Raw genomic sequence first — 72089 nt, 5'->3', positions numbered from 1 at the left:
CATACAGTCAGCTCTCATTTAATATTTGTTAAATGAGCAAACAAAGTCTCTCTTATATAAGTCAATGTAATTCTAGCTATGAGAAATTGCCATTCTATGCTAGTCTTGAGGATGTGAAAATATGAGGGGAAATTAACATTTTTCAGCAAGCGCTGCTAGAGATCCAGGAGTTTCCCCCTTACAATGGAAAATTTAAACCATGAAGGAAAACAAATGAAGGTTAAATACTTGAGGATATTTGTGGACAGTTATGCTTTCATTTCACAGACTCTGTAAACCTGTAAACAATCAGAAGTTTATACCACATCTTATCTGGTGTTCTGTTGCTTTCTATAGAACAGGAAGAAAATGCAGCTTGTCTATCACAGCAGGACTGGTGGCTTGAAAGGCAGCAGGATTTATGTTTTCAAGTGTGACAGGCTCTCCCACCCTCAGCTCCCAGAGGGCGGAGATCAAGGACCACATAACCACCAAAGCCAATGCTCCGATCTCTGGAGGACTGACAGGCTCCAGGATGAGTAATGAGTTGGGCCCGGCAGATTATACAGTGCCCCTGAGATGAAGAAAAACAGAACAGGGGTGGATGAGTGCCTGTGGGAAAAGAAATGTATCAGCTCTCACACAACCACCGTGCCCTGCGTGACTGGCTTAAACAGAAATCTGGCAGCAAGAAAGGGAACTAAAGGAAGTAAAAAAAGAAAAAAAAATAGCAGGCAATCTCCTCCCTTTTCATTCTTTAACTTTCTGATGAGAGAATAAAATGCTGCTACCAGATGTAGCATGTGCTGGCATTAATTATCTCATTCTTCCATCATCAAGAAAGAATCGATTCATATCATCGTTAGTGTGAGACCACTTCAGAGAAAACAGGATGTTGTTGTAATGAATAGTTCAAGCTCTGGATTCCACACAGACCTGGACTCAAATTATGGTTGTTATCATTTAGGGCCATGACACCTTTTACAACGGAAACATTTTACTACCACTACATGAGATTATGTAAGGAAAATATAGACAGTTCATGTGAAATGTTTAATTTAGCACTTGGAGCTCTCAATAAATACTAATAAAATATAAAATTACTGTTTTATTATCTAATCTATGTTTTTTCTCCCCTGCCCCTCCCATAAAAAACAAGTAGTCTAAATAAACATAAATTTTCTGCGCAAGAAAAATCTATTTGATGATGTTCTGAATTTGGAAGAAATTGAAGAACTTTAGAATTTTAAACTTTAAGAAATTTAGAACTTTAAGAATTATTCTGCATTTAAAATATGTGTAGTTCTAGCAAACCATTCCCACCACCGTTACCAAGCATGAGCTACAGAATTTAATCATTAAGGGTAATCACCAAGCAGTTAAATAGTGAATGAATAAGTAAACTTTTAGAATTAAAATAGAAACTTTTATTCCAATGCAATTTACTGTTGTTATTTTCCATTCACAAGTTTGGCAAAAAGTAAAAAGCTGAATAATAGCTTTTGATAACAATAATATATATGGAAATGGGCTTTCTAATACAGTATTGTTGGAGGCATAGGTAGATACAAACTATTTGAAGGACAGTTTCTCAATAACTGCCAAACTCTTTAGAAACATTTCCCATTAGATCCAATAATTCCATTTCTAGGAGCTCACCCTAAGAAAATAACAAAAGAGTTTCACAAAGATATATATATATGAGTATCTCATTTTTGGATTGTTTCTAACAATACCTGCTCCCACAAAAAAAAAAAAACTCAACTGTTAATCATTTGAGATTGTCTAAATGATGGTAAATATTTTATAGACACTAAAAATGATATGTAGATAAATATTGACATTAAAATGGTTACGAAGGGTTATTCACTTAAAATTGTTATAAAATAATTTATAGTACAATCTCATTTTTCCTAATAATAATTATTTTTATGTATAGAACAGAAAAGCACTTGAAAAGATATCCTACAAAATATCAACTCTTCTTATTATTTGGCTATAGGATTATAGTTTACCTATATTTTCTTTATGCTTTGGTATTTTAAAAACATTTTATGATGTCCAATTATTTTCCATAATAATAAATCTATTTTAAAAACTTAATAGACTATGAAAAAATCTTTTATACAGAAATAGTATCTAGGTCTTAACATTTATAACATGTAGGGCCTTTAAATTATATCGAGTCTTTTGGGAGGTTTCTGTGGATAAGTTAGTATTTTCCTGAACTTAGAAACATGGCAGCAGTTCTTCGCTGTGTGTATCACTGAATAAAAAGAGACTAGAAAGGCATCATGATGGCACTAAAAATTACCATGCTAACATGGTCAGTGGAACCATTTTTCCTTGGAGTACTATCAGCATTTGCTTGTAGCCTCTTGCTTTGTCTTATCAGTAAAATCAATGGTATAGTATTAAATTATTTTTTACCCATTATAACTTGACCAAAATATTGGCTAGACCATAACACATTAAAGTATATGCTGCTTCAGCACTTAGTGGGAATGATGCTCCTTGTTGTTTTCAGTATGTTGGTGAAGAAAAGTCATCTAGTTTTCTGTGACCATTTATCCTCTCATAAATGACAAAAATAAATGCCAGTGTCCTGAAAGCATACAAGTAAAAACCACGATAGTGAGAACATTTTGAAAACCTACAGGTGTAACTACAAGATATAATTCAAAACAAAAGAAGCAAGAAACAATAGGAGAATTTGCAAATAAATATTTCTAAGACTCAATATTGAAAACCCTTTTCTTCCTTTTTTAAAACCAATGAGAGCTTTAAAAAGTACTGTATTGTTTCCCACTACAACTTACGTCACCACTAACACTTATAGCGTAAAGAACACGTGCCTCTTGTCTGCCCTGGGTATTAGTGAGGTTATAGCAGCCACTGAAAGAAAACTCAGATCTTGGCAATAAAAAACATGTTTTACTTGAGTTCTATTTCTCTTTCCTTCCAAGTCAATGTGTATTTAGTTAATAATTTTGAGACCATTTTGGACTGAATAGAATAACCTTTAAGCCAAATGTACAGCTTATTTCATGGTATGTTTAGAATCAGGTCTACACTGCCAAAATGAGAAAGAACTTTGGATAAATCTGAGTAGTACAGACAGCTCCTCTGGAAACTGCTAAGCAAAAAAGTTTCCTTGTCTGCCTAAAATTACTTGAGTTATCAGAAATTGTTCATTTGCACATCTTGTGTTTCAGGAAACCAACGGAATTTGTTTTTTAATATCCCCCATTTAGTTGGAATCTGTTGACCAAAATAATACATTGGAAAATATGGTGACACATAGTGGAAGAATCTTCACCCCTCCAAGCTACGCGAGTTCTCTCTCTGGGACAGGAAATACCAAGCAAGTTTTAAATGAATTCCAAGGCAATGCTTAAAGCCAAAGCATCGTGGAAAATATATAAGAGCTATTCAATAAGTATTTATTAATGTCTGTATCTATATTAATAATTTAAAGCATATTAGCATATTATATTAATAACCAGCAAATCTGTACTGCACACTTACTCCATGTTAGTCCTCAGGCTAAATGCTTTATTCCGTTTATTCCTACATAATCTAGTGAGAGATATATAATTATTATATTTATTTACTGCCGATAAAACATAGAGACTTTAGGAAGCGTACACAAGGTCAGATTGATCAGTACATGATTAGGTCAGGATTTGATCCCTTAATAGGCTTTGAAATCCCAGTCTGATTTCAGAGCCTAACTTTTAGTCACTATGTTATAATTCTTATAGCAGTAGCAGGCATTGAGTGAACTACAAAGAAGTTACAGGCATGGCCCCAACTCCATAGAATTTCCTTTTCCAAATAAAGTGACTAGCTAGAGAGAATGGACTGAGAAGAGTTCTGGTTCACTTTGGGAAGGACCTGAATTTTCTGCATTCCAAAGGTTGGTTTGCTACTAATAGAAAATTCCAAGAAATTCCCCCCAAAATAAACTCCTAAACTAATAAGTGAGTTAAGCAAGGTTATAAGCTAAAAGGTAAAAGTACATAATCAAGTATATTTCTATGTTCTATCAATGAACCCTGAAATTAAACAATCCATTTACACTTCACTCCACTGAAAATTATATACTTAAGTACACAATTAACAAGACATGCACAGGATCTATTAGGTTGGTGCAAAAGTAATTGTGATTTTTGACATTGAAAGGAATTTTTTAATGCTGAAAATTACAAAATTCAGATGAAATAAATCAAAGACTTACACAGAAAGACATACTTCATGTTCATGCATTGGAAGATTCATTTCTCCTGAATTGATGGGCAGTTTTAAAGAAAAACCATTATAAAAAAAAACCCTGACTGCACACAGTGGCTCACGCTTGTAATCCCAGCATTTTGGGAGGCCAAGGCGGGCAGATCAATTGAGGTCAGGAGTTCGGGACCAGCCTGGCCAACATGGTGAAACCCCATCTCTACTAAAAAATACCAAAAAACTAGCCAGGTCTGGTGGCGCGTGCTTGTAGTCCCAGCTGCTGGGGGCGCTGAGGGAGAATTGCTTGAACCCAAGCAGCAGAGATTGCGGTGAGCCAAGATCGCGCCACTGCACTCCAGCCTGGGCGAAAGAGTGACTCCATCTCAAAAACAATAAGCTAAAATAAAATTAAAATTAAAAAAAAATAAAAACCCTAACAAGCTTTTTTTTGTAAAAATGGATATTATTATGAAATATGAATATGAAATGGCAAAAGAATTAGAATAGCTACAGCAGTGTTGAAAAAGATAAATAAAATGAGAGGAATTAGTCTTCTCAATTTTAAGACATACTCTATACCTATAATAATCATGACCGTAAGTATTGTAGAGGATAGAGAGATAAATTGAAACAGAATACAGAACCCAGAAATTGACTCATACAACTATGCCCAATTGACTTTTGCTAAATGTGCTAAAGTATTTCAATGGAGGAAATATAGTGTTTTCAAAAAATAGTGCTGGAGCAGTTGGATATTTTTAGGAAGAAAATAAACCTCAACCTAAGTCTCATACCTTATATAAAAATATAAAAAAAAGATCATGGCCATAAATGAAAATGTAAAATTATAAGAATTACATAAAATCATAGAAGGAAATCTTTGGAATCTAAACCTAGACAAAGAGTTCTTCGACTTGATAACAAAATCACAATTTATAAAGGAAACCACTGGTACACTGTACCTCACCAATGTTCAAAACTTTTGTTCTGTGAAAGGCCTTGAAAGAAGATAAAAAGACCTACTAGAGACTGGGAGAAAATATTTGTAAACCACATATCTGACAAAGGATCCATATCCACATATATAAATAACCCTCAAAACTAAACAGTGATAAATAAATAAATAAACAAACAAAAAAAATCCAGTTAGAACATGGGCAAAGGGTATAAAGACCCATTCACTGAAGATCTAAAGATATACAGAAGCAAAATAATCACATGGAAAAATATTCGGCTTCATTCGTCATTAGGGAAATACAAATTAAAGCCACAATGAGATATCACTGCCTGCCTCTTAGAATTATGAAAGTAAGTGTAGTGACGATGCAAAATGCTGGCAAGGGTATAGAGAAACTGGATCACTCACGTATTGCTGGTGGGAATGTAACATTGTCCAGCCACTGTGAAAAAGTTTGACAGTGTCTTCTAAAATTAAAAATGCACTTATCATACAATCCATAATTCACACCTTTGGGAAACTTCTGGGGATTTATCCCAAAGAAATAAAGACTTGTGTACACACAAAAACCTCTACTGAATGTTCATCACAAATATATTCATATTAACCCCAAACTGGAAACAACCTAGATGTTCCTTCAACGGGTAAATGGTTAAACAAACTGTGATACGATCAGAGCACAGAGTACTCAGAAGAAAACAAAAGGCAGGGGAGGGGGGAACACTGGTGATACACATGACAGTCTCAATGAATCTCCAGAAAATTAAACCAAGTGAAAAAAATCAGTTTCAAAACTTATATACTGTATGACTCCATTCATATAACATTTTTAAAATGACAATACAATAGAAATAAAGAACAAATTACTATAATTATTTGTCAGGGATTAAGGAGGTGAATGGGGTAAGAAGGAAGTGGGTGTGGCTACAAGAAGCAACATGAGGAATCCCTGTTGTGATGTAAATGTTCTATATGTCTATTGTATCAATGTCAGTATTCTGATTGTGATATTACAGTATAGTTTTGCGAGATGTTAACATTGGGGAAAACTGGATAAAGGGTAGATGGAATTTCTCTTTGTCGTTTGTTACAACTGCACATGAATCTATAATTACCTCAACATTAAAAGTTTAAAAAAACAATAGAACAATTTGTGTGTGTGTGTGTGTGTGTGACAGAGTCTTACTCTGTCACCAGGCTGGAGTGCAGAGGCACGATCCCGGCTCACTGCAACCACCGCCTCCTGGGTTCATGCCACTCTCCTGCCTCAGCATCCGGAGTAACTGGAACTACAGGCGCCCGCCACCACGCCTGGCTAATTTTTTGTGTTTTAGTAGAGACGGGGTTTCACCATGTTGGCCAGGATGGTCTCGAACTCCTGACCTCATGATCCACCCGCCTTGGCCTCCCAAAGAATAATTATTTTTAAAGGAAGGAGCACAGCATTGGACATAAGTTCTTGTCCAGTAACACCACTCAGAAGCCGTATGACCTTGGGTAAGTCATATCAGCTTTCACAACTAAAGATTTCTAATGTCTAAATGTGCAGATTAGATAAGTTGATTTTTGAAATTGTGTTCCAGTTATATAATTCTTCCATGGTATTTTATTTCCTAGAAAAGATTGTTTCCATAAAATATACTTTTCTCCACACAACTGAAATAAAGTACATGGGAATTATTTTAAATCCAGAAAAACAGTCATACCCAAGTGTAAAGATCTTGCACTTAAAAAAGACCGATCTGTTTGCTTAGTAATGAAAAAATCTCGAAAAAGGGTCTTCAACCCAGCACAAGACAGCATTTTCCCCAAATATTAGATATGAGAGACTGGTTTAAGATTACATTATTTAAGCCTCTACCTTTTCAGCCAATCAGAGAACTAAAGAAATATGTCCTTTCTAGCTATTTTTGATGTTTTCAGAAAACCAAACTTTTCCCATGCACTATTTCTCAGGGAGGGGGAATAAGTGCGTGGCAGGTCCTTTACTTCACTTTAGCTTCAGCGATGTTGGGTTTGGCTTAGTTTTTAGAACTAACATATTTACATGACATCTGGGGCACACTTCTTCTGCTCTTCTGTCTGTCACCAGCTGATGGACTCCAAGACAGTCTGGATAAGAATCCATTGCTCTTACTGGAAGCTAGTCTGTCTATATTACCTTCACACATGGTTTTTTAAAAGTCATTTTCTCATTAAAAATCTACAAAATATCTTAAAGGAACTTTAAAGGAGCAAAATGGTTATTTAAATACCACATGGCTCTTAAATTCACAAACAGTTATTATTCTGAGTTCAAATTACATAGGCACTGTTATATACAAAACATAATAGCATGATGGAATTCCATGTATACAATGCATACCTGGTGATGTATACATAGAACGATGCACTAGATGAGGAAAGTGATACTCTTGTTATTCAACCAACTATGAAAAACATCCTACATGTTAAATGTAAAACTGGGGCCCATGGGCTGTCTTTAAAAAAAAAAGTTAAGGTATTGGAGAACTGTTTGAAGATTTTTGAAAGTTATCATACTTGAATTCTTTTCAGAAGCTCAAAGAGTATGCAGTTACAGCTTGCTTACATTTGTTATGGCATTTATCTATTATAAATTTGTATTGGAACCTGCCGTGTGTCATGTACTGTCTAGGTGCTAAGGAGAGATACGAATAGGCAATTACCTTAACACGAAGTACTAAATTCTATGATAGAGGTGAGTACTAAAGTGCTATAGGAGGACGGGAAATGATCTAACCCAACCTTGAGAAGAGTTTTCACATGCTTACTGCTTTTTAATCTCAGACTCCCATGTGAACAGCAACATCCTGTTTTTCATGTTATGAGTATCAAACAGGTTCCAATGTTTCTAATAGCTGGGTTACAGATATATCCAGAAATTTTCTGTAAACAACTGACAACTCAAATTCAGACTACCTGGTGCCAAGCAGCCCAGCTCACTTGTCAATACCATTGAAGTAACCTTCACTTCTCATGACAGAGTGGATGTAAAAATAGACCCACCACCAAATGGTCATCTATACAGTATGTATTACAGGCTCAGCAGAAGTCTGGCCCCACAGGCTTCTCTGTGGGATGTTCACCTACATAACTTTTCTTCTCCTCATAGTAACTCTGGCCTTGTGAGTTTTTCCTTCCTTCTCTAATAAACTAGGCCAATAGCTTCAAAGAATGTATTCTGAACCCCGTCACATGACAAGTGAAAACTCAACTGTACTCCTTTGCAAAACAGGCTTCCTGGGTGATGTTGAAATGGAAATCATATGATAGTATGTCAAAGGTTTTCCCCCAGACTTTTCAGACACAAGAGAGTTGGAGTGAAACTTAGAATTCTCATGTAGGGAATGACCTTAGGTTCCCCATGTAAACTCAACTCTCTCCACTCCAGACTGCTGGACTGTGTTAGTGTCTGGTTTGTCTGATTTGATTATGAACCCCCTGGGCAAGAACTTCGTCTAATTCTATGTTCTCTACAGCACCTAGCAATGGTGTTGGCACCATCTAATGCCAAAGGACACTCAATCTCTGTTAACTAGTAATAGGATTGACTTCTCAACTCAACATGATGAGGTTTCTGTCATCTTTATGCCAGTGTTTTTTCTGATATGTATTTCTATTTGTGTCTGGAGAGCAAGCTTCATGTGTTACTGATTCACTCCTGGGCTGATCTTCTTTTCAGGAAATGTAGGCATGAAGTTGAGATTTTTTCAACCACAAGTTTTGGGAACACAGACTGCTGAAATATGCTAGGTTACATGAAGGGGAAATGTTTTTGAAAGCATCGCTTTTTTTTTTTTTTTTTTTTTTTTAGCAGTCATGGGGATCTTTGTGAGCCAAGGATGCAGACTGGTTAGCAGATGTGACCATAAAACCAGCAGGTCTTTTCAATGCAAATATTTCGTTTTAGTTTCTCCATTCCTAAGGAAAACAGTCAGCTTTTTGTTCGATTGACAAGTCTTTATAATGGTATTTCTTTAATTGCACTTCTTGTTTGCTCCAGTACTGAGTTATTAATTAAATTTTCCTCATGTTGTATGAGCCATTGTATTGATCTTTGTAGTCATAAATCAGATGTTACGTATGAAATTTTAGAGCACAAATATAACAAAGGATTTTTCTGTGCGATTCCATCTTAATTCAACTGAAGGTGGAAAATATGTTCATAAACAGAGGACTCTTTGTTATATGGGTTTTTCTCTTGCCATTTAGCATGCTTTGTAATTGGCCTTTAGTGTAAGGTTTTAGGCTAATCTGGCTAGGAGTTGGGCTGTGTTTAATGTTTTCTATACTTGTACGTACCAGAGGTTTCAAATTCCTCTATTGCTCTTTTCGCCCCTGTGGGTTTTTTTTTTTTCTTTCTTTTTTTTTTTTTTTTGTTTCCCTAAGAACTCCTCTTCAGAGAGAGTCTGTGTCCTGTGCTTCTTTCAGCTTTGTTATGCTGTGTTCTGTTGGTGTGTTGGTGTGTTGGTAAGGTGTTGGGGCAGAGGGGGAAGGAGCATTCTCTAATTTTATAATTAAATCTCAGTCTTTACATGGGTCTGTATCACTCAGCCGTGACCTTAACAAGTATTTCTTAGCTTTACTCCCCACTTATATGAAACAAGGTGGCTAGAAAGAGCTAGAGAGGAGTAGATGCTCTTCTCTCAGTTGGGATAAGGCTCTAGTAATATCTTTTACCCTGGAAGGTGAGCCTTTGTATGGTGATTGCTTTGGGTAAGTCACTTTTTCCCCCTTGTGCCAAAGCAACAAGGGAATCTTTCTTGACTGTACCATAAGAATCTGGTGGAGTTCCTGAAGGCAAAGTCCAAGAAAGTTGGCGGGTGGGGGTTGCGGGGTGGGGGGGTGGCGGGGAGGCTAACACTGTATTCCTTAGGAGTTTCTCATCCATATGCTCATCCACACTCAGCACGTACAATTCATCAAGTTTGCCATGTAAGTGTTACTATAAACTTATTGCTAGAACTTCTGCTCCAGGTAAGCAGATCTTGGTGGTAACTCTGAATTTGCCTGGTTTGGAGGTGGCAATTCAACATGTGACCTCAGGCCTCTACTGGGCCTGAGAAAGGTAATGGTGTTCAGTGTGCTTAATTTTCATCTTATAATGAAAGGAGTGAAAACTTCCAAGTTCTTGACATGTTGGAGCTGAAACATATGATTTTCACAGGTAAAAATAAATTTGATAAGGGGTTGAAGTATCACTACAAATAGATTAAAGTTTATTTAAAAGTGCTTGAAAACCAATTTCCAATGACGAAGTTAAGTGGATAGGGCAATTGAAATGAAGAGCAGAGCTTAGCAGGGCTTCCACTGCCAAATTTGGGACAATTTGTGCATTATAACAAATAATAAGTGAAATAAATTACAATACATTAAACAAAGAAGGAATCCACTAGCTCTTAATGATACCTCAAAATAGTAATTTCAAGTGCTGAAGAGAAAATGAATGAAAAGCTCTTTTTTATAGAAACATAACTAATAAATATAGAAGAAATGATGAAATTAGAAAATCATTTGCTGACACTGTAGTAATGATTGATTCAAGCAATATAAATTCATGGATGCCAAAACCATCAGGGTTAGAATCACTGGAGAGCAAGATATTTGCACAGTCTCAAAGTATTGCCCCATAGATTACTTGTTAATCACAAAAAGAAAAGAGCATCTTTACAATGAAGAAATTCAGCAGACATGCCTTAACCAAGTAATCAAACTAAATTCTTCAAACAAGGGTACACTGACGTCATGTACTTCTGACAGGCTGTTCCGTGAAGGACACAGCATCTCGTGTGTATTAGTCCTGCCATAAATATTTCACATGAATTTAATTATGAGAAAATGCTCATTTTAGGGGATAGTGTGTAAAACAATGGTTTGGACTGCAAAAATACCAATATCATGAAAATTTTTAAAAGCTGGGAACTACTTTAGATTAAAGGAGGATAGACAGACTTGAAAACTAAATGCAATGTATGATTCTTTATTGGATTTTGAAAGAAGGGGCATGGAAGAAGGATTTCATTGGGACAACTCTGGAAATTTGATTATGTAGTGGGTTTAGATAATTGCATTGTATCCATGTTAATTATTTTAGTGATAATTATATTGCGGTTTGTGGGAGAATGTTCTCCTTTAAGGAGAGAAATGTTGAAGTATTTGGCAGTGAGTGTCATGATGTCTGCAATTAACTCTCAGACAACTGAATGTTAACAACTAATAAGTCTAATTGAAGGGCCCTTATTGCAACTTTTCTACAGGCTTGATATTTTCAAAATTAGAAACAGGAACAGTAAATAAAATGAATGACGGTAGTAATCATCACTATAAAATCAAATGTTTTATCCTTTGGGTGTTAGGTATCATACAGAGAAAAAGTTAAGCTTACCTTTGATCGATAAACACATTAGAAAATCTTTTAACATACTATATGTAAGTTAACAATTTTTGCAAATGAGATCCCAGTTATAGTTAAAAAATCAGTCAACTACACAGAAACATAAAGAATACAGTAGATAGTCCAAAACTTCTTGCAAAAGACAGAGAATTTACAAGGGCTTTGGCATACAGTTGTAGGAAATTAGAAGTAAAGTTTTGGATGCAATAAACTCACATGTATTTTATTTATTGCTGCATAAACATAAAATGTCAAAAATATTAATAGCAAATATAAATAATTTCAATAAAATGTCCTCCTACCTTAATTAAGCACTTTCCACGAACTTGTTTTCTTCAAAAGGTTGTCTTTTCACTGTACTGGTTACTCTGACAACATGTGAAATAATGAGAACATACACCTAGTGTTGGCTCTGAAGCTTTCCCTAAATAGGGCATTTTTAACGATGCTTTCTCTCCTGCAAGTGATGGTAAAGTGATTAAAACTATGGCAAAATTCAACATAAAGGTCAGACTGAGTCTTGCCAACTGCTAGAAACTTTCGTAGTGTGTGCCTGAGTAATGTTTTTATCCTTCCACATCGCCTCCTCTGCTCATGAATTGTGCCAAGCCATAGGGAAAAGTTAGTCAGTGTGTTCATAGACACAGGGGGAAAGTAATAAGGGGAAGGGGAATTAACTATCTTATCTATCTGGGATAAAATCCTTCTGTTTTGAGACATGCTTTTTAAGTTGCTTCATTCCAATTAGCGTCATTGTAAACTATCATACTTAATACACAGCAAATGCCACAGTCAGCACCGGAGTGTAGCCATCCTTACAGGATACAATAATTAACTCACCTGCAAATGAATTCTTGCCTTTTTTCCCTGCCAAGTTCCAAGAGCAAGGAGTCTGTTTTCAAAGGGCTGTGTCACATTGATTAAAGGGACAATGGCTTTCAAGGAAGAAGAAGAGGTACCTAGAAAAGAGCAAAGCAGGGGCTGAAGAGCCCTGCCCGTCCAAATGCTGTCCTTTCTTACATGCTCTTTGATACTGGGAAGTAGTAGGAAGTGAGTGAGGAGGATGGGGAGAGGCAGAAACTAGTCAGACATTGACATCTTTACCTCTTTGAGACTTTCATTCTCCTTGCAAGTCACACTTTCTCCTTTTGGAGCAGAAATAGGATTTTTGCATCTCAGAATCTGGAGAAGAAGCCTGAGGCTGGCTGCAGGAAGCACTAAAGTCCCAGGAATTTTCCTTCCATTTCTGCACCAGCACAGAGGCCGCTGATCTGGGCTGAGTTACAGCGCCTAGGAACCAAATAGCATCATGTTTTTGAGGCACTTCTGATGCTAGTTCCTGTGTCTTAAGGCCCTGGGGTAAAAGCTTGAACTTCGGACTTCACGCTTTGAGGGTTAAATCCCAGTTTTACAATTTTTTTTTGTTTGATTTTGAAGTAATTTAACCTCTCAGACTCTCAGTATCTTCTGTAAGACAAAAAAAAGTGGAGATGAGGTATAGATACTATTAGCTGTCTCTTAGGTTAGCATGAGGATTAAATGAGAGCATATCTTAGTGGTTCAGCAGCATGTCTTACACGAGAAAGGGCTCAACGAATGACGACTGACCACACACTTCAGCCACTGAGGAATGGCAGGGAGCATCGTCTTTCCTTTGAGTCTCTTCTTGCAGCCACAGTGTGGGTTATAAAGGCTGTGACATTCAGTCCATTCTGGCCTTCTGTAATGTTAACAAGAGCACATCATGAACAAAGCCTATACAAAGTTGTAAAGCAGACAACGCTTGTCTTTAATGTTCTTGTCCTGCTCCTTCCAAAATTAGATTTCATGTCCCAGACTTCCTTTTCCCCAACCTTCTTTACAGTGTTGGGGTTTATGCAGCATGTCCCATACAACCCCGTTTAGCACTTCACTCTCCGGTCTCCTATGGGCCCCAGGTTCTGTTTGAATACACCACCTGCTACTCCTATTAACCAATCAGTCCTCTGAGGGTAAGTTCAGTTCTCTTTTCTTATTCTATTCACAAGATTTTTCAGTAACAAAGGATTATGGCCCTAGTGCTCATTAAGTGAGCGGTCTTGGAATTTTATTGCTTTAGAAATTAAAAAAATAAATACAATTTGAAAATATTTTTGATATTTGAAATAAAATATCAAACAGTCTTTAAACATTGGGGATATTCTTTGAGTGAAATTGTGGAAGATTTTCTAGTTTTTCTAACTTTAAAAAAACAAGCAAAGAAAAATGCAAAATTGTAGATTTAAAATGAAAAAAAAAATTAACCATGACTCAATATAACTTGCAAATTCATCATTTTCCAATTGCCAGTCCTAACTCTCCCTAATTGTAAATGGTGGCATTATAGTTGACTCTATACTTATTCTTCGAAGCCCTTAGATTTTTTTAAAAAGTTCTTTGTGTAAGCAGTCTATTAGTCCTTGTCAAGAAATACAATTATTTTACAGCTTTCTGAAAATATGTTTCAGTCATGCACACTTGGGCACACAGTTTGGAAAATTCAAATTAAATTTCCAAGTATTTAGTTCATTACAGAGTCCACGCTAACCGCCTGAGGAAAATTGACTTCTCAGTACCTTATCATGGTGGTCACATTCTTAAGCTATTAGTTTTTCCTTACTGAAATCCACTAGTTTTCTAAAAGTGTAGGTTCTAAAAATAGGGAGATCATAGCATTTCTTTTATGTAGAGCTTCTTGTCATGATAGGGTAATTTTAAGTGGTATTTGGAAGGCCCATTATTGCCTTTTTCTCACCAGATTTAAATGTATCTCCATTTTAATGACTTTTTCTGATATATTTGTTATGTCAAACTCCAGCACGTGATAGTATCCTCCCTTTACTTTACGCCAAGATACCCAGTTTCTTCATCCCCAAAAGATTATTCAACATTAAACCAGATGTGTTCTTATGTAACCTATAACTGAATTTTATCCTGTTGGGTACAAAAATTGAAAACAAAAGGTCTCTGACACCTCTTACTACTTTCCACCTTCCCCAACAACCAAAAAATGCATAAAAATTTAGATTTTCTTTTCGATTTCTGAATAAAGAACTCAAACTCCCGTTTTTCTTTCTTTCTTTCTTTCTTTCGTTTTAATTATTTAGTAGACTGTCTCAAAGAGTATTTGCTGTAAAGGTGTCTTTGAAGGTTAAATAAAACCTCTATTATTAGGACTGCATATTAAGTCACTCCACAAGATCTTATAAGCCCAAGACTTTTATCATTTATCCTGGGTTTCCTCCCAAGACTGTGCATTAATGCAAAGAGGAAAAGAGTGAAGCCTCTTTTTTCTTTTTCTGCCTATACTCCATGCTCAGGTTTCAAAGCAAAATGTCACACTAGAAATAAAATAAATGCAGGAAATTTTCCTCGTGGCAATACTTTTCAGAGGCAAAGACTAAATAAATAGTAGCAGAGGTGGAAAGAGCATGATAAATATTTTCACATTATTGGGAAGTCCAAATAGAAAGATGGTCACATTGTGAACTTCGCTGTACTGAGATTCTGGTAGAAATCTGCATGGAGAACATACCTTGGACTGACACCCTTGGGAGAGGCCTCCCTTAAATTCTTCACAACTGGACTCTGGAGACAGGCAGAGCTCTGCATGCCAAGGACATGAAAGGAGAGGGAACTACCCAGCTGATTTCTGAGGAAGTTGGCTCCCAACCCAAGCATCAAAATTACAGCCAAGACCCTGATTATTTGTCATGTTTTCCCTGCAGTTTTGAATCAGTAATCATATTTATCTGAAAGTAGATAACATAAAATTATTGCCAGCCTATTTTACTCAATCTTTAATCATTAATTTGTTTAAACTTTCTAAATAAAGGATATTTCAGTTAAGGTTCTGTTGATATTACACAGAAAATTCAACAGTACTAAGAGCGGTGTTTAATTTCCAAATCTTGTTCCTTTAGGAGGTGAATGAGTTTCTCTTTTCTTTATTCTTTTAGCATAAAGATCAAGACCTACTTTTTTTTTTTTTTTTTTTTTTTTTTTTTTTTGAGACGGAGTCTCGCTCTGTCGCCCAGGCTGGAGTGCAGTGGCGCGAACGCCACTCACTGCAACCTCCACCTCCTGGGTTCACGCCATTCTCCTGCCTCACCCTTCGGAGTAGCTGGGACTACAGGCTCCCGTCACCACGCCCGCCTAAATTTTTTGTATTTTTAGTAGAGATGGAGTTTCACCGTCTTGGCCAGGATGGTCTCGATCTCCTGACCTCGTGATCTGCCCGCCTTGGCCTCCCAAAGTGCTGGGATTACAGGCGTGAGCCACCACGCCTGGCCTCAAGACCTACTTTTTAAGGGAGGCTTTTCTTTCTAATAAATACTTGCATCATCTCTAAATAAAAAAATTGCTTGCTGTATTTCCTGTTCCCTTTAACAACTGCTCAGATGAATGCATTCATGATTATTATACATCTCCCATGACTTTATTAGTCCTAAACTTCTCAAGACTAGTGAACATGTTCTCTATTATAAGCCATAAGAGCCTAGAAACATGTTCAACATTTGGTTAATAATTTACCTTAAGGTCTATTGGCTGTTGAACAGCTTCCTGTGGGAAAGACAAATCACTTTTTTACTCTCATTGCATTATGAAAGATTGTAATTATTTTAATGTAAGATACTATGTTGAATTATTAGAAAATTTAGCATTTGTAATATAGAGATTAATTAAGTTTATTAACTACCAAAGTTTGATCTTATTATAAGAATCAGTGGGTGTTGTTTTCTCACCATCTATTTCCATGTCTGCAGGCTACTTTGGGTTTTAGTGTCTAATTGCTCTCTTTTTTATGTCTCCTTATCTGCCTTGGCTACTTTACTAAAGTCCTACAAGGATACACATGCATTACCTGCCAGCTACACAGAAATATTCTTCGGAATGATATTTACTGGGTATTACTATAATATAAATTCTAATTGATGGTTAGAGTTGGAATAAAAACATGAAATACCTTTCACACCTTGCCATGCTCAAGAATTTCAATATGTTTAAAAGAACACAGGAATTGAAATTTACTAACATACATGCTTTCCAACAAATTGAGTATTCTACTATGTATCAGTCCCAGGGGCTATCATTCTGACACTTTCTCACCAGAACTAAACTACAAATCCAATAATAATAATAATAATAATAATAATAATAATAATAATAACAACTTAGCTAAATAGGTCAGACTGCTGAGAGCCCTAGCACTAAGTTTATTTATGACTAGGCAAGAATTCTCTACCATGGAAGAATGAAAACAACATAATCAATCTACCTTGTGCTTGTAAAGAAGTGAGTTAATGAAAAAAAGGAGTATATCTCTGATAACATCAAATTGTTCTTTTAACTTAAATCTTGTAACTTTTTTCTCATTTTCTCCCCTCCACATTTTAATGTCATTGGGAAACGTGCCCATTCTTGTTATATCCTGGAACTGTCTAGAGTTCCATTAGTCCATTGTTTATTGTTTTTTTTTTTTTTTGACTAGATCAAAACTTAATAGGTTAAACCTTATATATACAAATTGATAGATAATCTCCCTCTGTATAGTCCATAAGTGTCTCAAACTTAACTCACTCTCTTCCTGCTCATGTCAATTGGCAAGGGGCCAAACTCAGAATTTCAGAAATGTTACCTCTCTTCATACAGTCAACAAGTCCTATGAATTTCATTTTGAAGCTATAATTTGATTCTGTTATCTCCTTTTTACTCATACCCCCACTTCTCTGCCAACAAATTGTTCCATCTCTGGTCTCCTTAGTTTTCATATATTTTTCACCCTGCCACCAGAGTTTTCTTCCTACAAGGCAAATCCAATCAAACTTTTCTGCTCAAAAACCTCCAATATCTTCCCTTTATGTACAGAATAAAGTTTAAAAATTATTAACATGAAATTAAGACCTGGTTTGTGACTGATTTCAGTTTACCTCCATGTTGTTTTAAATGAGATTTAGTATCATAATGTGATTAAGAATGCAGGTTTTAGATGTTAAAAGCCCTAAGTTTAAACTCTGACTCACACATTTTCGAGCTAATGGACCATGCTTTACAGGTACAATTGGAACCATAAGAAATGGTTCTTAACTTTTGCAATCTGTTTCTTTATATATTGAAAATGGAAAGAAAAATGCCTACTTTACATATTGAGAATTAAATTAGATAACTTGTATGAGGGTGTATAATAAACACTGGATATATAGTAATTATTACTGTTTTTTAACTTTTTGAGTTTAGCTACTCCTATCACCACCCACCACCTTGGAGCTATCCTATACCTGAGGTAGCAAACAGATTTCATTACCCAAACCAAATTGGTGAAGAGGTAATGTTTGTTTCTTGAGCCCTACACTAAGGATTCTGAGGCAAATCAGACTCAGCAGGAAACAATGTTGAAATAGATTTGCAGAGTCTGCCATTGGGCATAGAAAAGGGTGTTAGTTGCATTGATACTATATACTACATTGTAGCTAATTTGGAATACATGTGGTCCCTTGTATCTCCTACATTCATAAATTTATCGGCTGCTTCATCTGTCCAAAATATTTTATCGTTCTCTCATTTTCCCTTCTACCTGTCAAAATCTTACTCATTCCTTAAGACCCATATCAAACGTACCCCTTGTTGTAAACCTGCCCTCCCTGGGTACTACTAAATGTACTTTGTGTCTCTGTTATAACTCTTCTTGCAGCCTGAGTTGAATTATAACTCTTTGTCTATATTTCAGGTTTCTGCATCTTGAAGGTAAGGACTACTGCTCATTTGCCTTTGTTTGCACTGGTACACCAAGGGCAGTGCTTGCAATAGACCAATAACAGCAACAACCAAAATGTATGGAGCCCTATCTATGTGCCAGGCCTTGTTGTAAGCAGTTCTCATACATACGAACTCACTTAATCCTCACAACACCTCCAGGAGTTACATTACCTTTTACAAAGGAGGAAATGAGAGGTAGAAGGTGAAGTAATTTGCCCCAGCTCACAAAAGTAGTTACTAGTAGCAGCCTGTCTTCTCAATCACTACACTTGTACACCTTCTTAAGGAATTTATTATGTTTACTGAATTGAAGTTTTGTAAATTTTTTAATTTGAATTGACAATACTATTCTCTTCACTTAAATGTTTTATTTGTAGACAAAATGCATGGCCAGTTACATTGCAAATGCCCACTCTAAATGTATACGTGAGAAATACCATACTGTAAACACAAAGGGGTGTTGAGTGCAAACGTTGCAGTAGGGGCTGTGTTTGCTGAAATTCTGTATCAACTATATTGTGTGTATGTTTCAGTTCAAGTTATTAATAGATATGTTAGTGTATTCTGTCATGTTGAATATTTTTCTTAAAATAAAAATATTTTTCAAATATCTCTAAAGTGCTTTACAGGCATACATTTAATGTCAGAAATTTCTACTGTGAGATCATTGGAACCTGGCCAGAGATACAACCAAACTGAGAAGCGAAATGGTGCTCATGAGTGCCAAGTTAAGCCACGTGAAACCAGCGATGTCTTCATCTTGATCAAGCATGCATATCCACATGTGGAAGTCTTAAGGGGCAAAGGTGTCATATTTAACTTGGATTTGCACTCTCCCTTTCCTAATATGGATATTTTCTTCTACTTATCATGGGCCAAGTCTCATGCCTTTGGAGTCTCCGGTCTCCTCACAGGAGTTTATGCCTTTGCACTTCCCCTCACCAAAATTGAATAACCAAAGAAACAGGTCTAGGTGGGACATTTGCTATGTTCCTCTGATTCTCTTAAGTGAACTGTGATGGTCTACTAAAGAGCTGTGTAACGACAGAGCCAGAGATATTCCTGAATAAAGGATAGGGGTGAGATTATGGACTTGTCTTAGAAAGAGGACTCAGCCAGAGTCTCAGTCCATCTAGCAAACTAGACTTTTACTTAGAATCCCAATGTAAGCCTTCAGAAGAATCTCAGGCATATGAGATTAGGGAGCACGCTAATGAATACATCTTGGTTTAACATTAGAGTCACATATGTCTTGAACACAATTGGAGTTTCCTATACCATATATGTATGCCCTAACTCAGTTTGCCTTTTTTTATTTAATAGATGTCAATATTTCACTTTTTTAAATGCCCTACATTTGAAGGGCACCTGTAGTCTTAAAGATCTAGCTAAAATAATCATGAACCTTCAGAAAGTAACCAAATACAGACCTATTGAAATGAATTTGCATTTATGTACATTGACTCATACATATGTTTCCTGCCCTTGAGATTAAAAAGTCACCCTGTAAGATCTCCATGCGCAATGATTCTTGGGGCAGCCCTAACATGCTGTGGTGAGCCTCATGCACTCTCTCTCCTCCAGTCACAGATTCTTTTCTTTGACCTATTACAGAAGTGTTGGATGTTTCTGCCTTCTATAGTGTACTGACTCAGTAGGAAACAACTGCATAAGCTAAAATACATTTGGCCTGATTTGGGAAGTACTAGCATGGTTTTCCCACCTAAAAAATATTTCATAACAAGACTTCTAAGTAACTGTCTGCTCTCAGTCACTATCTTTCATCTAACTTTCTTTGCATCTCAGCATGCTCCTAGAAAGAACTTGAAAAATCTTGTGATTTTTAAAAAAGATAGATACTTTGAAGAATTCTTACAATTGGAGAGCTCTCTGTTCTTGGTGGCTAGGGCTTCACGTTTCCAGCTGTTATCTCATTTGTTCACATGCTCCTGTCTGTCAGAAAAAGAGGAAGCGTATCAAGAAGTAGAAATGGAGTGGCCACTCAGCATTTGTGTTTCCAGTTTCAGACTCCTACACATTGCTTGAAATTTGTTTAGAACTTCAGGTGGTCATTCCAAATATGAATTCACTGACTGGATATAATCGTAGTCATTCTAAACCTCCTCTCTTGTGAATGTTTACCTGGTGATATTTTTTGAGAGATTAATGTTAATGACCTCACCAGAGAGTTCTTTCCAAATGAAAATTGTACTCCACTGGAAATTGCCAACTGCTATCTTGGAGAATTTTCATAAGATTGCTAATTTTAAGAAAGATTTTGATTTAGGTAATAAAAGGAAGAGGGATCTTAATAACTCATCTCTAAGGACCAGAATATACTTAATTGATTAGTATAGTCTATGAAGCAATTAAACTAAAAGGGTTCTACTTTCTTCTTAATAGGTATTTCAGATTTGCAAATATTCAGATTTCTATTTTGTAGGAAACATTATGTTCAGATTCACTTTTTACATATGTAAAGAAATTCACTGATGACTAGGAAACAGAATTAGATGTTACAAATTTTATCTGATTTTTCCCTACTTCTGTTATGTTTTGTTTAATCTCCATCATTTAGCACTATGCCAAGTATAAAGTACTTATGGGAAATAGAGTAAATGCTTAGTATTTATTGAATAAATGGATGTGCTCTGACTTAAATGTTTGTGCTCCAAAAAATTCACTTAACCCCCAAAGTGATGTTATTATGCTTCATTGGGCATAATTATTCATGAGTGGGGAGCCCTTATGAATGGGATTAGCGCTGTTATAGAAGAGGCCTAAGGGAGGCTGTTTGCCCCTTTCACCAAGTGGGGATGCAACACGAAGGCAGCATCTCTGAGAAATGGACTCTCACAAGACACAAAATCTCAATTCTGATGTCTTAATCCTGAAATTTGCAGCCTCCAGAACTGTGAGAAATACATGTTTCTTATTCCTAAGCCAGCCAGTTTATGATATTTTGCTTCTATCAGCCCAAGAAGACTACTATGGTCTGAGTATGTCCCCAAAATTCATATATTGAGACTTAACGAGCAATGTGACAGTATTAAGAGGCAGAGTCTTTGAGGGGTGGTTAAGTCATGAGAGCAGAGCTCTCGTGGATGGGTTTACAACCCCTCTAAGAGGGCTTCGGGAAGTTGGTTTGTTCTTTTCCCTCCCGTCTGCCATTGAAAATATCTAGAAGGCCCCTATCTATGTGGAATGGTCCTTCACCAGATACTAATCCTGCCAGTGCCTTGATTTTCGACTTTCCAGCCTCTAGAACTATGACAAAATAAATTTTTATTATTTATAAATTATGCAGTCTTAGGTATTATGTTATAGCAGCACAAGTGGACAAAGATAGTTACTACAACAGAATGGACTTACATATTTAGTTTTCAGTACAATCTGGGTGGTCATTTTAGCCATATTTATTCCTATTGTATGTGGCTATCATTGATTGGTTCATTCAGCTGGTAAAATGGATAAAATAACATTTCCAAACATTGTGTATTTTGGTTCATATTGCTCGTCTCAATTTGCATATTAAGGTAGTTTGTGGTAGATTGTCCTTAGTGTGTTTCCAAAATTATTTTTAGTTCTCCTAAGCACTTGGTAAATTTGTACTTCCGGGTTCCCTTGGAGATAGGTGGTGTGGCGTGATTTGCTGTGGCAATGGAATATAAACAGAAGAGGCATGTATTTTTTTCTGATGGAGGCTAAAGGCCTAGTGTATGACTTGCCATGCTTTCTCTCTTCCTTTGCCATAATATTTTGCCATGTTCTAGATACTAGCTGTTTCATGAACCATGACTAGGAGTGAAGAGAAATCATATTGGAGCCCAAGGTCAATTTTCTACAAATATAAAGGATTTTTTATTGTGGTATAAGCGAACTCATCCTGACTGGAACCAAAGAAAGAGTGTTTCAGGAGTAAAGGATTAATTAGTAATACTAAATGTTGAAGACCTGTTAAAGACTATAGGACTAAAGAATGTCTATTGAATTTGGCTACAGTGAAACCATTTTTTAAACTTTTTTCATTTTAGTGAGAATAGTTTCTATAGAGTGATAAGTGTGAAACCAGACTACAAGAGGTTGAGGAGTAAATGAGGAAGTAAAAAGAGTGATTGTGGAAAAGTCAGGAAGTTTGTCTATGCAAGTGAGAAGAAAATTGACTTGGTACTTGGAGAGAAATGTAAAAATCATAAATGTGATTTTCCTTAAAGATGGAGACTTGAAACATGTTAAAATGTTGATAAGTAGGGGGCAATAGAGAGTGAAGAGAGGGAAAAGAGCAAATAATAAATAAAAAGAGCAGAAGCCCTGAGGAAACAGAAAAGAACGAAATCCAGTGTCTAGGCAGAGGCATTAGTTAAAAAAAAAAAAAATTAAAAACCCCTCTTTCACCCTAGTAAGAGGAGGAAAAGAGCAAAGATATAGTGGCCGGAAGTTGGAAGAGGTGGAGACCTACTGGGTGAGAAGTCCAAGGTGACACTGTCTGCTGAGGATGAATGAGGAGATGGCACATCCATAGTTTGAGGAGAGTAGAAGTTTTTGAAGAACAGGACACATTTGGGATATGACAAGTGAAATATGAAAGTTCTGTTACTAAGACTCAGTATGTTTTCATTTTTAATGTAAAATCAAGGAACAGAGAGAAGTATAATGCCACAGATGCAAATAAAGACTCATGCCTGGATATTGCCAATAAAATGAACTGGCTACATTAAAATATCCCACTTTTAAATTTATATAGTTGGCCCCAAGATATTTGTATTATTTTACCTTCAAAGTTATAAAGTATTGCATTAGATTTCCATTGCTGAGACAGGGCAGTAGAGATCTTTCCATCCCCCTTTTCTGTTGAAAGTTACAACAAAAAATCAAAGAGTTAAAGAAACAGCAACATAAACCCCATGCTTAATCAAACACAAAGACATCTACAATCCTAAATTATAACATTTAAAGAAAGAAAACAGATGGAGGAATCATGAAGATCTTAGCAGGAAAAAAAGAAGAAAAGACAAAATTCAAGTACCTGCGTATGGTGGAGAAAGTGGAGATAACTGATAAAAAGTAAACCAATTCACCACATAGGATTTCAAGAAAGGCTCAACAATTAGGAGCATGAAGAACTGCGAAAGGTGTAAGTTAGGCAGGTGGCTGAAAATAGAGATTTGAAAGCCCATTTGTGGAGTTGTTAGGACCCAGGTGCCCACCCTAATGCAGCATCAGGTGGCGGCCTCCCTTCTACACTCTGGAGGCATCAGCAAGGTTCCAGATGCTGAAGCACCAAGCACACAGGAGGGCAGCCATGAGGCAATGGATTGAAAATGAAGATATTATGTGTAAGTCTACACAGTAACTAGTGAAACCCTAAATTCTTCTCAAACCCACCAGCTGAACATTAGCAGTGAGAAGCCTCCAAGAGAAAGGTTAGAGGAGACATAAAATTGGTATGTAGGTATTGACATTTGTAACACCTGAAAGCAAAATACCAGTTTTTTAATCCAATTGCTTTTAAGAAAGCTCACTGACTGGCATGCCATATCTATGCACACAGAACTCCAATCAGCTTTTTTGGTTCCTGACTCTTGCAGAAGACAAAGATTAACACATATTGAAGGAAATCCACCACTGTAGAAGAGAAAGGTCAAAGTACAACAAATCTAATAAAAGGAACTTGGAGGAAACAGAGATAATGCAGAGAAAAAAAATTTAAGTACCTTAACACTTAATGCTTTCAGTTAATTAAGAAGGTGTTGTAACCTTGAAATAAAGATGTGATAAAAACAGAAAAAGTAAAAAAATAAAAATAAATATAAATTGAAGTTAAAACAGCTGAGTTTTTATTTTTAAAAATAGTTTCTATTTCAATAGCTTTTGGGGTACAAGTGGTTTTTGGTTACATGGATTACATGGATGAATTGAATAGTGATTAAGTCTGAGGTTTTAGTCCACCCATCAACCAAATAGTGTATACTGTATTCAGTACATAGTTTTTTTATCCCTCACTTTACTCCCAACCTTCTCCTTCTGAGCTCCAAAGTCCATTGTATCACTCTGTATGCCTTGGTGTAAAACAGCTGAAATTTTAAATAAAATTCCCAGAATATTTAAAAGATAAGATCAAGATGATGACCCAGAAAACAGTCTTAAAAAGCAAAGAGAAGGAATATTGAAATAAAACAGATATGAAAATGGGAACATCAGTATACAACTAGTAGGAATTGAGTGAAAAACTCGTGCCTGTAATCCCAGCACTTTGGGAGGTCGAGGTGGATGGATCACGAGGTCAGGAGATCGAGACCACTCTGGCCAACATGGTGAAACCCCGTCTCTATTAAAAATACAAAAATTAGCCAGGCATGGTGGTGCACACCTGTAGTCCTAGCTACTCAGGAGGCTGAGGCAGGAGAATAGCTTAAACCCAGGAGGCGGAGGTTGCAGTGAGCTGAGATCATGCCACTGCACTCCAGCCTGGGTGACAGAGTGAAACTCCATTAAAGAAAAACAAACAAACAAAAAGGAAGTAAATTATCAAAGAAATAATAGAAGAAAAACATCTATCATTAAAGGATATAAAACCATAGATTAAAGAGCTTAATAATGCTCAGCACAATGAATGTTGGGAAAAAAAAAACATCCAGAAAAAAATCTAGTGCATGTAGTACTCCATTATTTCCTAGACAATGAAAGTGTCTGTATATACTGGTCAAAAAATACTGTTCTCAGTGAAATTATAATTATTCTCAGCAACTTCTTTTACCTGAAATAATTTTCTTCACTGACTATGATTTCTTAATTTATCCTAATGCTTCAACACTTCTAGCTCTTATTCCATAATTTGAAATTGTCTATTTCCAGAGAGTACTGGTCTCCCTGTCCAATGTGCTGAATCCTGCTCAGAACAAACATTAATATCTAGTCGCTTAGTTGGGTCTGGCACCCATAACTCATTCTAACATACATTAGTTGCCAAATTTTAAAACATCCTAATTCCATGGATTCGTATTCAAGCTTGAGAAATTCTTACAGCTCCCAACCTCATCAGATTTTGACTTCTGAAATCATTCACTTTCTTAAAAATTTCATTTCTTGAGAAGGTTCTGAATTTTTTTCAAATTGACTGTATATTCAGATTACTGAAAAATAGGTGCAAAGGAATTGACTCTGTATTTTTTCTTATTATTTAAAAAAATTTGGCTTTCAGTAATATCTACAACAGCAGAGACATTGTCTTTTGTATAAAACCTCTTCCCACATCATATTTTTACAGTTATACTACTCAATAATGCATTTGTAACATGAAAAACTGTAGCTCACAACCTCTGTATTTCAAACTTAGCTGCTTTCATTTACTTTCTATTGGTATCAGGTAAGCACTAAAAACCCTATGTCTTAGTCAGTTTTCTGCTGCTATAACAGAATACCATAGTGTGGGTAATTTATAGTGAACAGAAATTTATTGTCTCCTGTTTCTAGAGGCTGGGAAGTCCAAGATCAAGCAGCCAGCATATGGCAAGGGCTTACTTACAGTATCATTCCATGGTGTGTGGGCAAAGAGAGAGAGAGACACATACACATAAGAGGGCCAAACATGTCTCTTTATAAGGAAACTACTCCCTTGATAACAAGCTTACTATTGTAATAGCATCATTAATTCATTCATGAAGGCATATTCTTCATAGTCTAATAAGCTCTGACTAGGTCCTACTTCTCAACACTATTGCATTGAGGATTAGGTTTCCAACACATGCTTTATGCTGTGTTGGATGGGGATGTCCATTTAAACCATAGCACCCTACCACTAAAGAAGATGGAAGAGAAGACATTTTTCGTCACAGTCATTTGAGGTTATTCTAGAATATTTATCACAATGATTGAGTAGAATTTATTTCCCTCAAGTCTTCTTTATCTAAACTATCTGACTCCAAATTTTAATACTTTTATATGCGCTAAAAATGTGTCTGTTACATCATAAGGTAATTACTAGCCATGAAATCCAGCACAGAAGCCTGTGTCTTAAGCTTTTTAGTTGACATTTAAGATATTAAAAAATATTTTTTGATTTATGTCTCTTACCTTTTGATTTTGAGTTTCTAGAAGTGAAAAAACTTAGACCCTTTTCTTTGATTTAATTAACTGAGAAACAGGTTATAAAAATTCTTAAATATGTAAATATCTATTCCCTTTCTAGAGAAAACTACTAGCATTAAAAAATATCTGTAAGTTTTGAAAACTAGGAAGCATAGAGTCTACCACATAGTAGGATGTCAATTTCTTATCATGTAGTGAATGACTGGGGAAAAAGCACATTAAATAAATGCATAACTTAAATTATTCAAAGGTGATTCCGGCTTGTTAGTAGGTCCATGATGGCATTTAAAGATGACAGATTCTCCACCTAATATTCACTGTGAGGGGGGAAAAGGAGTAAAAGTGATTTATACAGAAGATTATTAACAAATGCAACCCAAGAGACCACAGCTTTACCAGTTGGTAGATATAAATGATATTTCATTTACATAAATACCCAGCTCTTCACAATTCTGAGTAGACTCCAGAACTTTCTAATTAATGACTTCAACACCATCCCTTAATAGGCCACCTGAGGTTTCAGGTTGTTTCCATTTTTTTTCACTGTGGTCTCCCATTCAGCAGCCTTGATACTGCCTCTGCTTTAATTGTCTTCCCCTATCAATCACAATGTTGCATACATATTTTCTATTGATGGCAGCTATCATTTGAATATGTGACTGTCCAACCTCATGTTGAAATTTGATCTCAGTGTTGGAGTTAGGGCCTAACAGGAGGTATTTGGTTCATGGGGACGGATTTTATAAATGTCTGGGTGACATCCTCCCTCCTGTTAATGTGTGAGTTCTTACTTTATTAGTTTCCATGACATCCTTTTGGAGCATGCACCTCTGCTCTCTCTCTCTCTCTTGCTTCCTCTATCCCTATGTGATCTCTGCACAAATCAGCTTCCCTTCCCCTTCTTCCATGAGTGGAAACAGTCTGAGACCCTCACCAAATGACTAATCCTGAGCTTTTCCAGACATCAGAAACGTGAGCCAAATAAACCTTCTTTCTTTATAAATTGCTCAATCTCAGGTATTCCTTCATAGCAACATAAAATGAACTAAGACAGTGTCTACACTATACTAAGCTCCTAGTCTACCAAAGCTGTCCTATCATCTGTGTCAGAGTAGTCTGATTGTGGGTGGGGAAGTGTTAAGAAGAATAAACACTATTCCTCCAAGAGTATGTTGCATTTTTGTCTTCTTGCCTTCAAAAGAAGATAAATTTATCTATGTCTGATATGGTTTGGCTGTGTCCCCACCCAAATCTCATCTTGAATTCCCACATGTGGTGAGAGGAACCAGATGGGAGGTAACTGAATCATGGGAGCAGGTCTTTCCCATGACATTCTTGTGATAGTAAGTCTCATGAGACCTGATGGTTATTATAAGGGGGAGTTTTCCTGCACAACCTGTCTTCTCTTATCTGCTGCCATGTGAGATGTGCCTTTCACTTTCCACCATGATTGTGAAGCTTCCCCAGCCACAAGGGACTATAACTCAAATAAACCTCTTTCTTTTGTAAATTGCCCAGTCTTTGGTATGTTTTTATCAGCGGCATGAAAACAGACTAATACAGTAAATTCGTACCCATAGAGTGGGGCATTGCTGAAAGGATACCATAAATATGGAAGCAACTTTGGAACTGGGTAACAGGCAGAGGTTGGAACAGTTTGGAGGGCTGAGAAGAAGACAGGAAAATGTGGGGAAGTTTGAAACTTTCTAGAGACTTATTGAATGGCTTTGACCAAAAGCCTGATAGTGATATGGACAATAAGGTCCAGGCTGAGGTGGTCTCAGATGGAGATGAGAAACTTGTTGGGAACTGGAGCAAAGGTGACTCTTGTTACGTTTTAGCAAAGAGACTGGCAGCATTTTGCCCCTGTCCTAGAGATTTGTGAAACTTTTAACTTGAGAGAGATGATTTAGGTTATCTGGCAGAAGACATTTCTAAGCAGTAAAGCATTCAAGAGGTGACTTGGGTGCTGTTAAAGGCATTCAGTTTTATAAGGAAAGCAGAGCATGAAAATTTGCAGCCTAACAATGTGATAGAAAAGAAAAACCCATTTTCTGAGGAGAAATTCAAGTCAGCTGAAGAAATTTGCATAAGTAACCAGGAACCAAATGTTAATCCCCAATACCATGGGGAAAATTGCTCCAGGGCATGTCAGAGGTCTTCATGGTAGCCTCTCCCATCACAGGCCCAGAGGCCTAGGAGAAAATGGTTTCATGGGTCAGGCCCAGCGTCCTCATGCTGTGTGCAGTCTAGGGACTTGGTGTCCTGCATCCAAGCTACTCCAGCCTCAGGCTGTTGCTTCAGAGGGTGGAAGTCCCAAGCCTTGGCAGCTTGCACATGGTGTTGAGCCTGTGGGTGCACAGAACTCAAGAACTGAGATTTGGGAACCTCCATCTAGATTTCAGAGGATGTATGGAAATGCCTGGATGCACAGGCAAAAGTTTGCTGCAGGGGTGGGGCCCTCATGGAGAACCTCTACTAGGGCAGTGCAGAAGTGAAATTTGGGGTCAGAGCCCCCACACAAAGTCCCACTGGGGCACCACTTAGTGGAGCTGTAAGAAGAGGGCTATTGCCCTTTAGACCCTGGAATAGTAGATCCACCAATAGCTTGCACCATGCCCCTGGAAAAGCCACAGACACTCAATGCCAACCCATGAAAGCAGCCAGAAGGAGGGCTATGCCCTGCAGAGCCACAGGGGCAGAGCTGCTCAAGAGCATGGGAACCCATCTCTTGCATTAATGTGACTTGAACAAGTGATATGGAGTCAAGGAAGATCATTTTGAAGCCTTAAGATTTGACTGCCCTGCTGGATTTTGAACTTGCATGGGGCCTGTAGCCCCTTTGTTTTAGCCAATCTCTCCCATTTGGAACTGTTGTATTTATCCAATGCCTGTACCGTCATTGTATCTAACAATTTATCTAAAAGGAAGTAGCTAACTTGCTTTTGACTTTACAGGCTCATAGGCAGAAGGGACTTGCTTTGTCTCGGATGTGACTTTGGACTGTGGACTTTTGAGTTAATGCTGAAATGAGTTAAGACTTTGGGGGACTGTTGGGAAGGCATGATTGGATTTGAAAGGTGAGAACATGACATTTGGGAGGGGCCAGGGCAGAATATGGTTTGGCTGTGTCACTGCCCAAATCTCATCTTGAATTCCCATGTGTAGTGGGAGGGGCCAGGTGGTAGGTAGTTGAATCATGGGGAAGGTCTTTCCCATTCTGTTCTCGTGATAGTGAGTAAATCTAATGAGATCTGACAGTTATTATAAGGGAGAGTTTTCCTGCACAAGCTCCTGCCACCATGTGAGATGTGCCTTTCGCCTTCCACCATGATTGTGAGGCCTCCTCAGCCATGTGGAACTGTAAGTCCAATAAACATCTTTCTTTTGTAAATTGCCCAGTCTCAGGTAGGTCTTTATCAGCAGCCTAAAAACGAACTAATACAAAGCCTTATACTGTTTAGCATGAAACTCTCTCTCTTATTATGGGTTCGAAAATACTTGATCAGAATTCAAGATAGGGTAAAGGAAAGTTTTATGTTTTCCCCTTTTATTACTTTCATATTCACCTTTCTTCTTCTCAGACACTCCTGTACACAAACACTTTCTTTGTCAGCAACATCTGCAAAAGTTCCTAGGCACATTATATTCAAGCAAATTCTCAGGAGTTCACAACTCAATCATGGTCTTCAAATTAGACTCAGCTAAGACATGTTTATATACAAAAAAGGAGACAAGGTATAGAATCAATGTGTGGTTTTGTGGGCTGAATTGTGTCCCCACTCCCAAATTCATATGTTGAAGTCCTAACTCTTAGTTAAATAAGGTAATTATGGTGGCCTCTAATCCAATGTAACTGATGTCCTTAAAAGAAGAGGAAATTAGGACACAGACATGTATGTGTGCATAGTTAAGACTGTCTCCCGAATTTGTGGGTTCTTGGTCTCGCTGACTTCAAGAAAGAAGCTGTGGACCCTTGTGGTGAGTGTTACAGTTCTTAAAGATGGTGTGCCTGGAGTTTGTTCCTTTAGATGTTCAGATGTGTCCAGAGTTTCTTCCTTCTGGTGGGTTTGTGGTCTTGCAGGCTTCAGGAGTGAAGCTGCAGACCTTCATGGCGAGTGTTATGGCTCATAAAGGTGGCGCAGACCCAAGGAGTGAGCAGCAGCAAGATTTATTGTGAGCAGGTTGCCACTGCTGGCTTGGGCAGCCTGCTTTTATTCCCTTATCTGACCCAACCCACATCCTACTAATTGTTCCATTTTACAGAGAACTGATTTGTCCATTTTACAGAGAGCTGATTGGTCCATTTTACAGAGTGCTGATTGGTGTATTTACAATCCCTGAGCTAGACGCAGAGTGCTGATTGGTGCATTTACAATCCTTTAGCTAGACACAAAAGTTCTCTAAGTCCCCACTACATTAGCTAGACACAGAGCACTGATTGGTGCATTTACAAACCTTGAGCTAGATACAGAGTGTTTATTGGTGCATTTACAATCCTTTAGCCAGACATTAAAGTTCTCCAAATCCCCACCTGACTCAGGAGCCCAGCTGGCTTTGCCTAATGGATCCCACACCAGGGCCATGGCGGGTGGGGGGGGGGGAGCTGCCTGCCAGTCCCGCACCACGTGCCCACACTCCTCAGCCCTTGGGCAGTTGATGGAACCAGGCACCCAGAGCAGGGGAGGCTCGGGCCTCATGGGAGCTCATGGTGGGGGAGGGGGATCGGGCATGGTGGGCTGCAGGTCCCGAGTCCTCAGGGAGGCAGCTGAGGCCTGGTGAGAATTGGAACGTGGCATGGGAGGGCCAGCAGTGCTGGGGGACCTGGTGTACCCTCTGCAGCTGCTGGCCAAGGTGTTAAGCCCCTCATTGCCCGGAGCCAGTGGTGCTGGCTGGTCACTCTGAGTGTGGGGCCCGCCAAGCCCGTGCCCACCCAGAACTTGTGCTGGCCCAGGAGCGCCTTGTGCAGCCTGGGTTCCCACCCACGCCTCTCCCTCCACACCTCCCCACAAGCAGAGGGAGCCGACTCCCGCCTCAGCCAGCCCAGAGAGGGGCTCCCACAGTGCAGTGGTGGGCTGAAGGGCTCCTCAAGCACTGCCAGAGTGGACGCCAAGACCTAGAAGGTGCCCAGAGGAAAGGCTGCTAGCACGTTGTCACCTCTCAATTCCCCTTCTAAACAAGACACCCCAACTGCTGTGGGGAATTTGGCCAATGACCACTTTAGCTACTTCCTGCTGGATAGGGGCAATGAAGGGGCCCTGCAGTTGTAGTGGCCTCCAGAGGGGAGCTCTCTAGGCCAGGGAAAGTGCCAGCAGGTCAGTCCAGGTGTCCTCAGTAGAAGTTGTTATTGAACTCATTTGGGGTTCTATTTGTAAGACCATCTGTAGCTTGATGGCCTCGATTCTAGGGGAAACAATTTGACAAGAAGTTTAAAAATACAGATTTCAAAGGCAAGTAACAGCAAGATGGCTGCCATGGGACCTAGAAAAGGGAGAAACCATGCTGCCCAACTCCAGAGGTTGGTATAAGAATTTGAAAGGTGTTGTCTGATTTCAGAAGCCTTTTCTTGTAAATGCTTGGTGGCATCTCATGCTATCCCTGACTGGTTAGTGTAAAAACAATACACTTCCCCTAAGAAGGTGCACAGTCCTCCTTTCTCAGTAGTGAGGAGGTCTAGGCCTCAATGTTTTTGGAGAGTCACTGCTGCTAAAGTGTCTATTTGGGATTGTAGAGTAAGGATAGATTCTGTTATTTCTTGCAAACTGTCTGAGAAATTCTTTGAGAGTATGTGATAGTAGAATAATGAAGTAGATAAACTGGCTATTCAAGTTCCTGTGGCAGTAGGAATTCCTAACCCTGTCTGGGTAGACAGAAATTTACCCTGGCTTTTAAAGGAATAGGGTATGCTGTTTTTTCTTTACTACTTTCATCTCTCTTTCTTTCTGTTAGACTTCTCCTTTGTCTTTCTTTTTCTTTCCTTCCTTCTTTCTTTGACTTTTTGTCTCTCTGGCTCTTCCTCTCTGTCTCCTTCTTTTTATCTCTGTTTCTTCCTCGCTCTCTCTCTTTCTCTGACTTTCTGTCTCTTTCCTTTCTGCTGCCTTTGTCAGCTGCTCATGCTGCTGTTCTCCCCTCTCCTTCCCATTTTGATGGCTTTGGCAGTGTAAGACTGCCACCTCCTTGAGTTTTTGCACTGCATGCAATAACTCCATAATTTCCTTGTGGCATTTAATGGGGGTTGCCCCGAAGTTTAGGAACTCCCTTCTTTTCCATATTGCAGCATGGGCATGTAGGATTAGATAAGCATACTTGCTATCTGTATACACATTTATTCTTTTTCCCTTTCCCAGTTCTATGGCTCAGGTAAATGCCACTAGTTTTGCTAACTGGGTGCTGGTCCCTGGGGGAAGGGGCTTACTTTCAAGTATGGTTACATCACTAACTATAGCATAACCTGCCCTTTGTATCCCATTCTCCACAAATGAACTTCCATTGGTATATAGGTTAAGGTCAAGATTAGCTAAGGGGACTTCTAAGAGATCATCTCAGGTGGCATAAGTCTGGACTATAATTTGTTGGCAGTCATGTTCGATTGGTTCTCCATTCTCTGGGAGAAAAGTGGCAGGGTTGAGGGACATGCACATATGTATTTGAAGCACCGGTCCCTCAAGGAATAGCACCTGGTATCTAAGTAGGTGGTTGTCTGATAGCCATAAACTTCCTTTGGCACCTAGTATGCCATTTACATCATAAGTAGTTCAGACAGTGAGATCCTTTCCTTGTATTATTTTGATAGTCTGACACTAAGACGGCCACTGCCACAACTACCCATAAACAGTGAGGCCAGCCTTTTGCTACTACATCAATTTCCTTTCTTAGGTATGCCACTGGTTGTGGGGTTCTCCCACAAGACTGAGTAAGGACTCCAAGAGCTATCCCTGCTCTCTCTGTGACGTATAAAGAGAAGTTTTGTCCTGTCAGAAGGCTTAAAGCTGGAGCTTGTACAAGGGCCTGCTTTAAGGTTTTGAAGGCTGTTTCTGCCTCTGGTTCCCATTCTACTAGATGAGTATTTGCCCTTTGGGTTTTCTTGATTAGAGTATAGAGGGGCCTGGCTATCTCGCTGTATCCGGGGATCCATAGTCGGCAAAAGTCGGTAATTCCAAGGAACCTACGCATCTGTTTTAATGTCTTAGGGCAAGGATAAGCCAGTATAGGACGTGTTCCTTCCTTGCTGAGGGCCCTGGTTCCTCTGGCTAAGATTAGGCCTAGATATTTGAATTGCTGTAGGCAAAGCTGGGCCTTCGACCTAGGCACTTTGTACCCTTGATTAGCTAGAAAGTTCAAGAGATCTAGAGTAGCCTGCTGGCACAAGGCTTCTGAACTGGTAGCCAAAAGTAAATCATCCACAAACTGAAGGACCAGAGTGCCTAGACTTGAGAAGTGGCCTAGATCTTGGACCAGTGCCTGACCAAACAGGTGAGGGTTATCCCTAAACCCTTGGGGCAAGACCGTCCACATAAGTTGAGAAGTGTGGTCTGTGGGATCCTCAAAGGCAAAGAGAAACTGGGAGTGAGAGTGCAGGGGAATATAGAAGAAGGCATCCTTGAGGTCTAGAACCATGAACCATTCTGCTTCCTCTGGTATTTGAGAGAGCAGGGTATAGGGGATGGGTACAACTGGATATAGAGAAATTACTGCCTCATTGATGAGTCTAAGATCTTGCACTAGTCTCCACTGACCATTCGGTTTTTGTACTCCTAGAATTGGGGTGTTGCAAGGACTGCTGTATTTCCTTACTAAGACTTGAGCTTCTAAATGTTTAACAATATCCTGTAATCCTTTATGAGCTTCAGACCTTAAGGTATATTGCCTTTGATAAGGAAAAGTGGTGGGGTCTTTTATCTTGATTTGGACTGGATGGGCATTTTTTGCCTTTCCAAATTGTCCTTCCAATGCCCAGACTTCAGGGTTGATTCCCTCTTCAAGTAGGGGACAACAAATGGGTAACTTGTTTCCCATATTCATGTAGATAATAGCTCTAGCTTTGGTTAATATGTCCCTCCCTAATAAGGGTGTGGGACTTTCAGGCATAAGAAAGGCATGTGAAAAGAGCAAAGTCTTCCAATTACATCTGAGGAGCTGGGAGAAATACCTAGTTACAGACTGTCCTAGGATTCCTTGGATGCTAACAGACCTTGAGGACAGTCATCCAGGACAGGAGACTAACACTGAGAAGGCCATGCCAGTGTCCAGGAGGAAGTCAGTTTCCTGGCCCTCAATGGTTAAATGTAGCTGGGGCTCAGTGAGGGTGATGACATGAGCTGGCACTTGCCCCAGGCACCCTCAGTCCTGGTGTTGGATCATCTGGTTGGGGGCTTCTGACCCAGAGAACCTTCATCCTCTGGGGCAGTGCACCTTCCAGTGATTACCTTGGCATAGTGTACATGGACAAGGGGGCAGCTTGTTTCTCATTGGACAATTGAGAACAGGTCCCACCAAGCCCATGCCCACCCGGAACACGCACTGGCCCATGAGTACCTTGTGCAGCCTTGGTTCCTGCCTGCACCTCTCCCTCCATACCTCCCTGCCTCTGGCCTCCACCAACCCAGAGAGGGGCTCCCACAGTGTAGTGGCGGGCTGAAGGGCTCCTCAAGTGCCACCAGAGTGGACGCCAAGGCCGAGGAGGCACCGAGAGCAAGGGCTGCTATCACGTTGTCACCTCTCAAGATCATGTAAAGACACTAGGAAAAGACAGCCATCTGCAACCCAAGCAGAGAGGCCTCAGAAGAAACAAACTCTGCCAACCCCTTGATCTTAGACTTTTAGCCTCCATAACAGTAAGAAAATAAATTTCTGTTAGTCTGCAGTACTTTATTTAGCAGCCTTAGCAAATGAATACTTGTGGCATAAAATTTAAAGCAGAATAAAGAAGGAGGGAGGGAGGGAGGCAGGGAAGGAGGGAGGGAAATAAGGAAAAAAGGAAAGTAGGGCAGTATAAAGTTTCCTCTCAAGAACTTTTTTCAGTACCTGAAGATCTCAGTTTTAAGGATTTTAATAAGACAAAAACTCACAGAGTTGGAAAAGATATGAGGCATTTCCCTTTTCTTAACTCATTTTTCAATTAAAGAATTGAAGGCTCAGAGACATGAAACTCCAAGTTCAATCAGTGAAAAGAAATCCAAGTACCCAATTCTAGAAATAGAGCATTGTTGAAAACTCGGGAGGAAAGTCCATGTCACTTCCAGGGGCATGGTGATTAGAAAGGCAGAGTTTGGCTGATGTGGTGGCTCATGCCTGTAGTCCCAACATTTTGGAGGGCCAAGGCAGTAACTGAAGCCAGGAATTTGAAACCAGCATGAACAACAAAGTGAGACCCAATTCAAAATAAATAAATACATAAAATAAATAAAGAAAAAGAAAATAAAGAAAGGTTTTCTTTAAAAAAAAAATTACGAATTTTTAAAGACATCTTAGTATCAGGATATCAGAAAAATGGCCTCACAGAGAGGATGGCTGATAGTCCCACTTCTTTGAATGATGTAATTTTGTCAACCAACTAAACCCCTCTGACTCTTCCTCCTACTTGTTCTTTCCTTCCGCTGATTTTCCCTACATTCCAAATTTAGAAACATATACATTTTTAAAATCACTTACTTATGAAAAAGGGAGACTTACATGGGATGGCTTTGGGTAGCCAAACCCAAGGAAACCTAGTTACACATTTTTGTGAGTGCCCACCCCAAATGACATAAATTAAACTAAGAGCAAACTGTAAGAGTTGTCTCAGAAGCTTTAGGAAATGTGGAAGTGACAGCAGGTAAAGATTCAATATAACTGATGTACTTAAAAGAAGAGGAAATTAGGACATAGGAATGTACAGGTACAGAGGAAAGACCATGTAAAGACACTAAGAAAAGACAGTCTCTGTTCCAAAGGCCATAATGGGAAAGAAAATCAATATATTTTTTTTTAACAACAAAAACCCTTTTTATATACTGTCTTCCAAAGCTTAATATATACGTCTGGTGAAACAAGGTCATTTGTGTCTGCTCTTCCCATTGTCTCAATTATAGCTGTTTTAGGACTTGATTCACAAGAGAGGTAAACAGGTTTTGGTTCAGAAAACAAAAAGCTCCTTTGTTTTCCAGGGAATGGGATGCTGAAGTAATACACTACATTTATGGAACCTTCCCTAAGAGAGAAAATGGCAGATTTTCCACCAAGAAATAATTGCTTTTAGAATGATAAGAAAGGAAGTTAGTTACTCTTGCATAAGTGTATCTGTCCTGACTGGCTGTAATTTTTGTTTTTAGTTTGCTCTTTTAGGTCAGATGGTATAAATCATCATATTCAGACAGTTTAATGTTGTTCAGCTACAGTGTGATTTTCTGGCATACTAAATCTAAGTGTTAAAATAAATTGGAGCCAAGTTTTACATTGAAACAAAGTCATAAAACTCTACATATTTGAAAATGAACAGCTTGAAAAGACTTAGTATTGACCTTGTCTATTGTTTCCTGTAGAAAAGTATTTACATTAATGTCAAATTCCAAAAAGCAAAACTAAATGAGTCTAATATGAACTACATATTAATTCATACACACACACACACACATTATTGTCCCTATGTCAGGAAAAGATAAATATACAGCCAGTTCTCATGATTTGCTTTTGCAATCTTTTCTCTTTTGGTTTGTATTGTGTCTATTTAATCAAAGTCTTCTTCTGATCCCATTTCTCCCTGTATTGTTTCTCTGAATCAGGCACTTTATTTTCCTTTCAAATCCAGTCTTAACTTTTTCTTTTTCATTTTTCCTCTCTGCTTTGGGACTTCATCTTATTTTTGTTCCCAATCTTTCAAAAATGTATTGAGCATCAAGTCTGCACATTAACATATACGTGATTATATACAGATGTGTATATGTGCATACACAAAGACACAGAGAATCTTCAACTTGTGAGAACTCAGCCTCTAAATTTCAAAACTTCTACCAAGCCCTTTGCATAACATACAAGACTCTTCATGATCTGGCATCTGCCTACTTATGCGCTCTCTTTTCCACCCCTTCCCTCTTCATACTTCACACTACAGAAACACTGAGCTGCTTGTAACACCTCTCTTCTGTTTGCCTTTGAACGTGATCCACACCTTAGCTAGAACAAACCTAAATCCTCTTCTCATGGGTCATAGCCTCATCACTCTTCAAGTCTGAGTTCAATAGCCACCTCCTCTGAGAAGCCTTCCATAAGCACCCCCAAGGGGCTCATAAACTCTTTCATCTCTTTCACCCAGGCTGTAACCTCTGTGAAGGCAGTAACAATGTACAGGCAGAACAGGATTATTGTTATATCTTTGTCCCCTCAATTCCTAAAATAATTCCAAACATATAATAGAAAGTTAATGAATACAAGATTAATGAATCATCAAGGGAATATACCTCTTGTGCAAAAGTAATTGTCTTGTTTATTGGACATTTAATTCTTAATTGGACATTTAGAATGCCAAGAAGGTATATTTTCTCAGGAGATCCTTTTTGTAACCAGGAATTACTACCCCAGCATACTAGTAATGGAGCGCCTTCTCGCCAATGCCTCTTTCAGGAAAACTGTTGCTCTTCAGAGTAAAAACAGATGTATTAGAAGCTGGGATAAATTTATTGACAGAAATCATGGTATACAAGTTGGATAGGCATGGTTAAAATATAAATGCTCTACTTAAGCCATGCTGTAGGTTAAACTGAAGCTTTATGAGCACATCTGGAGATAACAGACATTCAATAAGCCCGTATCTCTATGGTAAATTGATTATAGGACCCCAGAAACTGATATAAAATTGAATTTCTAGAATTCAACCAAGCTGGGTGCCTCCGAAACGTTAATTAATTGGTGTCTATATTAGCAGCTTAAAACAACACAAATGTAACAACACAAGTAACTAGTTTCTTTGCTCCATGTTTCACAAGGTTTAAATCAAGATGTTGGCTAGGTGAGCTATTATCAGGGAAATAGAGAAATAAGTAGTCCCATTCAAAGCTCATTTAGGTTGCTGGTATAAGTCAGCTCTTTTCAGATTGGGACTGATGTCCTTGTTCCCTTGCTGGCTGTCAGCTGGAGATTACTGTTAGCTTTTAGAAATCTCACTCTGGGCCTTGCATGTGGTCTCTGAATCTCAGACCAGCAAAGCATGTTAAATCCTTCTCACACTTGGGATCTCTTATGATTTTTACTTCTGCCATTTCTTTTCTTCCTCTTGTGCTGCACTTTTCTTTTCCTTCTAGCCAGACAACCTTCTCCATTTTAAGGACTTATCTGATTAGATTGAGAGGCTAGCTAGATGATATAGGATAATCTCCTTATTTTGTATTCTGTAACATTAATAACATCTACAAAGTCCCATTTGCCATGTAATGTAACATATTCACAGATTCTGGAAATTAGGATGTGAACATATTTGGGCAATTATTCTCCCTATCCCAGTGCCAATTCAAAACTATAGTTTTATGATGTTTCTTGTTCATTCATTTACAGGAGCAAAGAAAAACTAATTTTATATTAATAAAAAATACATTTTAGATTTATCTATTAATTTACTTCCTCTGGCCAAAACAGAGGGCAACGTTAAAGAAAGTATTTCTTATATTTTTTTGCTCTCTTTGGTTTTTTTTTTTGTTTTTTTGTTTTTTTGTTTTTTTTTGCAGTTATAGTTAGTCCATTCCTGGACCCAGATCTGAACATAGTGCATTGGTAATTATGATTTCTTCTCTGTGTGTGTTTGCCTACACTCAACTATATATACAGAGGTATGAGAGTTATTTAGAAAACATTCTTGCACAGTTTACCATCTGTAGCTTGGTAAAGCATTAAAGCAATTATGCAACATAGAATACCTAAATCTTATGTATCTTGTCTAAAGTATCACTGATCCCCCAGATATGCAGTTGTCACTTCTTTCATGGATTCTCTTTACACAAGCACTTACTGGGGAAATTTATTGCCAGCCTGCTGAATTTATGAAAAGGAATGTTTTGCCCAGATGTTTATCAATATTCCAGGACCTACCAGTGTTCCCTGAGCCTAGCACTGTGCTTAGTCCATGGTCAGTGCATAATTGGTGCTCATGTATTTATGAAATAAAATAGGGAAGAAAGGAATAGCATGAATGAGGTCACAGAAAACAGACAAGCAGTAAAAAATACATATTCTTGACTGTCACTACAAAGATGTAAAATAATACAAGATATCAACTTGCAAAATATAACATCATAAAATGAAAATTAAGTAATCTGTATTAATGCATTAACATTAATTTCTCTTTCAAAGAGAATCACATGTCTTAAGGGAAAGTCTTTAAGACAAGTTTTAAATATCTTTATGAAAATTCTATTTTGCTTTCCAAATCTTTAGTTTATACATTAGAAATCATCATATCCATTTTATACATTATTTATTTATTCAACAAATATTTATACCAGGCCCTTGCATTCTAGAGGAAGAAAACAGACAGTAAGCATAACAAATATGTAGTATACAAATTATGGATTAAGTTATAAGGCACTAAGTAAATTATGTAGTAGTTTAGAAAGCAATAAATGTTATGAAAGGAAAAAGAAAACGCAAACCATGGTAAGGGGTATCAGGAGCACAAGAGTGAAAATGTGGGCTTAGAATCATTAAGGTGAGCCTCATTGTGAAGGTGATATTCAAAGTGGTGAATGTTAGCTACACAGTTATTGGGGAGAAAGTATTTTAGACTATGGTAGAGTTCCAAAGGTAGGAACATGGTAATAAACTAGAAGAAAATTATGAGGGCCAGTATAACTGTGGCAGAATGACCAGTGGCAAACAGAGTAGATGATAAGGTTGAAGAAATAATGGAGAATCTGCTCATATAGTGTTTTGTAGGACTTTTAATAAGTTTGACTTTGTCTGAGTGAAATGGAGATCTATGAGAGGATTTTGAGCAAAAAGTTACTTTTTTTACTTGCCTTACTCTTTCAAATTATATCAGTCATGACTGTAGAGGGACAAAGATGGAAGCAAGAAATGCAGTTGGGATGGCATTGTAATTATCCAGGTTAAAGATGATAGCTGAGACCATTGAAATAGAAAAGGAAGTGGTATAAAGTGGTTATATTACACATGTTTTGAGGCTTGTCCCAATAGAATTTCCTGAGAAATGGCTATAGAGTATGAGAGAAGGAGAGGGTTCAAGGATGGTGCTAAGGTTCTAGTCTAAGCAGCTTGAAAGATGCTATCAACCAACATAAGGAAGGCTGTCAATAGAACAAATATGAAGGGAAGAAACAAAAGTTCATTTTTAGACACGTTGGGTGTCAGATGTTGATATCGTTTGGATGGTTCCCACCCAAATCTCATCTTGAATTGTAGCTCCCATAATTTTCACGTGTTGTGGGAGGGACCCAGTGAAAGATAATTGAATCATGGGGGTGGTTTCCCCCAAACTGTTCCCGAGATAGTGAGTAAGTCTCATGAAATCTGATGGTTTTATAAGGGGAAACCCCTTTTTGCTTGGTCCTCATTCTCTCTTGTCTGTTGCCATGTAAGACATGCCGTTCACCTTCTGCCACGATTGTGAGGCCTCCCAAGTCGAATGGAACTGTAAGTCTATTAAACTTCTTTTTCTATATAAATTACCGAGTCTCAGTTATGTCTTTATCAGCAGTGTGAAAGCACTATTCAGCAGCGTTAAAACACACTAATACAGTAAAATGGTACTGGTAGAGTGGGGGCACTGCTGTAAAGATACCTAAAAACGTGGAAGCAACTTTGAAACTGGTTAACAAGCAGAGGTTGGAACAGTTTGGAGGGCTCAGAAGAAGACAGGAAAATATGGAAAAGTTTGAAACTTCCTAGAGACTTGGAGGGCTCAGAAGATAGGAAGATGTGCAAAAGTCTGGAACATCCTAGAGACCTGTTGAATGGCTTTGACCAAAATAATGATAGTAATATGGACAATAAGGTCCAGGCTGAGGAGGTCTCAGATCAAGATGAGGAACTTGTTGGAAACTGGAGTAAAGGCAATTCTTGCTATGTTTTAGCAAAGAGACTGACAGCATTTTGCCCCTGCCCTGGAGATTTGTGGAACTTCGAACTTGAGGGAGATGATTTAGGGTATCTGGCAGAAGAAATTTCTAAGCAGCAAAGCATTCAAGAGGTAAGTTGGGTGCCATTTAAAGCATTCAATTTTGAAAGGAAAATAGAGCATAAAAGTTTGAAAAATTTACAGCTTGACTATGTAATACAAAAGAAAAATCAATTTTCTGAGGAGAAATTCAAGCCAGCTGCAGAAATTTTATAAGTAACCAGGAGCCAAATATTAAACTCCAAGACAATGGGGAAAATGTCTCCTGGAGACATGTCAGAGGGCATGTCAGAGATCTTTGCAGCAGTTTTTCCCATCACAGGCCCAGAGCCTAGGAGGAAAAAATGGTTTCCTGGGGCAGGCCCAGGACACCCCTGCTGTGTGCAGCCTATGGACTTGGTGCCCTGCCTCCCAGCTGCTCTGGGGGCCAAGCTAAAGGCTAGAAGGGGTATCAGGAGTGCAAAGGTGAAAAGATGGGCTTAGAATTCAGAGCCAAGTACCATGGCTAAAAGGGGCTGTGGTATAGCTCAGGCCATGGCTTCAGAGGGTGCAAGCACCAAGCCTTGGCAGCTTCCACTTAGTTTTGAGCCTGTGGGTACAGAGAAATCAAGAATTGAGATTTGGGAACCTCCACCTAGATTTCAGAGGCTGTATGGAAACACTTGGATGTCCAGGCAGAAGTTTGCTACAGGGGTGTAGCCCTCATGGAGAACCTCTGCTAGGGCAGCATGGAAGGGAAATGTGGGGTCAAAGCCCCCTCAAAGAATCCCTACTGGGGGACTGCTTAGTGGAGCTATGAGAAGAGTGCCATTGTCCTCCAAACCCTGGAATGGTAGATTCACCGACAGCTTGCACTATGTGGCTTTCCACAGACACTCAACACCAGCCTGTGAAAGCAACCAGGAGGGAGGCTATACCCTGCAAAGTCACAGAAGAAGAGCTGTCCAAAACCACAGGAACCCAACTCTTGCATCAGCATGACCTGAATGTGAGAAATGGAATCAAAAGAGATAATTATGGAGCTTTAAGATTTGAATGCCTTGTTGTAGCCCTTTTGTTTTAACCAATTTCTCCCATTTGGAATAGCTGCATTTATCCAATGCCTGTACCCCCCATTGTATCTAGGAAGTAACTAACTTGCTTTTGATTTTGCAGGCTCATAGGCCAAAGGGACTTGCCTTGTCTCAGATGAGACTTTGGAGTGTGGACTTTTGAGTTAATGCTGAAATGAGTTAAGACTTTGGTGGGCTATTGGGAAGGCATGATTGATATGGAAATGTGAGGACATGAGATTTGGGAAGGGCCAGGGCAAAATGATATGGTTTGGCTGTGTCCCCACCCAAATCTCATCCAGAATTGTAGCTCCCATAATTCCCACATGTTGTGAGAGAGACCCCGTAGGAGATAATTGAATCATGGGAATGGTTTCCCCCATACTGTTCTCATGGTAGAGAATAAGTCTCACAAGATCTGATGGTTTTATATCAGATTTCTCCTTTTGCTTGATCATCATTCTCTCTTACCTGCCACCATGTAAGATGTGTCTTTCACCTTCTACCATGATTGTGAGTTCTCTCAAGCCACGTGGAACTGTGAGTTCAATAAACCTCTTTTTCTTTATAAACTATCCAGTCTTGGGTATGTCTTTTTCAGCAGCATGAAAACAAACTAATACAGATGTCCATCAGACATACAACTTGAGATGCCAGGTATGCAAATGTGTATATAAATCTGGTATTCTAGAGTGAAATTTGGCCTGGAGATAAAAATTTAGGGGTTTTCAGCATACCAATGGTATTTTTTAACAGAACTGTATAATACTACATAAAAAGTCAATGTAAATGGAGAAAAGAAGAGGACCAAAGAGATACACTGAAGTGCTCCAGCACTAAGCGATAGGAAGAAGAGGAAAAACTGCGATGGAATCTTTGAAGGAGCAATCAGTGACATAGAAAAAAATCCAAGACTATGTTGGGAACTGGAAGCTAAGTGAAGAAAGTATATTAAGAAGGAGTGATCTGTAATCCCAGCACTTTGGGAGGCCAAGGCGGGTGGATCATGAGGTCAGGAGATTGAGACCATCCTGGCTAACACGGTGAAACGCTGTCTCTACTAAATATACAAAAAATTAGCTGGGTGTGGTGGCTGGCACCTGTAGTCCCAGCTACTTGGGAGGCTGAGGCAGGAGAATGGCGTGAACCTAGGAGGCAGAGGTTGCAGTGAGCCGAGATCATGCCACTGCACTCCAGCCTGGGCGACAGTACGAGGCTCTGTCTCAAAAGAAAAAAAAAAAGGAGTGATGAGTGATCACTGTGATAGGTTACTAAAGATAAAACTGGAAGTTGACCTCAGCATTTAACAGTCAGAGATCATTGGTGATGTTGGCAAGAGCAATTTTAGAGGATTAGGGGCAGTGTAAGTTTGACTGGCATGAGTTTAAGAGAGAACGAAGAGGTGGAAATTTGAAGACATTGGAGACACTGAAAATCAAAGAATCTTTCAAAAAGTTTGCTGCAAAGGGGAGATAAAAAGTGGGAGAATATCTAATGAGGGGAATAGGAGGAAACAACTGAGCAAATAAGTGGCAGAGATTCAGTAGCCCCTAAAAGAAAATGGCAGAAAATGCTTGTCACTATATTATATTGGCTTTATATGGATACATTATTTTTTAAAAAGAGCTTCAAAGAACACTTACTATAATCAGGCTTTAAATCAGTCCATACATGCAGTCAGAATCATACAATTTCATAGCAGTAAGCAATATTCAAAATTCTATATTCCAAACTCCTTATTTCATAAAAAATAACTCTGACAATAGAAAGGCTAGTCTCTTGCTCCAGTGTACAGTTTGTTACAACCCAAAAACCACAATCTAAATATCTTGGTTTCCAATAGAGTATTTATTGTTCATGGTGGTGATAGTCTATTTAAATAAAAATGCAATAATTTTTGTGAATGCATTCCTTCCAAGGGTTGTATAATGTACATATATTCTCATATTCTAAATCCCTCCCCTTTTAAAACCATAAATTTTACCTGGACATCTATAAAGAATTGTGGTCTCTTAATTTATTGCTCCCCCTTCACCATCCTCTTCAGCCATTCTAATAATCAACTCTATGTTACTCTAAATTATTTCTGAAACAAGGTACTATATAAACCCTAAAATTAAATAAAGCCATTTGGCACTATTAAACTCTCCCTCTTTCCTCCCTTTTTCCCCTTTTTTATGTTCCACCAATGTTTGTCAAGGTTTTATTAGTGTTCTGGTTTTCATGTTTTTGTTAAGGAGGAGACAATTATAGGTTCACTAGTGTCATTTCACTAGAGTACAGCAAAAGTTAAGCACAGCGAGAGAAGATACTAAGAACTAGGCACAGGAAGAAATGAGCACAGGGTGCTGTTGGAGCTTAATTAATCCACTGTTTTCCTAGTTTCTTACATCTGAAACACAGACATTCTATCCTTATTTCATTTTCTGAGACTACAAATTCCTTCTTTTCTTTCTCTTTTATTAGTATCATGTACTTCTCCATATCATCTACCAACCTGTGAGTGTGTATTCTAACACAAATTTTTAATGATGACTCTCTTTTTTATCAATTTTTTTATTTTGATAGTTTTTAGGGGAACAGGTGGTGTTTGGTTACACGAATAAGTTCTTTAGTGGTGATTGGTAAGATTTTGGTACACCCATCAACTGAGCAATATGTTGTATCCAACATGCAGTTTTTTATACCTCGCCCTCTTCCACCCTTTCCCCTGAGTCTCCAAAGCCCATTGTATCATTCTTATGCCTTTGCATCCTCATAGCTTAGCTCCCAATTATGAGTGACAACATATGATGTTTGGTTTTTCATTCCTGAGTTACTTCACTTAGAATAATGGTCTCAAATTCCATCCAGGCTGCTGTGCATGCCATTATTTCATTCCTTTGCATGGCTGAGTAGTAGTCCATGGTGTGTATATACATATATATCACATTTTCTTTATCCACTTGGTGATTAATGGACATTTGGGCTGGTTTCATATTTCTGCAATTGTGAATTGTGCTGCCATAAACATGTGTGTGCATGTATCTTTTTCATATAATGACTTCTTTTCCTCTGGGTTGATACCCAGGAGTGGGATTGCTGTATCAAATGATAGATCTACTCTTAGTTCTTTAAGGAATCACCACACTGATTTCCATAGTGGTTGTATTACTTTACATTCCTATCAACAGCAGAAAAGCATTCCCTTTTTACCACATCCACAACAATATCTTTTTTTTATTATTATTATTATGGCCATTCTTTCAGGAATAAGGTGTTGTTGCATTGTGGTTTTGATTTTGCATTTCACTGATAACTAGTGATGTTGAGCATTTTTTCATATATTTTTTGAACATTTGTATATCTTCTTTAAGAATTGTCTATTCATATCCTTAACCTACTTTTTGTTTTATTTTATTTTAAGTTCCAGGGTACATGTGCAGGATGTGCAAGTTTGTCACATAGGCAATTATGCGCCATAGTGGTTTGCTGCACCTATCAACCCATCACCTAAGTATTAAGCCCAGCATGCATTAGCCATTTTTGCTGAAGCTCTCCCTCCCCCGGAGCGTTTCTCCAATGCTTTCTTGTAGTAGTTTCATAATTTGAGGTCTTAGATTTAGATCTTTAATCCATTTTGATTTGATTTTTTATATGTTGAGAGATAGGGCTCTAGTTTCATTCCTCTACACATGAATATCCAATTTTCCCAGCACAATTTGTTGAGGAGACTGTCTTTTCCGCAGTGTAAGTTCTTGATGCCTCTGTCAAAAATGCTTTTACTATAGCTGTATGTATTTGTTTCTGTGTCCTCTGTTCTGTTCCATTGGTCTTTGTGTCTGTTTTTATGCCAGTACTGCAGTGTTTTGGTTACTAAAGCTCTGTAGTATAAATTGAAGTCAGGTAAAGTGATTCCTCCAGTTCTTTTATTGTTTTTGCTTGGCATAGTTTTGCCTATTCTGGGTCTCTTGTGGTTCCATATAAATTTTACAATTTCTTTTCTTCTCTTATTAATTTCATTGGTATTTTGAGAGGGACTGCATTGAATCTGTAGATTGTTTTGGGTAGTATAAACATTTTAACAATATTGATTCTTCCAATCCATAAACATGGAATATGTTCCTTCTTTTTTTTTTTTCTGGGGTCCTCTTCAATTTCATTCATCAGTGTTTTATAATTTTCATTATGGAGATCTTTCACTTCTTTGGGTAAGTTAATTCCTAGGTATTTAATTTTATTTTTGACTCCTGTAAGTGGGATCACTTTTTTATTTCTTTTTCACATTGTTCACTGTTAACATATAGAAATGCTACTGCTTTTGTATGTAGATTTTGTATCCTGCAACTCTACTGAATTTATCACTTCTAATAGTTTTCTTGTGGAGTATTTAGTTTTTTTCAAATATAAGATCATATCTGCAAATAAGAAAAACTTCACTTCTTCCTTTCCAATTTAGATGCTCTTTATATCTTTCTCTTCTCTTATTGCTCTAGCTAGGACCTCCGGTGCTATGCTGACTAACAGTGGCAACAGTGGGCATCCTTGTTGTGTTCTCAATGTTAGAGGAAAGGTTTTCAGTTTTTTTCCAATCAGTCTGATACTAGCTGTGGGTGTGTCATATATAGTTTTTATTACCTTGAGGTATGTTCCTTCTATCCCCAGTTTTTTAGAGTTACTATCATAAAACGATGTTGAATTTTTAAAAATGCTTTTTCAGCATCAATTGAAATGATTATATAGCTTTCATTGTTGGGGTCTGCGTGTTTCCTAAACAAAGGAATGAACACACAAGACAACACAGGACAAGACAAACATGGCGGCCACCCCGAGCAGCACGCTCTGCTTTATTTTATACATGCTTGTGGAATTTTACTACGTCACAAGACACGAGTTGTTTTTATGACACAAGTTGTTTTTATGTCATGAGTTGTTTTTCTGACCTTTCCCTAACTTTCTGATTTCTCAAGATGCTTAAACATTAACCAATTCCCAGAGTCTGCTGTTTGCGGCTGACTCTCTTGTTCTTCCTGTTTGCAGAGAAGAAACGTCCTGCTTTGTTTGCAAGAGCAGGACTTATCGGGAACATCTCGTTTGCGAGCACATAGTCCTCTACATCCATCCTTCATTCTGTTGTTGTGATGCATCACATTGATTGATTTGAGTATATTGACCCATTTTTGCATCCCAGGGATAAGTCCTATTTGATCATAATGAATGATCTTTCTGATATATTGTTCAATTCTGTTTGCTATTATTTTGTTGAGAATTTTTGCATCAATATTCATCAGAGATATTAGCCTGTAGGGGTTTTTTTTTTCTGTTTTTGTCTGGTTTGGGTATCACGGTAATACTGGCCTTGTAAAATAAGTTTGGATGTATTCCCTTCTCTATTTTTTGGAATAGATTGTGTAAGATTGGCATTAGTTCTTCTTTAAATGTTTGGTAGAATTCAGCAGTGAAGCCATCAGGTCCCGGGCTTTTCTTTACTGGAAGAATTTTTACTATGGCTTCAATCTTGTTACTTGTTATTGGTCTATTCAGGCTTTGGATTTATTCCTGGTTCAATATTGTTATGTTGTATGTATCTAGGAATTTGTCCATTTCTTTTAGATTTTCCAATTTCTTGGCAGATGGTTGCTCAAGCAGCCACTAATGATCCTTTGAGTTTCTGTAGTATCAGTTGTAATGCCTCCCCTTTCTCATTTCTGATTGTATTTATTTTGATCTTCTCTCTTTTATTCTTAGTCTGGCATTGAAGAGTTAGGCATTTAGTGCAGTCTTCACTGTCTGGGCTAATTTGTAGCCGTCCTTCTTGGAAAGGCTTTCCAGACATTTGAAAGGACTTGGGTCCTGATCTAAGCTGTTTCATTTTTAGGGGTCACCCCACCCACAGTAACACTGGTTCTTGCAGACTTGTAGAGGTACCACCTTGATGGCCTTGGAAAAAAATCCAGGAGAATTCTCTGGATTACCAGGCAGAGAATCTTGTTCTCTTCTTTTACTTTCTCCCAAACATACACAGTCTCTCTTTCTCTGTTCTGAGCCACCTAAAGCTGGGGGTGGAGTGACACAATTATCCCTGTGGCCACCAGCACTAGGACCTTGCTGGGTCAGACCTTTCTGGTCAAGGCCCCGAGGCTCTACCACTAGCCACTAGATGTGCAGCCTGGGGTTACAGGAGGGGTGATGCCAGCACTCCCTTGGCTTCCCCAGCTGATGTCTCAGTGTGTTGCATGCTTCCCCAATCCACTGTCTCTGGGCCTTGTTCAGCCCTAGGACTCTCCTAGACTGCCTGTTAAGTTTACTTAGAGACCCAAAGCACTTTGGCAACGGGTTTGCAGGCACTCATGTCCAGACCACTGGGATTGGCAATTCCTCTCTGGCTAGGGCTGGTTTAAATGCTCCCTCTGTGGGCGGGCATCCACTGAGTTTGGTCTGGTTTTCCTTCCTGCTCTAACAAGACAGCACTGAGCTCAGTGCCTCACAGTTGCTGTGTTCTCCTCCGGCAGCCCCCAGAGATGCTCTCAGGACCACACTGTTGCTGCTGGAGACGAGTGAGACCAGCAGCAGTGATTCAGGATTGTGTTTTCTATGTCTTCAGTTCCTCTTTCAGTGATATGAAGTTAAAATCATGTACTATGAGTGTTTATTTGATTTCTTGTTGTTATGAAGCTGTGTTTTTCTGTGTAGATAGTTGTTGACTTGGTGTCAAAAACTCCCTGCAGGGGAGAGGAGGAGGGGTGAGTGGTGGAGCTTTCTAGTCCACCATCTTGCTCCACCTCCACAGATGCCAGCCCCTAAAACATAAATTTTAAAATATACTTAATGTCTTCATTTTCCACGGTTGATAATTCTTTCTCTGCAGTACTTCAAAATTTGACCCTTTTTTTCACCACCCATAGGCCTAACTTCATCAGTCCATGCCTAAATTGGTGAATAATCTCTTTACTGGTTCCTCTGTGTCTCATTTGTTTTTTGTTTTTTTTTTTCTTGGAGACAGAGTCTCCCTCTGATGCCCAGGCTGGAGTGCAGTGGCGCTATCTCCACCTCCCGGGTTCACACCATTCTCCTGCCTCAGCCTCCCGAGAAGCTGCCTACAGGCGCCGCCACCACGCCCGGCTAATTTTTTTGTATGTTTAGTAGAGACGGGGTTTCATTGTGTTAGCCAGGATGGTCTCGATCTCCTGACCTTGTGATCCACCCCCCTCGGCCTCCCAAAGTGCTGGGATTACAGGCGTGAGCCACCGCGCCCGGCCTGTGTCTCATTTGTTTTCTTTCTTGTCTGGACCCGTATCTTACTAAGACCATCCATCTGTCACTTCCTGAATTAAAAAAGATATATAATGAAATTTGGGTGAAGACTATCAGTGGAACATTCACAGAAGAGGAAATCTAAATGGCAATAAATATTTGAAAAAATGTTAATTTCTATTATAATTAGGGAAATGCAAACTAAAAGAAGCAATGATTTTTTTATGATAACATTGGCAAAATTTTAAAAGGCTGACAATACTGTATTGGGGAAAATATTGAGAATATGATACACTTATATACCACTGGTGAGAGGGCACATTTTAATTATCATTTGGAGAGGACCATTCATGATAAGATTACAAGTGTGCATATTCTACAATCCAGATATACTACTTCAAGGTGCATGCCCTAGAAAAGCTACACATATCTGCGCAAGGAGACGCATATAAGAATATTAATTGTACTTGTGTTATAACAATAAAAATTAAAACAGACTTATTGTAAGTTAGAGAAAAATATATTTTATCAATATAGTGAAATCATATAAAAAATTTAAAGGTATCCATTCTGATAAGAATCAGTAAGGATAAATCTTAGAGACACAGATGCAAATCAACAGTGTAGTACTATTTAAGCACATTTAAAAACAGAATGTAAAACCGTGTTTATGAATGCATATACATATGGAATGGATGGGCACACACGAAGACGTGAGAGTGGCTATATTTAGAGCAAAAGAAAATACATAAACCTGGGGCCGTAGTTTAAGCAAATATTAGCTTCATCTGTAGTACTTACTTTTAAAAATTGGGAGAAAAATATGATAACATTTAGGGGTTAAGTCATTAGTGTAATTTAATTTTGTTTCTCCACATGTTTAAACTTGAACCGAATCACTGATATTGAATGAAATTTAATTTAAGATGTAAGCTAATGCTTTATAAAATCCTATTATTCTAAATACATTAAGTGAGATATTTTAAAAATATGTATTGGTTTATTTAAAATATATAACTATACATCTCACATGTATATGTAACTGCATACTTGCATCTATATACAGTGTTTTATATATATGTATTTTTAATATTATATGTGTGTATGTATACGTAAACATCTCTGCTGATCAGAAACAGAACCCCCCTGTAAAGCAGAGAGGGGTTCAAGCCAAAGGCCTGTTGGATTTGGTGATGGAAGTAAGCTCTGGGAATGAAGCATCTGGCCCTGCAAGATACAGAAACAAAATGTGTTCCACACAAAATTGTAGAGAACCTGAGCCAGGTTTACTACTTGAAGCCAAGAACTCGGGAGGGGCTGCTGTATTTGTAAAAGGAGGCTGGAAATAAAGTTGTTCAAAGGCAGCCTAAAGCTACAACTTAAATGAAGTTTCAGGTCTATGAATTACTGAGGTCATAGACACAACAACAAAATTGTAAATTATATTGCAATTCTAACCACAGAAAACGAACTCCAAAGTGCCATTATAAGACTTAGTTCTGAACAAATGGTCCAAAACTCCAGGTGGAGAAAATTACAAACTATTAGAAAGAGCAAAAAGGAAAACGTCTCATTCAAAAAGGGCCTGCAAAGCAAAACACTTGAACAATTTTAATGCAAAGAAAGATAGGCAAAAAAAATTAACATAAATTCCCTTTGGATAAAATAATGTTACTAAGCAATCTGACCAAAACTAAGGAGTTTGGAAAAGATAAACTAGACACCTTTAAAATAAAATTTTAAACTATTTAGTTTTTAATTTCAGTAAATAGAGTAGAATGTAGACTGAATACAGTGAAAGTGAAAATTAGAAAAACGATGGATTGCTCTGAGGAATTCATTCAGCCTGTACTACAGAGAGAAAACTTAAAAATATGAAAGAGTTGTTAAAATATGTAAAGAGAGATTGAAAGACTTGAGCACATTCCTAATTGAACCTCCAGAAATATGGTATTTAGATTGATATAAGCTTCCATTGTACCTTCAATTGTGAGAGCAAAACAAAGACAACTTCAGAAATACAAAGAGTAAGAGTGTTTATTCCTACTCTGCTGCTAACTGAATTAGGATATTACATTAGGATGTAATTAAGCAATCAGAAAACTAAATCTGTAAGGAAAGCAAAGGTTAAAATAAACAGCGGGGAGCACAGACAATAATAAAATATTCTGATAAACTTAATAAACGAATACATATAATATTAACTTTTTTGGTTTAAAAATAAATTAAAGCCTGCATCCTAAGGAAAAATAACAAGATCTAGAGGCATAGCATATAATAGGTAGTAAAGGATAAATAAGATTGTTGTATTCAGGAAGAGGATATGAATGTTAAATAACTATAGATTTACTTTTCAGTGTTCTAGTTAAACATGAAAGTTTAAAATATAAGGCTAACCATTAAAAATATAGAAAGATATTACTTGAAAACAAAAAACATTAGGGAAAAGAAAAAAGTTTAATGTTATCAATTCATAACAAATTAGGAAAAGAGTTAACAAAGCAGCAGAAAAACGTAGAGAGACAAAAATAAAGATTTTTTAAAAACAAAAGTGAAAATAAAATTAGATTTAAAATAGTCTAAAATATTAATAGTAATAAATGTAAATGAAGTAATCCCATCTATTAAATAACAGAGATGATCTGATTGGGATCTAAGAAAAAAATAATACTGCTGTAAGCTACTAAAAGTGACACATGATAAAGTCACACAGAAAATAAAAGTACAAAAAAGATATTTCAGATATTTATTGATCAAAATAAAGCTGGTATAACAACTCATCATCAAATATAATTGAATTAAATGCACAAACATCACGGGAAATTAAGATAAGTACTATATAATGAAAGGAATAATCTAACAGGACGATAAAACAAGCATTTAATATTGATGTGGTTTTTCTCTGTATCTCCACCCAAATCCCATGTTGACTTGTAATTCCCAATGTTGAGGGAGAAACCTGGTTGGAGGTGATTGGATCATGGGGGCTATTTTCCCCATGCTGTTCTGGTGATAGTGAGTTCTCAGGAGATCTGATGGTTTAAAAGTGTGTAGCACTTCCCCCCTCACTCGTGCTCTCTCCTGATGCCATGTGAAGAAGGTTCTTCCTTCTCCTTCACCTTCCACCATGATTGTAAGTTTCCTGAGGCCTCTAGTCATACTTCCTGTTAAGCCTGTGAAACTGAGTCAATTAAACCTCTGTTTTTCATAAATTACCCAGTCTAAGGTAATTATTTTTAGCAGTATGAGAATGAACTAATACAAATATTAACCTATAAAAAGGCCTGAAATTTCATTAAACGAAAACTCAGAATTAAAAATAAATCTTACGAATCCCAAATCATGGTGGCATATTTTTGAACACTTGTCAGAAATTAATATACCAAGCACATTAAAAATTATTAAAATTACAGAATTGTTGAATGTCAAATATAATTGATCAACTAAAATACTCTGCATCCAACAGGGAATATGTAGTCTTTTCAACATTGAATGTTTTCTAAAATTGTCTAGGTCAACAAGAATCAACACCTATCAAAGAAATGATATTATATGAACAACGTTCTCTAAACCCAGTTAAAAGATGTTCTTAATTATTTGTAGGATATAAAAATCAAAACAGGTCTGGGTGTGGTGGCTCATATCTGTAGACCCAGCACTTTGGGATGCCGAGGTGGATGGGTTGCTTGAGCCAAGGAGTTAGAGACTAGCCTGGGCAACATGGTGAAACCCCATCTATATTTTTTAAAAATTAAATTAAAATTAAAAAATAAGTATAAAAACAATTGAACTCATAGAGATAGAGAATAAATAGGAGAATGGTTACCAGAGGCTAGGAAAGGTAATGGGGGACTGTGGGAGAGTGGGAAGAATTAATGGGTACAAAAAAGTAAAAAGAATGCATAAGACCTAGTATTTGATAGCACAACAGAGACTATAATAAGTCAATATTAATTTAATTGTGCATTTTAAAATAAAGAGTAAAATTGGTTTGTAACACAAAGAAAAAATGCTTGAGGGAATGGATACCCAATTTTTCATGATGTAATTATTATACACTAAATGCCTGCACCAAAATATTTCATGTAGCACATAAATATATATACCTACTAGGTACCACAAAAGTTAAAAATTAAAACATTGTTAAAAGTAAAAATAAAACAGTTCCCAATGATTTTTAAATAGTTCTTTAAATTTATGTTTGTGCATTAAGAACTATAGTTTTAAGTAATTAATGGGATAAAGAGGAAATCACATTGGAAGTGACAAAATATTTAGACTTGGAAAATAAAAGCACAACATTTAAAAGTTTTAGAATGTTGCCAAAGCAGTACATATAGAGAAACCTTAAGCCTTGAAATATTTGTACCATAAAACAAGAGTGTTTGAAAATAATGGATTAGATATTCAAATTAAGAGACTGAAATAAAAACAAAGAGTACTTAAAGGAAGTAAAATGAAAGAAATTATATAACTAAGTGTAGAGAATAATAAAATAGAAAACAAAGGCACAAGAGAGAAGATTTATAAACCAAGAATGTGTTACCCAATAAAAAATAGACAAATAAAATATTAGGAATATTGGCCAGGCTCACACCTATAATCCCAGCATTTTGGGAGGCCAAGGAGGGTGGATCGCTTGAGGTCAGGAGTTTGAGACCAGCCCGGCCAACATGGTGAAACCCCATCCCTACCAAAAATATAAAAAAATTAGCCAGGCATGGTGGTGGGGGCCTGTAATCCTAGGTACTTGGGAGGCAGGAGAATCGCTTGAATCCAGGAGTTGGAGACTTCAGTGAGCTGAGATCATGCCACTGCACTCCAGCCTGGGAAGTAGAGTAAGACTCTGTCTCAAAAAATGTGTATATTAGGAATATTAAAAGGTCATTGAAACAGATAGAACAGACATTAAAGCTATATGCAGAGAATAGTATAAACCTTACAGAAATGTTTTATAAATAAAGTTGGTACTATTATGAAAATATGAAATTGACTGAAGAAGATACAGAGAACTTGAAAAGTATATAGCACTAAAGAAAATAATCGTTAATTAATCAAAAGTCTTCTCAACAACCTATAGAATGGAGGAAGATATTTGCAAGTCATATATCTGATAATGGTTTGATATCCAGAATATATAAAGAACTCTTATAACTCAACAACAAAGACAAACAACCTAATTTTAAAATGGACTAAAGATTCCTTTAATATTTATCCAAAAATGATATACAAATAGCTAACAAGAACATGAAAAGATGTTGAGCATCATCCTCCATTAAAGAAATGCAAATCAAAACCAAGATGTGATATTACTTCACACTCACTAGGATGGCTTTAATCAAGAAAAAGGAAAATAACAAGTGTTGGCAAGGATTTGGAAAAATTGAAACCTTTATACTTGGCTGATAGTAACATATAATATAAGGATGTCATTGCTGTGGATAACATATTGGCTGTTCCTGAAAAAGTAAAACATACAATTACCATACGACCCAGCAAGTCTACTCCTAAGTATATGCACAAGAGAAATGAAAACATATGTACACACAGTATTCATTCATAGTCCTAACTACTCAAGAGGCTGAGGCAGGAGGATCACTTGAGCCCAGAAGTTTGAGGCTGCAGTGACTTATGTTCATGCCACTGTGCTCCAGCTTGGGTGACAGAACAAGACCCCATCACTCTTTAAAAAAGAAAAAGAGACAAAGAAAATATATGTCCATACAGAAACTTGTAACACCATTATCCATAATAGCCTGAAAATAGCAAAGCCCAAATGCCCATCAATGAATAAATGGCTAAACAAATTGGGGTATATTACAAAGAATGAAACATTACTTAATCATAAAAAGGAATAAAGTACACTCACATGCTACAACTTGGATAAACTTCTAAAACATTATGCTAAGTGAAAAAATCCAGACACAAAAGGTCACATACTATATGATTCCTTTTATATGATCTATCCATTATAGGGAAATCCATAAAAACAGAAAGCATATTAGAGGTTACCAGGGGATTTAGGGAGAGGGAAATGGGGAATAATTATTTAATGGATATGGGGTGTTTTATGGGACAATAAAAAGTTTTTAAGCTAAAGAGAACTAGTTGTTGTTCTAGTTCTCTTTAGAGAACTAGAATTGTACCCTGAATTGTACCCTAAATACTACTAAATTGTACCCTAAATATTACTAAATTGTACTTTAAAATGGTTAGTAGTATGTTATATGGCTTTCACCTCAAAAAAAGAGGAATCTTCCCCATAGAAACACCAGAAAAAGTTAACTTTACAAGAAACATTTAAAAAAGCATATACAATAAGTAATCTCAGTATAATAAAAACTAATTCATTGAATAAGGAGGAAAAACTACAAACGTATTTTATGAGGCTAGAAGACTTTAATGTCAACACCCAGTTGGGACAGTACAATAAAAGAAAGTCATAGAGTAATCTCATGTTTAATATATCAGTAGAGAAAATATTACATTCAATGCAGCTGTTTATTAAACATCTGCATTATCACTATAAGAATGCCTTCAAAAGGCTCATCAATCAACTTGACACAACTATAGAATCAGTGATCTTGACAGATCAATAAAATTTACCCAAACTAAACACAATTTTAAAAGAGAATTTTTAAGAAAGGTAGGGGAGTGACAGAACATCTTGGTGTTATGGTACAAGCAAAAAGGTCTAACCAAGTGTAATTGAAATTTCACAAAAAGAGGAGTCTACCCTGTGAGCTTCTCATATCTACTTTTTCTTGCATGTTCTTGAAGCAGCTTTTTCAAGATTTTGGTAGAGCTCTCTTGGGCAAACCTAGAAGATCACTTAGATGAATGACAGCCTCTACACTACTGCTGGTCTCCAGGTTGCAAATGGCACTTCTTATCTCATTCTTTACTATCGATTCTCAATTCTCCTTACCTTCAGCTAGCAACTATCCTGTTCTTGATAGCTTGACCCATGACGTGATCCAGACTTCAGCCTTAAGAGATCTGGGTCCATGGCCTTCATTTCCTTCTGAGACTAGGGTGCTGCATTCATTCATTTACCTTCAGTTGTTGGCAAGGGACTACCAACAGGTAGCCAAGTAGTTTACCTCTGTGCCAAACATATTGACAACTATGATCTGTTTCTACCTATAGAACACTTCTTTTTTTAGATATGAGATCTCCCAGGCTGAAGTTGGAATGCAGTGATGTGATCACAGCTCCCTGCAGCCTTGAACTCCTGGGCTCAACCTGCCCTCCCACCTCAGCCTCCTGAGTAGACAGGATAGCAGGTTCATGCCACCTTGCCCAGCTAATTAAAAAAAGTATATTTTTTAGAAATAGGGTCTTGCTATATTACCCAGGCTTTTCTCAAACTCCTGGCCTTGAGTGATTCCCCTGCCTCAGCCTCTTAAAGCACTGAGATTATGGACGTGAGCTACCACATCTGGCCTACTTCTGACACCAAGTCGGCAAGGAGGTTTTCCTCCCACAATCAATTCTCCAACTCTCTGTACACTAGCTGGGTGTCCTACAATTTAATTCAATTCTGATGCTAACTTCCTAAAGACACAGAATTTTTTATTGTTTTGATTCTGTTTCACCCATATTCCTCAAATGCCTGATATATGAAACCAACTAGTGGATTCCCTTATACTGCTATACCATCCCGATGTACCACCAGCAAAACCTTTGACAACTGGATGGTTGTACCAGGGCTCTCTGTGCTTCATCTACTACCAGGAATGGTGTCTTCATTGTTGGCCAAGTAGCAGGTAATCTGACTCCAGAACTCCATTTTAGCACTTGTTTTCTTAAACCACTCTTGGTATCAACTTTATAGGTTGGGTTTCCTGGAAAACAGATCCTAAGACAGGGTTTAGATGTTTACTAAAGTGTATACTTGAACTCAGTTCGTGTAGAAAGCAGAAGTGAGCAGAGGGAGAAATAGGACCAACAACAGTGTTGGCGTAGCCATGAGGAGCTCTGGAACCTGTACACCGTTAAGACTGTCTGTTGGAACAACATGGCCAGGCCTTTATCAGTCATTGGACTTGCCCATTTCCCACCCCTGGAGGCAGCATGACATTGTGTGAAGTGGCTTGCTGAGGGCATTCCTGGTGGGGTTGACAGCTGAAGCCTGTCTGCTAACAGCACTCTCATAGCTGGGGCAATAAGTTCTGCATGTCTGACATCTTCCTTGAGGAGTCAGGTTCATAGGTAAGTATAACTTACATTTCTGTGACTTCTGTTGTCTGGGCAATACTCACAGATCTGCCTGGTGAGTCTTAGATTCACTACATGTCCCAAACCAAACTCTTAAAATTAACCAACACCCTCCACCCCTAAATATGACCCTTCTCCAGTCTTCTCCAGTTCAGGAATCTACCCACCAGTTTTAAAATTAGAAATCTAGAAGTCCTTCCTAATATCTCTTTTTTATTTTAACCAGGCACTCACAATATAGACACGTGTTAAGTCCAGCCACTTGTTCTCCAACTTATATTTCATATTTCGCCGATTTGTCACCACAGCCACCCACCACCCCTGTCTAAGCTACAATTATCTCATCTGGAAAACTCTGTAGTCTCCTTGCTCATCGCTCTGTTCTCTCTCTTGCCTTTTTCCAATCTATTTTCCATACCAGTCATTATAAAATTTGTGAAATATAAATTAAATCTCCTCAACCCTCCTGGCTTCAAACCCTTAAGGGATTCTCGCTACATTTCAAATTAAATACAAACACCTTCACATCTCCTACAAGGCTTTGAATAATTGGTACCATCTCCAGTCTCAGCACAGGCCCTCTCTCTATCACTCATCACTCCTTAGCCATGGTGGAATTTTTTCAGTTCCTGGAAGCTGCTAAGCATTTCCCTGCCATAAATAAAACATTCACCATTTTTGTCAAGCCACTAGTTTTTGCCTGGCAAGTTCTTTATCATCCTTCAGATATCAATGTTGATGTTACCTTCTCAGAGAGCTTCTTCATAAGCTACAGTGACCTTCTTTTGTGGCTGGCTAGCATCTCTTTAATATTCTTTTATACTAATAGAAATTCCAAGAATGTAGTAATTCTTGCATTGTGAATCCTGCTTCCCCAGAGTAAATACCAGAACTCAACTTCCCAGCTCCATTGCTCCACTGCAGCTGGAGTACAGGTCTGTGATCCATGATCGGCCAGTCAGCTGCACCAGAGTTAGCCTTCCACTGAGAAGGGGCTAACATGAAGAGCGAGTCTTACTAGTACTCACTTTTCAGAAAGCAGGTGGTGGAGATGACAAGCTATTCTGGGCAGTAAGGGTGGAGATTCTGACAGCCCACCCTGAGCCTCACTGGTGGGGTTGGGGATTTGTGGAAGTTGTAGTTTCAGAGCCAAGTGGTGGTGGCTATGCTGCTTTTGTTGGAGCAGACCCTGAATTATGTGTGGACATTGTTCCTGGTTCCCCAGTCTTCTCAGAGACCCTGTGAGTCACCTTTTATATGTTGACAAATTAATTTTCTGCTAGAACAAACCACAGTGGATTCCGTTGTTTGGACCTACAACCTAACATTTATAATCTCCCATCTAAGGCATATTTAGTCTATTATTCTCTATCATAAAACACTTTTTGTTTCCTTTATTGTATTAGCAAAACTTATATTGGGTGGGGGACATCAGGGAGGGGGGTGTCTGTGTGCGTGTGTGGCGTCTGTCTGTCTCCAGATTGTACACTTCTTGACGGAAGGGGCTCTGTATTATTCATTCAGCACTGGATATCAGGCCCCTAGTCCATTCATTCAGTCAAGTTTATGGAACCATTTCCGTGTGGTAGACACTAACACAGGCACTAAGAATACAGCCTCAATAAGATACAATTCCTCCTCTCAAAGTGCTCACATCATAGTTGAAGGAATAAATCATTAAAATCTAATACGGTAAATACATTGATAAAAATTGCAAAGCATTCTTATAAGCTCACAGAGGAGGAGCATCTAATATAATCTGCAGGGAAAGGGAGGTGAGGCTTTAAAACAGGTAGAAAAACAGGTGAGTGGAGGAGTAGGAAACCTACTAGGAAGAATTCTTGGAAAACGCAATGCCAGTGCTTCGAGGTGTGAACAGAAGTCTGATAGGTGAAAGGAGGAGTGATGAGGGATCGTGTTGAAAAAGATGATTCCAGGCGAAGGAGAAAGGTCCTACAGCGATGAGCAGCCTGGTGGAGGGAGGGGGAGCTTTCACAAAAGGAAAGCAGGAGAGCTGGAGCAGGCATGGAGGAGCTGGGAAGGAAGGCAAAGGACTGGACTCATGCTCCATTGGAAATTCCTAAAATTATGCCTGCATACAGAAAAGGCTTAGAAGGGAATGTGGGGAAAAAAAATCAATCTAAGAGATTAGTTTGAGGTATTTTATTTTTTATTTCCTTCATAGCTATTTAAATATCCCTTGTAACATTATTTCATCAATTAACTGAGGCTTGTAAAATTCCTCCCCTAACTGTCTTCACCACACACAGTGGCCTTGCTTGTACTGTGTATTTTTCGGCACTGTGATATCATTTATGTAATATTAATTATATGTACACTTGTTTTTGTATTTATTTTACTTCCCTTTATAGACTGCATTTCTCAAATAGATCGTGTGTCTTCTGTCAATTCAGATCCCGATGATTTTAAATATCTCGGTAAGCCTGCAGTAGCATTTTATAAATGGTTGTGGAAGGAAAATGCAGTCATACTTAGGAAACTTCACTGTAAAGGAAACCTATGCCTTTTCTATGATTGCTAATGTATAGTATCCACCTAAAAGGTTCAAAATATTTCACTGCAATCTGTGTTATTTCATGGCCTATCCCTGCAGAGAATTTTTAATACATTATTTAGTTAGATAACAATACGTATCAACTTACATTTAGCTTTTGTAAATGACAAAGCAAGACCCAAAGACTGTGATTATCAAATCAAATGAGATTCATAATTCTACCTAGATTCAGACAGATTTCATCTCCAGAACCCAGACAAACTGCTTGTCTAAGCAACCTTTTAACGTCTTGATTCCCAATAAAAAAAAAAATGTCTTGAAGGTCTTAGTTATATGACCCCTGCTTCACACTCCAGTGGAAGGGAGGTTTCTCACAAGACCCTCACCGGTAGCATGCAAACAGAGAGTGAAGTGAAAACAGTAAAATGAAAAAATACCATTGGCTGGTTAAGAAAACAAATAACTTCTTGCCACCCCCTATTTACTTTCCACTCTGTGGAGACTCTGGATTTAAAATGCTGACATACGGACTTGTGAACAAGCTTTTATAAATGTATCACCAACAATGCCATCTGTGGGATGAATCTTCAGTAACTTCATCTGTCTAACTCCTCTCTATCTCTATTTCTTAGAGCCACACGGGCCTATTCTGCTTTCAGTGGGTTAATTACCAAGGAAACATTTTTCCTCTGTGGTCTAGACATAGAAATATCCAGATATTGTTTCCCTTGAAAGGCAGCCATCCTGCTGAATGTACTTGATCACCAATTCTTATGTTTGCCTAAGGCCAAATGGGGCTACACACAATTTCTAAAGACTCCCTCACCCCCCACCCCTTTTTAACCCATTCACAGCTTGTTTGTTTTTCGTTGAGGATGTTGCCAGACAAACGGAGGGAAGGAGAAGAAAACCCCTTAATTTTTAAGGTAGAGAAACTAGAGAACGATGAATTTGCTATTGCCAAAAGGAAACCATCCTTGGACCTAACAAATAAGTGTGGAAAAAAAGGTTACTCAATATTATATAACTTCAGGAGTATGAGTACACAATGGAGATTTTTAAAAAATGATTTTCTTAAACAGAAAGGTATATGTGAGGGTGTGTAATTACAGCTAGGTAGAAAGTGAAAGAAAGACAGGAATCTCAACCCTTGAAAAACAAAGTTTTAATCTTGACGTTGCTCTCTATATATCTATGACCTTGGATAAGTCACTTGACTTGTTTGAAGCTTTGTTTCTTCATATGTAAACCAAAGGATTTAGATAAGTTTACATCCAAGGTCTCTCTCCATCTCTAAAATTCTTTGACCGCCCATGTTTCTCTGCCAAGAATATTCTACCTGGAAATAGCTCTATTTCTCTTATGTTCTCTCCCCACTTCCTCACACCCTCTATCTTCTTAGATAGAAACTATCTTCTTGCTTCTGTGGGAGTTACATAATAAGTGGGAAGTGAAGACAGCTGAGCCTGCTCTGAAACCATGAGAAATAGCCCCAATGTCCTGAATGTGCCTTCCCCGTGGAGGCCAAGGGACTCCATACAGACTCAGGAAGGATTATCTGGCACTCCAGCCGAGTGCAGACTGGCACAGAGGCCAGGCACATGTAGGCCACATGAGGTTACTCTGAGGCTTCTCCTTTCTGGGAGGACTTGGACTTCCCTTCTTCCATCACAGGCTCAGATTCCTGAGTCGCGGAGGCCCACGGCGCAGCCACAACGATCCATGTTGCCAGGAACAGTGGTGAGTAGCAAGAGCAGAACGCTGACTGTATCCGGACTCACTCCAACTCTTAATGATTCGGGCAACTCACTTGGCCACCAGCTCTGTTTTCTCCCAGCTTTGCTTAACTAGCCAAGTCTGTGATGGCTGATGCCCAGTAGTGACATTTCCATTTCAGTCCAGGGAATGTAAAAATAAAATTAAAAATAATATAAAAGAGTTAATATGATTAATGTTCTTGAAAATTGTTTCTTTTTTTCTTTTAGTACCAAAACATCATTAAAGTGACTAGAGGAACTGATCACTTTTAGTCACTCTGTGACTGGAGGGACATACTGCCTAAGTGCCCAGCTGACAGGAGGCCAAACTCTCCTCAGCTATTGGTGAGCCACGTGGGAATAACAAAGGCCAAATTGGCAAATGATAGGAACATTGCCTCTCACAGGCCAAACCCTCAACAGAGGAGCTCGGCACCCTCCATGGGGTTACTGAGACTGAGCCTCTCGTTTCTTTCTGAAACGCCTGTTCCAGCAGTATTAGACACACTCTGGAAGCAGCTACACATTTCTAAATGATGAGTTCTGAAGTAAAGACTTGTCAGTAGTATAGTAATGTGGATTAAAAAATATATATTTTATTTGGTGGTAGAATGGCCTGGCTCTTAAAAAGACACTGCAAAACTTAGTTTGACAGCAAATGAATTTAACCATCAAGGGTTTCTGTCTTATTCATCGTCAGGAAAAGACGACCAACCTTCCACTTGTTTTTTCTTCTCACTGCACATTAGATGTCATATGAAAACATACCAGAAGAGCAAGTTCAGCCTCAGGGACAGATTTGTCATGCAAGACTCCTCACATGACAGTACTTTTGTCAAACACCTGTGGGTATATTTTCCAGCTCTGTCTCCCCGTCAAAAAACTACCAGCAAAAAAAGAAGATGACTTTCAAGATCTAAACATACTTTAGCTCTATCCCACTGGGCAAATGCCATCAAAGTGGTTGAAAGGACTGATCACTTTTAGTCACGCTATAACTGTGCATCCTAAGGGATGCCTTCACCAACTCAGGCTGCTCAGATACTGCTGAGCCACAGGGAATAATGAGGGCTGAATCGCAAATGATAGAAACGTTGCCTCTCATAGGCCAAACCTCTCACCAGAGGCTCATGGAGCCCTCCATGGAGTTAACCCCATTTGGCCTCTTGTTTCATTCTGAAATGTCTGTTCCAATAATATTAGAGGCACTCTGGAAGCAGTTACGCAGTTCTGAATGATGAGTTCTGAGGAAAATATTTGTCCACAGTATGGAGCTGTACAGTGTTTCACTTTGTGATGATGGCACGATTCATCAATCCATTCTACCCTTGACAGGCACTCAAGCAATTTTCAGTTTTGTATTTTATAAATAGTCCTACTAAGATCTACTAGGACATGTCTTTTGATAAACCTATGCTCACATTTCTGTTGAGTTATATACCTGGGCATCACATGGTTTAGAAGATAGTGCCAAACTGTTTGCCAATGTAGTTGTACCAATTTAGACTCCTACCAGCAGTGACTCAGCCAACAATTTCTGTGGCTTCACATCCTTACTAACACTCAGGATTCTCTGCCCTTTCTGTTTTAGCCATCCTAGTGAAGGTACGGTATTGTTGTATACTGGGGTTTTTTTGTTTGTCTTTTCCTGATAACTAATGAGATTGAATATTCTCTATTACACTGTCTACTTCAGCCTTGTTTATTTCTCTACTGGTTATATGCCTTTTTCTTATTGATTTTTAGTTCTTTATGTATTCTGGATACATGTACCTTGAGGTTCTTAAAGCAGTTATTAATTTTGATATAAACTGAATTATCATTCTTTTTGTTTTAGAAATAGTTCTTTTGGTGTCCCATTTTAAAGTCTTTGCCTGCTCCAAGATCATAAAGATGATCAACAAACTTTTCCTCTAAAAGCCTTATCATTTTGTCTATTACATTTGAATCTATAATCCATCTGAATTTGACTATTTTCTATTTAGTAGGACTCAGCATCATTTATTGAAAAGAATATTATCTCTTTGCTGCACTGCATTGCAACTTCTTCTACTGTGTGTCACAAGTCCAGTGACTATGTTAATATGGCTCTGGACTCTGTCCCAATGGTCAGTTTTTCTGTCCTACAAACACTACAGTGTCCTGACTACTATAATTTTATAATAAATTTTGATATCTATCTTGACTACTATAATTTTATAATAAATTTTGATATCTGGTCAAAAAAGTCCTCTAGCTGTGTTTTTCTCCAATAACACCTCGGATATCCTTGGCCTTTTGCAGTTCCAATTTTCATTTAATAAAAAGTATGCTGGCTTTAAAAATTAGAATTACACTAAATATGTAGACGAATTGAGGCAGAATTAATAGCTTAACAGCATTGAGTCTTCCATCTATGAACATGGAATATTTCACCATTTGTTTAGATCCTCTTTCATTTTTCTCAATAATGTTTTGTAATTTGACTGCAGACGTGTTTGCCCATGTTTCATTGTATTAGTTCCTATGTGCTATGATTGAAATCTTGTTTGTCCCCACCAAAACTCATGTTGAGGTTTGATTCCCAGTGTGGCAGTATTGGGAGATGGGGCCTAGTGGGAGAAGTGTTGGGTAATGGCAGCAGTTTCCTCGTGAATGGCCTGGCACCTTTCTCATGGTAATAAGTTCTTGCTTTACTGAGACTAGATTTATTCCTCAGGAATGGATTTGTTTCTGCAAGAAGGGGTTGCTATAAAGCGAAGTTCCTCCTTACTGTTGGTATCTCTTCCCATGTGTTTACATCCCCTTTGACCCTCTCTGCCATAGTTTGACTTGGCATGTGGCCCTCAGCAGAAGCGGAGCAGATGCCAGTGCTATGCTTCCCATACTTGCCATCTGGCATAACTGTAGCTAAATAAACTCTAGTCTTTATAATTTACCCAGTCTCAAATATTCTGTTACAGCAACACAAAATGGACTAACACACTAGGTATATAATTTTTGATACTTTGGTAAGTGATAATGTTTTAAATTTATTTTTTCAAGTGTTTCTGACTTTTTAAATTATGCAGATTATTAGATTATTAGAAAGACTCACTAAATTACGCAGATTAATCTTGTATTCAGTGATGTTGCTAAATCTACTTATAAATTCTTATTCCTTTCCTATAATTAGTGTAATGAATTACATTGAGTGATTTCTGATGTTAAACTACTTTTGCATACTCAAACTCCTCTTAATGGTGATGTATCATCATTTTTTATGTATTGCTCACTTGAGTTTGTTAACGTTTTCTTAAGAATTTTGCATCAATGTTCATCAGAAAACTTGGTGTATAATGTCCCTTTGTTATTCTGCCTTTGTCAATTTTATAATCCATATTATGGTGCCTCTTTAAAAGAATTAGAAAGTGTTTCCTCTTTTTCCTTTTTCTGGAGGAATTTGTATAATATTGCTATTATATCTTTCTTAAATGTTTGAAAGAATCACCAGTGAAATTACGTGGGCCTAAGAATTTGAATATGAAAAAATTTTTGATTAAGAATCCATTTTTTAAACACATATGTCTGATTGTTTACATTTTCTATTTCTTCTCATGGCAAAATTAGTAAGTTGTTGAGTTTTTTGAGTCATGAATCCATTTCATCCAAATCAGTAATTTTATTGGAGAAAGTGTTCATAATATTATCTCACTGAATGTATTGTGATCTGTATGTTTTCAATTCTGAAAACTTATGGATTCTTTATTTTTTCTTGATCAATCCTATTAAAACTTTATCAACTTTATCTAAGTCTCAAGCCTCAGGTTTGTTAATTTTTCTCCTTTTCATTGTTTATTTCTGTTCTTTTTATTTCTTTCCTTAGGTTTTCTTTAGTTTTGATGTGCTTTTTACTGTCTAGCTTCTTGAGTTGTAAGTTTAAATAATTGATTTTCAGTCTTTCTTCTTGTCTAATATATGTAGCATATTCTCTGACTACAAGAGAATTAAGCTAGTAATTAGAAAACATTTTGAACTAAAATAAAATAGAAACATGCCAAATCAAAATTGTAGTGCTACAGTTTCTAAGCACTGCATTACCTGCAGCAATATAATAATATGTTTCCATTGTAATTCAGGTTTTTTCATATATAATATATACTATATACAAATATATATGACATTACAATTCTTGTTTCATACATACAGGCACCAGTCATTTGTATTTATCCACATATTTACTCTCCTGAAGTTTGAAATTTTCTCCTATATTTTCATGTTGCATCTGGAATCATTTTTCTTTTTTTTAATTTTTTATTTTCATTTATTTATTTTTACTATACTTTAATTTCTGGGATACATGTGCAGAATGTGCAAGTTTGTTATATAGGTATACACATGCCATGGTGGTTTGCTGCACCCATCAACCCATCATCTACATTAGGTATTTCTCTTAATGCTATCCCTCCCCTAGTTCCCCACCCCCCAACAGGCCCCAGTTTGTGATGTTCCCGTCCCCGTGTTCATGTGTTCTCATTGTTCAACTCGCACTTATGAGTGAGAGCATGCAATGTTTGTTTTTCTCTTCCTGTGTTAGTTTGCTGAGAATGATAGTTTCCGGCTTCACCCATGTCCCTGTAAAGCACATGAACTCATCCTTTTTTATGGCTGCATAGTATTCCATGGTGTATATGTGCCACATTTTCTTTATCCAGTCTATCATTGATGGACATTTGCGTTGGTTCCATGTCCTTGCTATTGTGAATAGTGCTGCAATCAACATACGTGTGCCTGTGTCTTTATAGTAGAATGATTTATAATCCTTTGGGTATATACACAGTAATAGTAAAGACTAGCTGGGTCAAATGGTATTTCTGGTTCTAGATCCTTGAGGAATATTCACACTGTCTTCTACAATGGTTGAACTAATTTACACTCCCACCAACAGTGTAAAAGCATTCCTATTTCTCCACATCCTCTCCAGCATCTATTGTTTCCCGACTTTTTAATGACTGCCATTCTAACTGGTATGAGATGGTATCTCATTGTGGTTTTGATTTGCATTTCTTTAATGACCAATGACAATTAGCTTTTTTTCACATTTTTGTTGGCCACATAAACATCTTCTTTTGAGAAGTGTCTGTTCATATCCTTCACTTACTTTTGGATGGGGTTGTTTGTTTTTTTCTGGTAAATTTATTTAAGTTCCTTGTAGATTCTGGATATTAGCCCTTTGTCAGATGGATAGATTGCAAAAATTTTCTCCCATTTTGTAGGTTGTCTGGAATCGTTTTTCTACTTGAGAGAAGTTCATTTAATTTTACAACGGTGGGCCTTCTAGTGACAAAGTCTCTTATCTTTTATTTGACTAAAACTATGCTTATCTTCATTTTTTGAAGGATATAAAAATATTGTGTATGAAATTATAGGTTAGCAGTTATTTTAACATTTTTAAGATGTCATTTCATTGTTTTCTAGTTTCCATCATTTCGGTTAAGAAGTTAGATTTTAGTCTTAGTGTTTCTCTTTTTAAAGCAAAAACTTTAAGCTTTTCTCTTTATATTTGGTTTTCAGAAGATTCTTTTATACACCGTGGTGTAGTTTGCTTTGTTTATCTTCAAGTTGGGGTTCTCAAAGCTTTTTGAATCTCTCAGTTGTAATCTTTCAGCAGTTTGGAAAATATAAATAGTGATTCCATCAATTTTCTCTTCTTACTTCTGTGATACCTAGTGTGTTTGACCTTCGGATCATCCTATACATCTCTATTCATTTTTTCCTCTGATTTTTTCCATGTTCTTAATTGTGTGTGTTTTTATTGACTTATATTTTAATTCACTTGTCCTGTATACTTCTGTTTCTAATCTACTGTTAAATCCATCTACTGAGTTCTTAATTGTAGATATTGTATTTTTCAATTGTATATTATCTATTTCTTTTTATTTAACAGAATATAATTCTCTGGAGAAAATCTCCACACTTTCATCCATTCTTTTTATCTTTTTTTCTAATTTATTTAATATATTAATTGTTGTTATTACAAAGGTCTTGATTGGTAACTCTGATATCTGGATCACTTATTAGTTGTTACTATTTCTATCCTTTTCTTCTTCATTATTAATAAAAATTTTCCTGTCTTTTTGCATGTATAGTAATATTTTATTGTATGTCAGACATTAAGTATAAAAGAAATAAAGAGGGTCCAAATAATGTTATCTTTCACCAGACAGGGTTTCCCCTTTCTTCTGTTAAGCCACTCAGTTAAGCAGCTGATCATTTTGCAGAGTCAGGAATTGATATAGGTTTGAGCTGGACTATAGATTATGTAAGTCCCAGTATACATCTGTTTCAGTCATCTTGTTGAAAATGACCATCTCAAGTTTTAATTAAAAGCCTAATCCGTTTCTTTCTCTGCAGTTCTGAAAGACTTCAGAATTTCCAGCTCTATCGTTCATAAGTTTCCAGCCCAGTTCTTTAGCCTGTCACTTCAGACACCTTAAGAGTCTAGCACATGTCTTATTTAGAGACTAATGGAGCATCTAAGGTACTCCCCCAGTATGTCTTTTTGAAGATTTTAGATGACTTTCTCAACCTCCAGTGTGGCTGCAGGTATCCATAATTTTGCCAAGGTCATATGGGATAAATTAACATTTGAAGAAGCCCCTAAAATTTCCAGTTTCCCTTACCAGCCTCCAACAATGGCTAAAACAAACAAACCAACAAAAACTTTGCTGGTTTTTCTTTCTCCCTGGAAGTGGCTCAATGTCTAAACCAAGTCCAATCTGCAGGCTGTGCCTTTAATTAGCTATAGTTTCCAGAGGACAAATATCCAGGATTCAGCAAATGTCCTCAGGAAACATTTCTCCTCACCTCAGAAGTGTTATTCCCCATCGTAGAGCCTTCATCTGTTTTCCCCATGGCTGGCAGGGAGGAGGGGGGCACAAGTAACGCCATTAGTGAACTGACTAGCTAAGTATTTTTCCAATCTATTATGTAAACCAGAATTCCAGCCCTTAGAATTTTAAGTGCTGACAATTAACCATTTTGCATTTTAGCTGTGGCCAAGAGACCAACATTTAATGTGAACAGGGTAAGGGTGAAGTAAACAAAGGCCTTACAGAGATAAGAAAAAGTTAGGTTAAGCTTATGTCATCCTGGTACAGCATTATGATCTGCCTCTGCCCATATTCGACTCACCTTTGCTTTCAAGTGTTCTTTCTCTACTCACTAAATCAGATTTTGCTTTTTATACACCATTCCATAAAACCAGGTATAGTGTCCTAGTGATGTCAGAATCCAAGGACAATCATTTGATGTTTTGCTCGGAAAATATTACCCATCTTATTGGTCTTATCCATTTTTAATTTAAAAATAGAGTGCATGTTACAATCGTAGTCATACAGATAATCAAGATTTTTGGTTGCATACTCAAACAAAATATCCCAATACCATAGCTTATATTCAATTTAAATCTACTATAAACATTTTCTAATCTATAAGTCTGATATAAATGCATAAATGTTACACTTACAGAAAACAGAACATGTATTGCTGTGTTTTCCTTTAAGGCATCCAGCTACAATGACCAAAATGTTTCTAGCTTGCTAATGTATCTGAATCATGGTCATTAGTTTATGCTTACTTTTGTCCAAAGTTCTTTATTGTCACAACATGCAACAAAGTTAACTCACTGTGAAAAATTAAGACCATAGAACTATTACTTTTGGTTATTTGACTATCAAAAATTAGCTTGTTAAGCACTTAGGGTTGTTGGCACAACTGAGATGGCATGAGAAAGAGAAAGAAATTGCATGCCAGCTTTATTTGTTTGAAAGCTTTTAGCACTGAGTTACACAATGGAAAAATCTCAAGGACATTCCCTGTGTCTGTGTTTGTAATGATTACACTAAAGTCAAGCACAACTCCAATAAACGAATCACACTCAAATGCTTTGGAATTAAAATACTGGGTATGTAGATTAGGTTCCCTGAAAGAGACCAATATTTTTAATGAAATTATTTGAAGGAGATCAGGACAGGATATTTCCTGCTTTATGAAGGTAATCTTGATAATGTTGTTGAGCCAAAGTAAAAGGTTATTTTAGATATCAACACTTAGATTAATATAGTAATTCACAAATTTATAAACTTGAGAGTAAACAGTATTTTTCCCACTTATGGGTAATATGGGAGTTTTTAGTAAATAACAATGTTTGTCTTCTTTCTAAAATCTGCCTATTTAAAGTCCACTTAGAACACCCCACAAACTCCTTGGCTATTGCCTGTAAAGACCACCATGGTCAGGCTCTTGCCTATCTATGTAATCTCACCTTGCCACAAATATCCTCTGTATGAGCTACTTTGAATCATTTGAGGTTCAAGATGCATGAGGCTATTTCTCGTCTTTGTGCTTTAGCACAAGCTATTTTCTCTACATAGAAGTTCTTACCCTACCTTTCACACACAGTAAACTCAACTCAAATGCCACCTTTTCTGTGAATCCTTTCCTGACCTCCCTAAACACCGTTACTTTCTTTTTCTTGCCCCTATAACATCCTATTTATACATCTATTACAGCCTCTACCTCATTACCATCTCTAGCTTCTGCATCCTTCTAGGGCAGGGAAAATACTCTAAGCACATTGATATCCTTAAGAGCAGCACTCCACATGACACAAAGCAGCTCTATAGTTAATACATGTACACATAACTAAGAAGGGGAGGGAGAGAAAGGAGGAAGGAAAGAAAGAGAGACTTGAAGCTTTTAAAATGACCGAAAATATTTCCAAAACCTAAATTTACAATTGCCAAGCTCACAATAATATTTATTGAATGATCTAAGAGCTCCTGAATACTCAAAATGTGTGATATAATAAAGGCAGGTGGTTGCACATAATGTATAGGCTTCCAATGTTATAACATCAGGCATAAAGATATAACAACTTACATTTTAGTCTCTCTTTTTTGTCTTTTGCCTTCCTTCAGGGAGACTTCATTTTCTGTGTTCAGGAAATTTGTTTTCTGTTCTGTTATGTTATCACTCACCAAGCTTCTTAGGGTCTTTTTCTCTGTTTGATGATGGCAGTTGATATGGGTTTTGGGTGTTGTGGTATGAAATAATTCTGGAAAGTATTATAAAACATCATTTTATTAGTATTACATTTTGCACTTTTAAACTTAGAGTTGCTGACTTACAGAAAAATGAAATGGAGGCTGGGCATGCCTGTAATCCCAGCACTTTGGGAGGCCAAGGCGGGCAGACCATGAGGTCAGGAGATTGAGACCATCCTGGCTAATACGGTGAAACCCCCTCTCTACTAAAAATACAAAAAATTAGCCGAGCATGGTGATATGTGCCTGTAGTCCCAGCTACTCGGGATGCTGAGGCAAGAGAATTGCTTGAACCCAGGAGGCAGAGATTGCAGTGAGCCAAGATTGCGCCACTGCACTCCAGCCTGGGTGACGGAGTGAGACTGTCTCAAAAAAAGAAAGAAATGGAGTGGTGCCATGCCAAATAGTAATTCTATTTTCTGAGATAGAATCAGAGATTCATTAAAATCTGTGCACAGTTCAGACAAGTCCAGGGTTCAGAATAATGTATTCTTCCGTTCTGTGATGGTTACATAGTGCTTATGAGTCACAAAATATTTTGCATGTAACATCCATCTGATTATCTTTCATGTGGGGACTCCTAGAGGACAAACAATGGACACATAATCACTCATGCAGTAAATTGCAAAGTTAGAGACCAAAACTGGTCTTCTGACTTCAACTCCTGTCTTATTTTTTACTATACTAGGGTGTTTTCTTGTAC

General features: G+C 37.7%; 1 long non-coding RNA gene across 1 annotated transcript; it reads right to left on the bottom strand.

Annotated features, from left to right (window-relative positions):
* Nucleotides 1–12422: 12422 nt before the first annotated feature.
* On the bottom strand, nucleotides 12423–71357 carry LOC102146629 (uncharacterized). The gene is made up of 5 exons (XR_006695965.3): nucleotides 71223–71357; nucleotides 20233–20309; nucleotides 13160–13302; nucleotides 12687–13049; nucleotides 12423–12541 (listed from the first exon to the last, which is right to left on the bottom strand). It is a non-coding gene; the product is annotated as an uncharacterized lncRNA (long non-coding RNA).
* Nucleotides 71358–72089: the final 732 nt, after the last annotated feature.

Source organism: Macaca fascicularis, chromosome 2 (assembly GCF_037993035.2).
Source record: "Macaca fascicularis isolate 582-1 chromosome 2, T2T-MFA8v1.1".
NCBI lineage: Eukaryota > Metazoa > Chordata > Mammalia > Primates > Cercopithecidae > Macaca > Macaca fascicularis.
The sequence above is the reverse complement of the archived record's forward strand: the minus strand, read 5'-3'. Positions and strand labels throughout refer to the sequence as shown.